Raw genomic sequence first — 60,948 nt, forward strand, 5'->3', positions numbered from 1 at the left:
TCCCTCAGCCCCTACCTTCCTCATCTTTGCCTGGACTATTGTAAGAGGCTGTTCTCTCCAGATCCTGTTCACCCCCATCTTTCTTCTGCACCGCTGTGGGCGTGTACTCTGCCATCATCTTGTGGTTCAGCACCATCCATTCTGAGAACCCTCGAAGTCCATGGCATCCAACAGAACTATCAAAGTTATCAGATATACAAGCTCTTGTATATGCTTTTCTCATCTACACACACACACACACACACACACACACACACACACACACACCTCATATTTAAGCCCAACCCTGGTGCTATGAGAAAGCAAATTGGTTAAGCTATGAGGAGCAAGCATCACCCTTCCATGGCCTCTGTATCAGCTCCTGCCTCCAGGTTCCTGAGTTCTTGCCTTGATTTCCCTCGGCGATGAACATGATGCAGAACTGTAAGCTAAAATAAACTCTTTCCTGCCCAAGCTGTCAATTCTCCGGTCAGCCATGCTTCAGCTTATGTTCCCATGCCATTCTTATGGCTGGAAATGAGTTATTTCCAGTACAAATCTCTCCTCTCTCTGAGTATGTCACCATTACCCTCTTCCCTGCTAAGTGTCACTTCCTCAGTCCCTCCTGTCTCCTTGTTTAATGATGGGATACAAGGGACTCAATTTTATTGATGGAATACTTTCCATGGAGAATCCTGACTGGTTCTGGACATGTCTGATTTTTCTCTCCCTTCCCAAAGCCACTGATTCTTCTGGGCAGGCAGGATTCTTTGACGAGCCTTCTCTTTTTCCATGCCTACTACCATGTCCTGGCAATGGGAGAACCTATTTGCATCTAGAGAGGGCAGAGCTGTGTGATGGGAGGTCAGTGGGGTGGCATCATGGGCATAAGGTAGTCAGAGTTCTCTCCTGCTTAGAAAGGCAGAGAGAGATGCAGCGGCTAAGATGGGCATGTGACAGGGGCCACCACAGGACAGGAACCCATCTAGGACCCTCTGCCATGGCTCACACGCCTAGAACCACCTCCCTTCTATCCAATTTCTCTATGTTTCTCCCAAGAGTGAAGTGCCTACTGTCAGCAGTTAAAATTCCACCCTCGAAGTTGTGTCTTTTATATTGCATTAAATTGGATAATTGTTGGTTCAAAACAACCTCTTGTTAGAGACTTGTTTAGACCTTAACCCAGGGGTGGAGGGTAGTCTGTTCTCGTCACTGGTTAAATGGACCAAGGTTTGGATCTCAACTATGTTAGCATGTTAGCTCTGGGCCACTTACTAAGGACTGAGCAAGCCTTCTCATTCCAACTAGCTTCTCCATCTGAAGGAAAAAGAAAGTCTTTTACCAGAAGGTCACCACTACCTTTGATTCTGTGACTCTAAGTCAATAGGCCTTTCTGACCCTTAATTTCCTAATCTATAAGTAACATTAATCATCTCTGCCCAAAGCCAGGTGTAGTGGCTGGTTCTTGCCTATATTCCTAGCACTAGGCAGAGGCAGAATGGTTGCCAAAAATTCAAGTTTACCCTGGTCTTCTGAGCAAGTCCTTGTCTCAAAATAATAATAATAATAATGGTAAATTTAAAAGTTAATTTCTGGGGCTGGAGAGATGGTTCAGCAATTAAGAGCACTGACTGCTCTTCCAGAGGTTCTGAGTTCAAATCCCAGCAACCACATGGTGGCTCACAACCATCTGTAATGAGATTCTATGCCCTCTTCTGGTGTGTCTGGAGACAGCTACAGTATACTTATATGTAATAAATAAATAAATCTTAAAACAAATAAAATAAGTTAATTTCTACCCATATCAAAAGTCTGTTTATAGTCAAAAGAGATGTAATATATAAAGATATATAAAAATATATAAATGGGGTAAAAATACTAGGTTAAGCTATATCGATTCATTAGTTGTTATAAGTAAAATTTAGCATATTAAAACTATTTGTTGGGCTGGAGAGATGGCTCAGTGGTTAAGAGCACTGACTGTTCTTCCAGAGGTTCTGAGTTCAATTTCCAGCCACCACATGGTGGCTCACATCCATCTGTAATGGGATCTGATGCCCTGTTCTGGTGTGTCTGAAATAGCTACAGTGTACTCATATATAATAAATAAAGTTTTTAAAAACTATTTGTAAATATCCCCAGGTCCTGGGTGATCTAGGTCAATTAAGGTCAATTTTAACATTATAGCAAATGTTCATTTAAGAGAGAAGCAAGAATATACCAAAGGCATGTCCTCTAAAGTGGATACTGTTTCCATGGCTGGACCAACTCAGAAATCAAAAGCCGAGTATGCTGGCAGACATCTTTGTGCCTGGGCGGCTGAGACACAGAGACCTAATTCCTGAGCTGCATAGGGCACTCTAAGCCAGCCTGAGTGGTACAGTACAGCCTTGTCTTAAAGCCACAACTGAAACACACAGCATCAAACCTTTACTGAGTAAGCTATGGTCACACTCCACAAGCCAGGCCTATACCTATAGCTCTGTCTTCCTCTTTCGTCCCCGAGGTCTATACTAAATTCATCATTCACATCCAGACATGTGTCTATTCTAAGGTTGAGGTAACTCATGGCTGTGTGCTTTCCCCAGGTAGAACAAACTAGGCCACCATAGTGTTTCAAGGGCTCTTTATCCTTGTTATTACCCAACTGTTCAAAAGCGAGGTCAGGATTCAGAAGAGACAGGCCTCGCCTTCATCTTCAAGATCATAGCCACACTCTGCTTAGAAGCCTTCATTCATGTGTCTCCAAGCACAATAAAAACGTGCTTAGGAAATCTTTATAGTGTCCTTGAGAGTCACCATACCCAGAGTGACTGAAGTCAGAGACGTTGTGCCGAAATCACTACGTAGCTTTAGCCCTAAAAAGATCGCTCACTATTATGCTATGCTGAAACTATAGAATAAGCCCCTCTTTGCCTTACTTCATGGAGGAGCAGAGACCTGGGGACAGACCAGTTTATCAGGGCAGCTTTTTGGGGAATGATTCTGGAGGTGTCATTTGATGCTTAGATCAGCCCTAAGCAACTCACCTCTCATCAAGGTATAGGTACTTGATCTACACAAGTGGATGGAAGCAGATCCACAGGTGACCAAACACGGGTGACAAATCTTACAGTGATGTGGAGTCCTCTGCCAGTGGGAGACCCTGAATTAGAAACCATGGCTTATTTTTCTTTCCACCTAAGACAGAGAGTTAGCCAGGACCACCACCAACCAGCAGACCAGGAACCTCTTTTTTATCTGGAATACAGTCTGCAGAAAAAAAAAAAAAAAAAAACCAGCATTGAAAGCAAACATTTTTTGAACTAAATCACATTAACAATAATAATATTTAAAACAAAGTCCTTAATGTTTCTCAATTAATTTACAGATAAATAAGTGAATTTCTCTGGCCTGGTATCTCCTAGGACAACCTTTCTAATTAGCATAATATTGAATTATTCCATATTTGTTGGAAAACAGCCACTAGCCCAATGGTCCCCATGATTTCACCAGGCTGCCATGTCTCATCTGTGAACACTTTAGCTAAGATAATGACCTAAATCAGGCCCCCTATTTGAACCAGTGACTGTTTAGACTAGGGGTGTGCACACCCTGCTGATATCTATGCATTGCTATTATTGGGGTTGCACGTAGCCATTAGGCTGCCTGTGGTTTTTGCTGTCCACACTTGGACCACTGGGTTTGGCCTGAGGGGACCCTAGTACAGGGACATAAGTCCTGTAGCTTCAGCATAGCCACAGGGTAAATGCCCAGAGCCCAGGCAGGCCCCATATTAACCCCGAAGGGAGTAGAAAATGTCCTGTGACTAGCACTTAGTGTGGCTTCTTTCCCCTAAGCTGTGCCCCAGAGCCCCAGGTTAGGTGCCTCTTAAAGCCCAGAAATAATAATACCTAACAGCTGTGTGGGTAAGCTCTCAACCTGCTTGTCTGTATCCACGTCCCTCAGCTCAGTCCAGAGGAGAGAGATAATGATCTATCCTAGATTTAATTAACATCTGGGCTCTGCTGCTGGGAGAGTCCCAAACCCACATCTCCCTGTAATTGCAAGCCTTTATTTATTTGGGCACTTTGATGACAGTCACAGAATAGAGGCGATGGCCCCAACCCCACCCACTTCGTTGTTCTTGCCAGCTGCTGTCCTCCCACAATTCTCCTTCCTCACTACCCATCTTCCCCAGTACTCCTCAGCCATTCCCTCTGCCCTGTGCTATTTATCCCTTATAGACTTAGACTCAGGGACCTGGACCCCAATTCTGGCTCTGACACGGTTCACTCTCTTACAATCAGATCGTGTCTGGAGTCTCCGCTGCTGTGCTGTGTTCAATACGTGATATCTCATCCTTTCTGCTGCTCTCCTCTCTATTCCCTAGGTCCCTTGCCTGAAAGCTGAGCCGTAATGCTGCCCTGGCTGTAGGACACACTGGATGGCTACACGTATTAGGCAGAAATTATCCGAGAGCATTGCTGTTGTAAGATCAAATGTACCATGCACACAGGAAAGTGACATCCTCAGGACTGGACCGTGGAAGTTTGGATCTAGCCTTTAATATCACTAGTTCCAAGGAAACACTTTGTCTTGGAACACTGAAGCTGGAGCAGGAATTGAATGACACAATTAAAGGCAGCAGCCTCCAGAATTCCTCTCTGGCATCTCCCCGTTCCCTCCACCACGCTGAGATGCAGACTTAGCCTGGAGTTTCCATGAGATACGGCTTCTGTTTGTGGATTCCTTTCAACTGAACAATGCCACGATTAGCTCTATTTACAAATGAGGGTTGTAGACCTCAGAATTGTACCACCAGATGCCACCTGAGACTTGCAGAGGCCACAAACAGCCTCTGAACTTGCCGGTGTGCTTCCTCCTGGGCGGTGTGCCCACCCAGTTTGTATCCGTGACTTTCTTCACGCTTGTCTCCCTTTCTTCCTGTCTTCTTCTTTTTTCTTAATAATGACACCTTAATTTCAACTATTTACAAATTCGTCACTAAAATTATCAAAAGGTAATGAAAGATCATCAGTGTTTAGTTTCTCTGATGTCTTTTTGGGGAGCCATAAACATATTGGGAAAAAAAAAAGCCTTGTTAAATCAAAGTATTCTTAAAGCTTATCGTATGGTTTAAATTGGTGCGTTGTATGCTAATAAACAAACCCAAAATCCAACCAATACATCATAGTACAGTCAAAAGCACCAGGTAATATTTTAGCCAGTGGTCAGGCCACCTGGGTTTGTGTAGGTATGTTCTGTGATGTTCACACAAGGACAAAAACCTCCCAACACTACCACTAAGCAATGTGCTGCCATAACTAACTACCGAACAAAATAAAAGTCTGTACAGCCTCCAAGCCAGTGTGGGGAGTCAACTGGTTAGTAAAGATGCTTCTGACAAAAGGCAGTGCCCACCACCACTACAGTGTTGGAGCATGGAGGATGCTAGCTAAGTATTCCAACACTGAGCTACAGCCCCAGCCTGGTGGTGAGACTTTCCCCAAATCTGGAGTAGGGGTCATGGTACAGGGTGGAATTCACGTAGAGCAGTCATTCTCAAGACTCCTAATATTGAGACCCTTTAATACAGCTCCTCATGTTGTGGGGACCCCAACGGTAAAATTGTCCTTGCTACTTCATAGCTGCAGTTTTTCTACTGTTATGAATTATACTGAAAAAAAAAATATATATATATATATTGGAGATAGGAGTTTGCCAAAGGGGTAGCGACCCACAAGTTGAGAAACACTGACTTAGACCATTCTGAGAGCATACCATGGTTGCTCACTCCTCTGTCTGGGCCCCTCTCACTTAGGAGGCTAAGCCTTCCCTCTCCTTTTGGGTCTGGGCTCCACAGTGGGCTTCAAGGTCACAGACAGCTACCTCCTCTAGAAGAGAGGCCTGGGAACAACCAGCCAGGCTACTTCTGATAGTCTTGCACGGCAAGAGCAGATCAGTACAACAGGTCAAAGGAAGACAGAGCTCAGAAAAACTTCCCGGGAACCACAGCTGCCCTTCTAGGAAAACATGTTCTGCTGCCCGGGACAGCAAGTATCTAGGGATTCCCCTAGCAGGAGACACGCCACCTCAAACGGTCCTTCTAGCTTAGAGCGAGCAGTTTCTGCATCTTCTGGAGAAGTTGCTTGGACTCTGTCCTAAAGTATTCACAGCAGCCTGTAGGCCAAGTGCTGACTAAATGGTGGGTGGCTTCAGAAACTGTAAAGAGTGGATTCCCTATGCTCTTAGCTCAGAGAAACCTGGACTAGTGGTCATACAATGGAGAGACGACAAAGAAACCGATAATGTGAGCTGTGAGACTTAGCAGGTAGAAGAGCTTGCCATCACCTGACAGCATGAGTTCGATCCCCGAGACCCACGTGGTGGAAGGAGAAAACTAGTTTGTGATTTTAAGTGAACAGGTGAATAATGTGTGTGTGTGTGTGTGTGTGTGTGTGTGTGTGTGTGTGTGTGTGTACTTGTGCAAATGGATGCAAGTGTGAGAGTGGGCATGTGGAGAGCAAAGATCATTGTCAGGTGTATTCCTGGGTCACTCTCTACCTTTTTTGCAAGACAAAGTCTCACTATGTAGTTGAGACTGTCATGGATCTCGATGTATTGGCTTCAACTCGCAGAGAGCCACATGCCTCTGCCTCCCCAGTGTTGGGATTAAAGCATGTGCAACCATGCTGGTTTTGCCTTATCTCTGGAGATAGGGTTATGTCCTGAACCTGGTACTCACGGATGGCTAGACTGGCTGACTCCAGAGATCCGCTTCTCTCCACGCCTTCACTCTGCCGTACTAGGGTTAGAGATGTTGAGACACGTTTAGCTTTCTTCGTAGGTGTTAAGGAAGATCTGAATACAGGTCCTTTGCCAAATGAACCATCTCTCCAGCTCAGGGAAGGGTAAGCTTACTATCTGGGCTGATTAAGGCCAAATCTTTCACAATTTAAATGAGCAGACGTGGAATATGACCAGCCATGTCTCTTCTGGCTGCTGTAGATTCTGTACGTTTCTTCTCCAAGACCCTTTCTGTCCCGGTTGGGTCTTTCGTCAACATGGCTGACTATAGAGCGGTCTAAGCAGCTAAGTGGAGACAATCCCTCTATCAGCTTGCTTACAGACAAGTCTGTGGGGTTTTTTCTTGATTAATGATTGATATGGGAGGGCCCATTGGTGGGGCCACTCCTGGACAGATGGCCCCAGGCTGTATAAGAAAGGCTGAGCCAGCCATGAAGAGTATCCATAAACACAAGTCCCTGTGACCTCTGCTTCTATTTCTGCCTCCTGGTCCCCACTTTGAGTTCCTGTCCAGCCTTTCCTTCAAGATGAACTGAGTTGTAATATGTAATAAATTCTCTCATCCCATTAACTGCTTTTGTTAATGGTCTTTATCACAGCAGTAAAAAAAAATCAAACCAAGATACTTTCTCTCTTCTTCTAACAAGCACAGACTGAATTTCTGAACTTCCCTTGTAGTTTGGGGACAAGGACATCTCTCTTCTGGTTTCAGGCCAAGGAGATGTAGGTGGAAATGATGTGTATCCCTACCTCACTTGACCTAGTAAAGCCTTGTAAAGGACCTTGAGCATCATAGGACACTCACTCTCTATCCAGATGTGGAGGACCAGGCAGGCTCTGGTGTTTTATAGTAAGAGTCAGAATCTTTTTATGTGAAGTGTAGGGCAACAAATACTTTAGGCTTGTGGGCTCTGCTAGTCCACTTTTTGTCACTAGAACAAAAGAAGAACATCTAAGACAATGAATAAAAAGAAAATGTTTGTTATTTTAATTTGGCTCACAATTTGGAGTGCTCAATCCATGACAGATTAGACCCATCACCCTGGGCCTGTCATGAGGGAGCTTACTGTGGCAAGAGGATGGTAGAGAAAAACCTTTCACCTCATTAACAGGGAGGCAAAGAGAAGGGACAAGTTTTAGGTGTCACAATCCCCTTTGTGGTTCTGTCCTCAAGACCTAAGGACCTTCTATTGTGCCCTATCTCCTAAACACTACTCCAAGACTTTATACATGGACTTTTGGGCGATACCTATCCAAATCATAGCAGCAGTGTTTGTTGCAACTAGAGTTGGTACTTAGTATCTTAAAGCTTCACATCTGTAAATTCAACCTGCCATGAGAAAAAATTAACATCATTACCATCTTCATCATCATATAATGACTAAAATGCAAATAAAAACAAGAATATATCAACTATTACAGTATTTGCTTTTTAAAGTTACCATAATACAGATCTGGTTTAAAGCATACTAGAGGACCCACCCACATTATACAGTAAGTAAACATTTACACAAAGGATTTAGGCGTCCTCAGATTGTGTCATCTATGAGGTAGTGGAAAGGCAGTCCTGGAACCAGCTCCCCTTAGATACCAAGGGGCAGACTACGTTAGCCACCACTGTCATGACACACACGGAAAAGTAGTCACTATGCAAACGAGCAGGTGTGACTGTTTAACAAAATTGCAAGGGAACTCTTCATATTTGATATCACCCATTGATATCAAGCCAGCAAAAGCATGAGATTTGCTAATGTAACTAGTGTTCTTTACCCTAATTCATTAGACACCCTATATTCTCTGTAGATGCCAAGTGGGACAGAAAAGCAGACCGGAGTGAGGGAGAGAAATTAAACATGTTTCTGAAGACTTCAGCGCGATAGTGTTAGAGGGTCAGACATGTAGCATGGTTAGTGGAGAACTTGCCTAGTGTGCACCCCTGTTTGATCCCCTGAACTGCATCAACTTGGCATGATGGCCCATACCTGTAATTACAGCCCTCCGAAGTGGAGATGTGGGGTTCACAAGTTCAGAGACATCCTCAACTACATAGTAAGTTCAGATCAGTGGGCTAATCTGAACTACATGAAATTCTGTTTCAATTTTTTTTTCAATTTTAGCTAGAGATGTATATACCTTAGTGGTACTGTGGTCACCAAGCATTCACAAAGCCCTAGGTTCAATCCGCAGCACAACATAAACCATGCGTATAATCCTGACACCAGAGATGGAGCTAGGAGGAACAAAGTCGTCTTTAACTACAGAGGAAGTTTACAGCCAGTCAGGTATATAACACTCTGTTTAAAAAAAAAAAAAAAAAAAAAAAAAAAAAAAAAAAAAAAAACACCAAACCGTGGGTATCCAGGCTTGGCAGCAAGTGTCTTTATCCCCAGAGCCATCCGATCTCTGCCTCTCCCCTGAGCGCTCTCCTTGGTTACCCCCCTTCTTGTGATGGAGTGATGTCATATGCTTAGCACATTACAAGTGTGCTTTCAGAGAGGGAGAGAGCCAAGGACGGCGGCCTTGCACACATTAAGATGAAAACTGCCTGGGTTGCAGGTGGGCAATCGTATCATTTTGATAATGGAGGGTGCTTTCCCTATAATTATGCAAGGGCATCAGGTACACACCAGGGCTGCCTCGAGCAAGCCTAACAATGTGCGGCAGTCCAGTGCTTCCTTGGATCACGCACAATAAAGCATTCCCAAGGGGAACTGATGGTTTTGATTAGCTCAAGGACCCCTTACTATTAAAAACAGATATTGAGAGCATACGGAGAGGCGAGGGTGATTTGAAGTTCCTCTGGACAGAAGTCTGGGAGGATCAGCATGGCGTCTCACTGTGCACCTCAAACTGAAGCCAACCACAAGAGCCAGAGTGTACAGCACAGCTTGTGTTCTGAGCATAGCCCGAATCATGCCCATCCACGGGGCATGCACACTCGCACAGGTACAGGCAGAAGTACACACACATGCTCATACACACGTGCACATGCATGTGCACACATACGCAGAGAGAGCATGGTGATACACACACAGAGAGAACATAGTGATACACACACACACACACACACACACAAATTCTGAGAGAGCCTGTGTGAGATCTTTTCCATATATGTCTCCCAGAGAAACCTTAGATCCTCCACACTGTGTGTGTGTGTATGTAGGGGGTGGGATGAGTGTGTGTGTGTGTGTGTGTGTGTGTGTGTGTAGCATTAATCACACACCAGCAGTATCAATCTGGAACAGTAATCAAAAGCTGACACAATGCCCCCCATTTACATGAAACAAATACAAACCCATCCAGAGGAGCCAGGGCGGTGACACACTCCTCTGTCACAGCCGATGGGAGGGACTGCTGTGGAGATGGCACAAAACCCCTGTGGACACCTAGCATATTGAAGTTTAACCCATAAACTTCCCTTGTGCTGTGTAAATACTTACCCAGAGTTCCCTGCTCTTAACTCATAGTGTCCTCGTGACCACACGTTTGCCCTCCTTGGGCACTGGACCACATTCTGTGGACACGTGTGGTATGTGGGAGCCCCACAGAGACTCTTGAGCCCACTGACTACTGTAGCAGTAACGATCCCATCCCTCTGTGCGGTTTAGCCAATGTTCACTCATCCACTGGTTGGATTCTGAGCCCGAAAGCAATCCCGACAGTACTGCTATCGGGCATTAGTGTCTGCAGTCCACAGAAAGAGCTGCCCCCAAAGGAAAGTCACCTGGGACAGGAAAACTCTTATGTGAAAAACGGGAGCTAGAACCACATGAAAAGTTTATTTCCGTTCAGCCGGACCTTTCAGCCTTGCCCTCGGGAACACTCCCAGTCCAGACTCCCAATCCCATCTCTCACGGCTAACCTTGGACATTTGCTAGGATCTGGGTCAGAGGAATGGAATGGAAGATTTGGGGGCACATGACTAAGACCTTGTAATCTCATTAATGGGAGCATGTCTAAAGGGGGTGTGGGGCTGATGAAGGACTCTGCAGTTCTTCCACTGACCAACTGGGTGTGAGAAAGCAAGGTTGGGTCCCACAAGGCATGGTAATCTCTTCCAGACAGACAGTCCGGGCATAAGCAGAGGCTCCTCTAAAAAGAAGTGATTCTCAACTGGAATTAGATGACGGGCACCAGTGACAGTTGTCCCTGGAATTCTGGACCCCAGAGAAAATTTGTTCTACAGAGGTTGGGTTTCCCTTCTAGGGAAGCCTCAGGAGAGGACATCAGCGGCCATGGCTAACTGTGGGTGGTTTTCTAGGTCTGGAGGCGGTATCTGGGAAACATTTGCAAGCCCTGATCTAAGAACACAGAAAAGAGAGCTTGCTGATGCAAGACCTGGTGACCCTACCCACCCTCCCTCCTTGAATTTATGTGACCTTGGAAACCTTTCACTTTTTCTTTCTCTGGGTAGGAATTCAACTGCAAGATTGATGTCTTTTGAAACGTGGCATCTGATGTTACAGAAACATTTGTAATGTTAAAAGTACTCCCTGCACCAAAACATTTCTTACTACCTATCCTGGTTCCTGAAATCCTTTTGCTATTAGAAAAGAATCCAGGACATATACTAAGCTTAAGGAGGCCAACTGGGGAGCTTTAGCAGTTGTTGGGGGCAGGGAGAGGGGCTTATCTGAATACAAGCAGCAGCCACCTATCCCAAGGCAGTGGGACTCACTGCGCTACCTCTCTGCAGGGCTATAGAAGGGAATTATATGTTGTCTTGGAAAGAGACTGGGCGCAAAGTTGCCCCCTGGGTCCTAATCTGGGCTCTGCTACTCATGAGCTTCTGGTGACATGTGTTTAAAAATCCTTGGCCTCAATTTCCCCATTTATAAAATGAAGGGATTAGAGCCTGAGGCTCTGTGAGGCTCTCAGTCAGAATCAGGAAGGAGAAAGGACCCTGGGAGTGAACCTATGCCCTTGTCATGGGCTCATCCTGGAATCCCAGCCTGAGAAGACTACGTTGTTCTGGGGAAAGATGGAAATGATGTGGATCCTAGAAAGGCGAGGTCTCCTACTAGGGTGAGGCATCTCTGAGACAGTCAGTTCCTGAGTCTTGTCTCAGGTGAGTCTTGGGCTCTGATGTGACAAAGCACCTTGCCATCAGATGCTCTTGTGGTCCTCAATGGCATGCATAGGCTTTGCTAAATTTCCTCAAACAGAAATCCAGCTGCTTACAAACTAATGTATGCATCACACTCGAAATATACAGCATCTAAAACCCGCAGTCAGGAGACAAAAATTCTAGCCTGACTTACTAAGTGATCTTAGGCAAGGATTTGGAAGCTAAAATGAGTAGAAGCAAGTTACCAATTATCTTCAAAACCAACTCCAAATAAACCATCCTCCTCTAAGCTAGAATCACCTGTCTCTAGAAGGCTGACAACAGTCCTGCAAAAATCTGAAGTTCAGATAGAAGTGAGAAGTTGGAGCAAAACCTCCCACCTCATCCAACATGGGTGCTCAAATCTGGATTCCTCTGCCTGGGTGTGACCTGGAGATTTATCAGACTCCACCTCTAGCCTGGAATAGACTTACCTCTCCCCTCTCTGGGAGTATTTTCTAAGTGCCCATTAGATGCAAACCTTGGTGCTCCGTAGAGTGAATCAGAGATGTTTGAGACACATTCTTGACCTTGACGACTTCTGCCCAGCCGGAAGGATACAGATAATTAATAACCATGATGCAATGGGAAGAAGTCCTGGCTCTCAGCTTTGACCTGCTCTTTGAGGGTGGAGTCTGGCTAGACCAGATCTCACAGGTGGAAGAGCAGATCAAGTTGCTCTGAGAACTGCCTGCCTCCCACCAGCAATATTCTTGTCGGGAAGACACACACCTGACCTCTCTCACCTCCTGCATTATGCATCCGTTTCGGGCTGGTTCACAAATGGTGGGGGTGGGGGGATGCTGAGCAACGACATCGTAACATCTGTAATCCAGTGTCTACTATGCATGAAACGTCGGAGTACAGAAGAGGGCAGGGAAAGCAGTTTGGACTTAGGACGTGGACCCTGGGGCCTTCCTGTGAGGATTTGGCCAGGACAAACCCTTTATATTCCAGTTTCTTCACATCTTCAATGTGGGGGCAGTGTCAGAGAGGCCTTGAAAACTCAGGGGTGTGTGATGACGGACAGTACCCTGCCTGGTTTGCTTTCCCTTTAACATCTGGGGGCTTTTATTTTGCTTCTGGAGAAACTGGCTTTCTGAGTGCATTTGTGGAGAGTTGAGAAATGAAGCCAAGGACCAAGTGACAATTGCAGCAACCAGAGAAGCTGAATGTACGGTGGGGATAGTGTATTAACAGAAGGAAGCAGAGTTGGTGATAGAGGCGAGGAAAAGGACAGAAATGGAGTCTGCTGGAAGGGCCACGGTCCACAGGAGGTTAGAAACAAAGACTTTCACTGATGCTGTTGAATACCCCAAGACAGAGGAAGGATCAGCTGCCCCCTAGCTTTTCAAACCAAAATGGTGACCACTCATGGCTGCTCGAGTTGGCTCATCTCAGAGCTTGCACAAGTATTTGGTGGCAGAGACCTTTGGGCTGTGGACAGAGGGAAGCCATCCGGAAGGGGAAAGGCTCCAACACACAATAAAGCCAGATCCAGTTGTGGCCAGATGTGACCAGATGTGGCCATGTACATCCGGTAGCCCCATGAACACTGCATGCCTGGCTCCCCCAGACCCATGAGCACTACATGCCCCCCTGCCTCCCGCCTGGGTGGGGGTGTGGAGTAGTTTCCCAGATGTGGCGCCTGGCTCCTGCCTGCAGTCCGTGCTCACTGCCTAGCTCTGTCACGCATCTCCTGCCGGCAGTTGCTGAGACTACTGGTGCATGCCACACAGAAGGAAGAGGCCGGCTGATTAAATTACCAAGTCCTGTTAGAAGACAGGGCCAACTCACTCTAAATAGAATTTTTATGGTTCTTGTGATCTTTGACGACTCCTGGGAGATTATGAAATCTCCACTGTGGTGCCAAGGGTGGATTCTTCCCAGTGGTTCCTTCTTCTTCACCAGCAGAACCCTCAAACACAGCTGTGTCTCCTGGGAAGGAAATCTGCTCTCTTGGTATAACAGAGCCTTCCTAATTTGCTTAAGAGCCACCGTGCTTCTGGAGTGGAGGAGGTAGGTGTGTAGTGAGAGATCTCTTTAAAGAGGCACTGTGTGTGTGTGTGTGTGTGTGTGTGTGTGTGTGTGTGTGTGTAGGGGGTGTTCTTTGAAACTATCATAGTCCAGAGACTCTGTCATACTAAGGTTTATTTTATACCTTCCTACTCCTTCCTCATTCTCCCTCAACACATTACAGACACGAACATGGGATGTCTGTGCTGAGAGAAGTTAACAAATGCCAGCCCCAGGGACTCAGCTGCCACCTCTGCAACAAGCCCTCCTGCCCGGAAGTCACTTGAGCTCTATGCTGTCAGTCCTGCATGGTTGGACTTTCGGTGTGACTTAGGCTGCAAACGCATGGGCAGGTCTCACTGCACTTAAAACACTGGTGGGCTACATATATGAGGAAGAAACAGGTACCTCACCGTGCAAGAAGGGAGAAGTCAGTGTGCTGAGCACACTAGATATCAAGCCTTTCTGGGGTGTCGTTTTCACCCCATAGTGTGAGCAGCTTGTTGTCACACCGGGCTGTCTAGCACTACTAGGTACCAGGAACAAATAAAGTTTTGTTGTGTCTTCTTCATTCGAGACATTTCTCCTTTCTCTAGTGACGTCACCCCAGGAAGACGGAGAGGAAACAAGAGGCTGCATCATGTTCCCCTTCGAATCTCTTCTAGAATTACATCAGCCAAGAGCCCCGAGGTGCAGCGATAAACAGCCAAGAAGCCAAGGGGAGCAAGAGTGGGGAAAGGCCTGGGGGGAGGCAGGGTGCTGCCTCCTTTTCCATCAGCATTTCCTTCTACTCCCCGCGACTCATAAATCACGTAAGAAGCGGCTTAAAAGTCAAACTTTAGAGAGTGGCCTTGTGCTTATTGGTGGCATTGGCTTAAACAGCGTTGTCATACCCACGTCCTTCGCTGATGAAAGCCAACCTGGCTAACAGTGGAGCCCCCTCCCCCCCCCCCCAGGAGCTGTAGCAGCTCCACTGCCTTACATAGGTTTTGCTTGGCTGAGGAAGTTGGCAGAGAGGAGTGAGAGAACTAGAAATGTGAACTCGGTCAGACAGGACAATGGCCCACACAGCAATCCGCTGGGGGTCCCGCCACAGAAGGCCACAGCAGGGTGTGCTGCGGATCATCTTCCTGATCTGGGCCTTTAAAAATGTCTTTCAGTGATGTCCATCTGATACATTCTGGGAGACAGATGAAGACTCTACCAACCCAAACCAGGACTAAAAGGTGCAGTCTGTGTCCTTAAGAAGACACTGAGTATTTTAAAAAATATTTCCTACCCCTCAACACCCCTTTTTCTTTTCAAAAGATAGGTTTATCGCTGAGCCACTCCCATTAATTAGGAAGAAAATTTCACCCTCCCTTCCTCTGATTCCAGTGCACTCCAGTCTCCTTAGGATCCTTGGGCCTAGCTGTTCAGAACATATTTTTGAAGAAAACAAAGCAAAGTGCCCTCAGGACACCTCAAAAGGCCAGGACTGAGATCCATTTCTGCAACACAGGAAAAGAGGTCCAAGAGGGCAGCGGGAAAATGATTGGCAGAGGGAAAATTTGGGCAGCATCCTGTTACCACTTCCAGCTGATTGGGTGTAGCCCAACCAGAGACATCTGGTTGGAGTTCACAACAGAAACAAACAGAGAAAGCATGAACACCCTACAGCAACACACCCCCACACCAAGCCAACAGCTCCTCCGTCTTGCTCTCAGAATGGTTCCCACTGGGTCAGAATGAGCTGTAAGGAAAGGAAGCAGGCTGTTCAAGCTGTCTCCCCCCCCCCTACCCCACCTGCGCCATGACTCACTCCTGGGTGTGTGGAGCCTACAACTTTTCTCTTCGCTTTTTCTTCCCCGGGCAGGGTTGGGGGAGGAACAAAGCAGCCCTCACTCCACAGAGTCCCCCTTTAGGGTGCTAGTCGGTCTCCAAAGTACCGTGGCAACTTGCAGGGGGAAATGATTATATATTATGTTTGTACTTGATCACTAGGCCAGCCCACAGGAGGTGATAAAAGACTCAGTCCCATAGCGAGCCATTCAGTAAACAGACATACACGTCTAAACAGTGTGGGCAGTTGAATTTACAGACCTCTCCAAAACTAACTCGAAGGAAAACAAATCCATATGCCAGGCATAATGAACGCCACACATCCTTGATCCCTGAACTTGGGGAACAGAGGCAAGCAGATCTCTCTGAATGTGAAGCCAGCCTGGTCTACATTGTGGAGTTCCCGGCCAGGTAGAGCCACACGGCGAGTCTTGTCTCAAAAGCAACAGGCAAGCAAAACTGCACATATGCAATGGGAATGTGAAACTCACAGAAGGCTGGGCACAGATAACGCCCTTGTAAGATCCAAAAACACTCTCCAAGCTGCGGCAGGACCACACTAAAGGCTGGAGGCACAAGCCCCGCCCCCACCACCTCCTGGCCAATCATCTGAGGTCGTATTTCCAGACAACTTCTCCTCGTTCTTCTCACCCCGAGGACATGCAAACAGAACCGAACTAATGCTGCTCAAAAAAAAAAAATAACAAAATGTTTTATACACATTTCCATATATACAACCGAACAACATTTTACAGGTATCTTTTGCACAGCAAAAGAGATATAAACATCCAACTCCAAGAACACGGCTATGTACAAAAACAAAAAATACTTCACAACAGTGCAAAAAATATTTTACATAGCATTATAGAGTAGGAGCTTTGGGGTGGGAGGAAGGTGTGTATTTCTAAAGGAAAATTTCTTTTTTGTTTCTTAGATATTAGATTTCTTTAACTGTAAACAAAACACAACTTTCATAACCCGCGCCCCCCCCCGCCCCCCACAGAAGAGTTATTTGAGAAATTTGGCAAACTTTCAAGAGTTTGAGTCTGAGGTAAACAACCCAAGCTCTCGTATCTAAATGAACTAGGGGCAGGTAAGCGGCATTAAAGCCTCCGACATTATGAAAGTGACTTTGTTAATGAGATATTGATGACAGAGAGGCCTTCCAGTCAGGGGGTCTGGAGAGGAAGTTAACCCCTCCTTCCCAAGCCCCAGCTGCCTCACAAACAGGAAACCGGCTGCTGGGCACCTCCAGCCCGCCCTTGGCCTTTTCCAACATCAGCCAGCTTTCCCTCACCCACCCCAGAGAGCCTATCTCTTTCCTTTGTAGTGTTTCTCTCTCCCCTCCCCCTGCTCACAACCTGAGCCACCTCAGAGCCAAAAGCAAAGCGCTTGGGCAGCTGAAGGGAGAGAAACTCCAGACTCGGGTCTGGGCCCCAAGTGCATCATTTTCTCTTTCCCAGAGTTTAGGGGGAATAGAACTACTGTTGGGGAGCCAATGTGTATGTGGGAAGGGGGAGGGTAAAAAGGGTAGAGGTGCACGGAGACGTCTTCGGGTAGCTTAGCCCGAGGAGGGCTCATCCAGGCTGGTGCTGTCAGCAGGGCCGGATGAGCCGCCAGGGCTGGCAGAGGTGGCGTCCAGGCCTCCACCCTCGATGGAGCTCTCACTGCCTGTGCTCTCGCCCGACAGCAGGCGTGTCACCCTTAAATCGGACTCCAGGGTGCTCACGTCATTGCCAAAGCTAAGGTCGCCCAGGTCACTAATAAGCTGTGACAGTTGGGCCTTCACGTCTGAGGCACAGCCTGAAAGAGGAAGTGACGTCCCTGAGCTGGGGCCCAGCGAGACCCCGCCGTCCCCCAACGCCTCCTCGTGGCCATTTTCCAGCGGGTCCAGCAAGTCCTCACATTCCAATTGCATGGCCACCACCAGTGCCCTCTGCGCTTCAGCCTCTTCCTCTGCCGGATCCCCATTCCCCACACGTTCCTCTTCTTCTTCCTCCTCCTCCTCCTCCAGGCAGCCCTCGAGGTGCTCCTCTTCTTCCTCCTCCTGTAGCTCCTCCTCCTGCTGTTCCCCAAGCAGGTCCTCGGTGATGGAGCCCAGCTTGGGAGCGCTGCGGCTGCGCTCCACTGGCGGCTTGTAGCAGCAAGGTCCGTGCAAGAGCAGCTTGCGCAGGGGCACTAGTGGGATGGTGTGTGCACCCACCAACTCCTGCTGCTGGTGACGCGCATCATCCCGCCGCTTGAGACGTTTAAACTCAGCCAGAGCGTTGGCTGACGTCTGGTAGAGCAGCAGGGCCATGGCCTGAGCCTTCTCCGGCTTGGACACCAGCACCGCGTGGCAGCGTAGCATTACCGCCTTGTGCTTCAGCTCGTGCCGGTACACCCAGGCGAAGACTTTGGGCAGCCGCGCGTCTGCCACACAGTAGGTGACGCGGTGCAGCAGGTAGAGGTGGCCGGGACGTCGCAGCGCTCGTTCCTCGGCATGCACCATGCGGATGCCTTGCGCGCTCACCGTCAGCTTCATCTTAGTCCCTTGACGGCCGGCCTCACTCTTGCTCCAGATCTTGCCCACCGCTAGGTCAGTGCAACCGTCCCCACGCGCCTGGATGGTGGTGGCATTCCCCAGATAGAGTACAGTGTAAGTGGGGTCCTCACTAGTGATGTGCAGCTTCTTGCGCTTGGAGCGGAACATGCTGCCCACCCGGCTGAGTGCGCCTTCCGGGCAGGCTCTCGCCAAGGAGCTGAGCGCGGAGTAGTGCAGGCTCACAGCGTAGCCCTTAGGCTTGGACGCCTGCCGCGGCGGCGCCTCGGCCAGCAGCTCGAACTTGTGCTTCTTCCACGGCAGCATCTCCGGAGGACGCCCGGGAGTGGCTGGGCGGCAGTGGCCGAGCGCGGGGTGTGAGCCCCGCGGGGCCACCAACCCAGGCTACGCTTGGCCCGGGCAAGCTCGAAAAATAACACTGAACTGGGAGGACCTCCTGGACAGGGAGATGAAGGCAGGAGAGGCCAGGCCAGACAGTGCTTGGGAAGTCCACAGGGGCTGGGGTAGAAGCTTAGAAAGGAAAAAAAAAAAAAAAAATCAGTTTCTAGTGTGCAAAAGAGAGGTGTATACACACGGGGTGGGGGGGGGGAGAGAATTACAGACACTTAGATGAGGAGGACTAGGACAAAAGTCTCAGACAAGCAACAAAATAAGAAAGCGGAGCGGAAAATATTTTAGAAAGAAAGGCCAAAATGAGTGCGTGCAAATAAATAAAGGGGAGGGGGCGCTTGGCCAAAGCAACCGGGATGGTAAGAAAATAGGCAGGAACTCTTCAGCGAACGTGACACACACAAGTCTTGGTCCAGGGCCAGGAGCCGCGGAAACTACAGCAGTGCGCCCAGGAGCCGGTGCTCCCCACCCCCAGTGGGTGCAGGAGAGGGAGAGCCCCTTGGCTGGGCTGGTCCCGGAACGAGCAGCTTGCCCCAAGTGCAGTCCTAGAGGTCTGGCTGGCCGCGGCGGGCCAAGCACAGCGGTCCCGCGGCTCACTGCATCCTCTCTCCGAGGGGACACCGGGGACTCGCGCTCGGCCGGTTTGGCCAGGGTAGCGCGGGGTTCCGAGGGCAGGACGCGCGCATCGTCCGCTCCGGGGACTGCCGCTACCTCATTGCTTCCCTCCGGGGGTGTCCGGCTCCACTCCGGGGTTCTCGGCGATCTGCAGCGCGCCCTCTGCGGTCGTGCGCGCGGTAGCCGACTGGCTCGCCTCACATCATTGCCGTCCGGGAGGAAGATCTCGGGTTAATATAGGCTGGCGCGAACCATTCACCGCGCGGACAGGGGAGGAGCACCGGAGAGGATCCCTTTAGGGCTGCGACGCCGGACGCAGTTCTGGTCTCTTAAAGGGACCAGGTTGCAGGCACTGGTCGAGGGACGGAAGATTAGTCCACTTAGGCAACCACGTCGCAGATTTACCAGCATCCCTTTTAGCTATAGAAACCAAAAAGACCTGGAGTTACCCGAAAGCAAGAGGAACTTAAACTTTGACACTCCACCCTAGGCTAAATTGCAACTCGCTGAATAAGTGTGTGTCTAGATCGAAACTTCTGGAGGAGGTGATGGAAGATGAGATTGTAGACTCTGGGGGAAACTGTGTAGTATTTGTTGTTGTTGTTGTGTTCATTCTGTGACAACTATTAAGAGAATTTGCAGGTTTTGTTTACTATTATTCTTAATTAATCATTTATTAAAGAAAATACAAGTCAAAGTTTTACCTGTAACTCTCTTGGTGCCATTTATCCACCGGTGAGCAGCAGGTAGTGGAAAGCTCGTAGTTAAGATGACTGTCGTGAACAGTATTGAACACAGTAGTGAATGCGCACCAAAGTTTCCACCCCTGACCCAATAACAGCCTCTCCTGCCACAGATCCCCAGAGTAAGGCGCTTTTGTGAGACATAAGAAATGCCTAAGTAAAGCTGTGCTGCTGTTTGTAGACCTAATGCAATTTGGGTAAGAAGTCTCAGTAAAAACTCAAATGGCATTTTTCATGCTTTTTTTTTTCATGAGCTAACTGAACAATGTGGGGTTTGTTTAGCTTTATTTTTCTACTTTTCCCTCCCTTGACGCAGGACCTTGTTATCTAACTCAGGCTAACTCACATTCAGATCCTCTGGTCTCTGTCTCCACAGTTGCAGGCACACATCAACCTATCTGGCTCTGGACAAGATACTTTTGGTCACTCACCAGTTTGTCCCTCTGCCACGAAATTACTTCTGGGTCCTTGAAACAACCTTCTTGACACCAACAGGCCAATCAGTAAAAGCAAAACGACTTCTATCTGATAAATGAGACATTCCAGTGAACAGAAACCTTTTTTTTTTTTTTTTTTTTTTTTGCTGGGCTAACGTCAGCCAGAAAAGCCCAAAGTCCTATGAGAATCTGGGATAAGAGAGAAGAAGATTCACTGTGACTATGAAAATTAAAAGAGGATTCGGGGAGCAGGCGATGTTTGACAGATGATTTTTCCCCAAACAGGGGAAGGATTGGAGGGCTTTCTGAGAGTAAAAGATGGTAAATTCCAGGATTAAAATGTAGACACTTGTACAGATGAGACAGAGTCAGTGATAACAATAAAGAAATGCTTCCCCATCAAAGAAGTGTCCTATAATGAAATCCCTCTCACTCTCTGAAGGAAGCAAAGGCTGACTGGCTGTAAACTAGGGTCCTACTGGCTGTGTGGGTGGGTTAATGGAGGGATACCGACACCATGATGGAATGAACCAAAACTGTAATACTCGATCATGCAAACACTGACATTTCTTTTCTGCCATAGGAAATGCAATATTGTGCTCATTTGGGTGTGCACACAATAGAAGTGATTGCACAATGCCAGTAATGACATCTTGCGATCTAAAGTTGGGGAAGCCTACCGACCTCAGCTGAGTGATCCTTTCCAGCTCTATAAACCCCAAGCTCTAAATTCTGAAAAGTAGACCCCATATTCAAGAAGTAAACATTTCCAAGTGGCCAGGATGTCTGAGGACCAGAAGGGCCTCGGGGAGCAAGAAGAGGACCAAAGTTGGCCTCACCTTCACTGGAGGCGTGACCATGGGCTACACCCAGTGACAGAGAAACCAGAGAGAAACAGCGATAAGGAAGCACCAACCACAACTCTTAGGAAGCAGCCAGAGTACCAGTCTCAGATGTACAGGCTGTGTCATGCCTAACTACCTATTTAATAAGCTTGTTTCGATATTGGAAGAACAGAAAGGTTCTAGGTAAATGGGAACACCCCATATGTGAGTCATGCCTTGTGCTCTAAACCCATGAAGGAAAACATGCTATCTCCTCCAGGTCTGGGCCTTGAATAACCTTTCGGGGTCTACCTACCTTGCTTTCTACAGAACCTGGCTGCCTTTGCTGAACTCTGAGGTCGAAGTTCCTCGATGGGAAGGAGGAGCAGGAGACAGGCGGTTCAGAGAACCTCTCAGCAGAGTCCATTGAGAAACTGGTTAGACGCTATGGCTGTACTTTTAATGGCACTACTCCATCTACCGGTGGCAGAAGAAAGTGCCTCTTGAGGAAGTTGTTTCTCACAAAGCTGGACAAGCCAGTGATTGAATCAATACACCAAGCCACAGCTGAAAAGAAACACTGCCAGCAGGAGTGCCAGCCTCTCACTTGGCACCTGACAAGCCAGCCTCCTAGAGGGCTTTTGAACTGACTTTTGGCCACTGTGTGTTTTGCATAATGCTCCTCCTCCCCTGATGCACATGGACTTCAAGGTGACAATGGTGACTCTGGAACCCTCAAGTCCTTTGAAAAACATTTGCTGAGAGTCCGCTCTGGTGATGACGCTGAAGACTGGGTAGTACAGCTGGGGGTGTTTGCTCTCCTGGGAGTGATAGCTTGTGGAGAGGCAGATGACCAACAACCCAAGGAATAAAATACCCAATAGTGCTAAGTCGCTGGTGAACAGGAGGCAGTATTAGGAGTGAAAGTGGTGTTTCTCGGAGATAGCCACAAACGCTGAACACCCAAGGGAGCCAGGCACTCAGAGATGCTTGCACTGGCCAGTAAAGTTGGCATGCATGGCTCTTGAGCACCCAAGCCCTAGTTGAAGTATGCCACATGTATGCTTTTCATGACTTAATAAGACAAAAGAGTTGTAATAATTTTATGAAAATTTCATGCTGAGTAACAATACTTAGGCTACAGTGAGGCAGATCAAAAGTACTACATTAAAGTTAGTTCCTCCTGTTCTATTCTTTCTTTAATGTGGCTGTAGTTTTACACACTCATAGTTTTACACACACAGGCAGTATCGTCCTAAACAAAACCCACAGGTAATGTAAAGGCCTTGAGCTTTTGTGGTAAGCTAAACCAGCTCAAGGACTTTCAAAGCTTCTTCATCTCCTCTGTGATCCTAACACCTTACTATTCCAGCCCCTTTGTCCTTGACTCCGGTTTTCAACCTCCTCAGCTTCTCCATCACCTACAAATTAATGAGAGGCCACTGAGTCACTGGAGGTACCGCCCTTAGAGGGGGTTCCCACAGTTTGTGTGGGGCTCCAGCTATTTTCCATCAAAGAATATTACTAGGAAAGAGCGAGCAAGGCTGGCCCGAGGATTCCTTCCCAGCTTTGTGTCTCACCACGTGATTTCTCTGTCCTGTGTAGGCTCATATACACCATCTGCTATGGTATGATGCAGCCAAGGGGCTTCTTGGCAGAGCCAGTGCCACGTTGTTTAGATTTTAGACTTCATAAACTGTGGCTGGATAAACCAATTTTCTTGCTAAGTGGCTAGCTTTGTGTGTTTTGTTCTAGCAATGGGAAACAGATTAATATAGTCAATCTCCTTGGAAGATGTCCCTGCACAGATAGCTGTCTCTGTAGTGGCAAACAGAGCTGAACTGATGCTTCCCCCAACAAAAGTGAGGCAGTTAGAGAGACCCTTGACTTGTGTCCCAAACAAACTAACAGTGAACAGCATGTTCACACCCACACCCACCTTTCCCCCATGGCTCAGAAGTCTCTCCTTTTGAGCCCGTTTCCCTCAGAGCTACTCTGTAAAATCACCACACCACAACCCTGGCCTTGTGCCTCTTTCTAGTTTCAACCCTGAAGTGGCTTCCCATCAACCCCAAGCGCAGTCCCTTAAGCCCGACATGCAAACATTCTGATGTTGGGCCTGACCTAGCTGCTCAGTCTCCCTGACCTTTCCTGGCAACATAAGCTATGCTAAGCAATGAAAGATGACCTGGTCTTCCCCTTGGGCTGCTAAGACTGCTTCTTCTGTTCCTTCTATATATTGTATGGTGCCATCTAATTGAAATGGTTTCTGTCACTTCCGTTGGCTGGTCCCTAGATTGTCTGTCTTCCACCTCCACTAACACCATTACCCCCTGCTCCTCCACTACCACCATTAATCCCTTCCCATCTACCACCATCACTGATTCCCTCCTCCTCCTTTTCTTCTTCTATGTTGGACCATGCCAGATAGAAGCTCTACCACTGAGTTTCCGCCCCAGCCCTGATACTCATTTTCAAGAGCCAGTTCAGACGGTGTCTTCTCCAGGGCACAGTCTGTGTTTCCTCCTCAAGTTCACCTGTGCAGTTTGCTAGAACTCTCCTCTGGTTAACAACATTGTCTAGTCGACTCTCCGTTTTCCCACTAGGCTGTGAGCTCCTTTAGTGGGTGACTGCGTTTCATGCACTGCAGTCTTGTCAGCTCCTAGCCCAGGCCTGGTCAATGTGTGAAATGTGAAGGGGACGGTGACCATGTGACTATTTTTAGAGTAACAGTTGTGTCTTAAGCGAACATGGCCAGAACTAGAGTGCTCTTCACCATAACTTAGTCAAACCTTCTGGTTTTAAAGACTAAGAAACTGGGGCCCAGAGAGAACATGTGCAGGGCCAGAGGGCAGTTTACTGGTCACACCAGGATCAAGTTCTATATGGCTTAAATCTGGATTTCATACCACCTTACTTCTGCCATAAAGCCAAGGCTTCTAAATAAGTGTAGTATATGTATTTAAAAACCTATGTGCTACATGTGATGAAAGTCTATGTTTTGGGGCTCTCTGGTTCATTTTATCAACAAGGCTTGGGCCTTCCTCACTAGCCAGACACAGTTCTCTCCATTCACTGGCCCCTCCGTGAAAAAAAAAATCACTTTTGAATCGTTCTTACTGCCCTGAAAGAGGTTTGAGCCAAAGTAGACTCTAGTAGCAAGATTTTGGTTTCTGTTGTAGTGAAGACAACACTTAGGTTCCATATGTTGGTGCACAGTTTTAATCCCAGCACTTGGGAGGCAAAGACTGCAGGATCTCTGTGAGTTCAAAGCCAACCTGGTCTATATAGTGAGTTTCTTCCAGGAGAGTCAGGTGTACATGGTGAGACCCTGTATCAAAACAAATGAACAAACAAAACAAAGAAAAAAGAAAAAACATCACACTTGGTAGCCACAAAGTCCCTTTGTTCTGTGTATCAGCTTTGATCTGGTTGTCAGAGATCCTGCAACCTTTGCCTCCCAAGTGCTGGGATTAAACCTGTGCACCAACATACCTGGCCTAAGTATTATCTTTACTACAATAGTATTTAAAACTTTAAAAACAATGCCTGCCTAGTTTCATTTCTCAGAAAATATTATAAAGTAAAAATGAGGTTAAATATATAGAGGTACTTGAAGACTTTCAAATTAAGAATAGAAAAAATTACTTACTAAGCAACCTTGTGTTGTGTGTGTGTGTGTGTGTGTGTGTGTGTGTGTGTGTGTGTGTGTGTGTGTGACAGAGTTTTCCTGTGTAGCCCTGGCGGCCCTGGAACTCACTCTGTAGATCAGGCTGTCCTGGAACTCAGAGGTCCACTTGCCTCTGTCCCCCCCCCCCCAGTGTTGAGACTAAAGGTGTGTGTCACCAATGACCGCCGTTGCCTTTTTTTTCCCCTCTAAATGTCTCTCTTGCATATAGACTTGGCACACCTTTGGCTAGGCAATGCCAAGAACTAACGACACGACAGCTATTCAATGTAAAGATTCAGATGGCTGCTGCACACTTGATTCCAAGAGATGTTCATGATACTGCCCTTTGGGAGTTCAGAGTTCCGTATTCACTGATTTGGAGCAGGCTCGAACAGGTGGCTTTTGGTATGTGTAGGACATGAAACACAAACGGCAGTGTTTGATCCGAGGTGATGTGCGCAGGGCACAGGACATACTCCGGGAACTCTGAGGTGACCGTCTAGTGAACACCGAAGAGGTCAGGATCTCTTTCACAAAGCCTTATCTTGGAGTGGGGGGCCGGGTGGGACACTTCCTGTCAAGCATGGAAGGATGGGCAGATTGCTACAAAGACAGGAAGGAGAAGTTCAAAGCAGAGAAATGGCTCATGTGGAAGGTGGTTTGTGCAGAGCACAAGATGACAGACTTGAGAGCAGAGACTTTGACTGTGCTGCCGTCCTTTGTGTGTCTGACACAGCCTGAGACCCACGCAAAGGCTTCCTCTTCCTGGGAGTGCTTTGTGGGCTGTTCCAGTCCCTTGATCTCCCACGGGAGAAGGACTGCGTTTGAAGGACACGAACAGCTTGCTCTAGGAACTGCACTGTTCAGAAATGGTCTCTGGGAACCTGAGCTCTGGCTGCACTCGCGGCATTTCCCTTGTTCTTTACTTCTAGTGACTCCCAGATCATAGAGGCTTCGATCTGCCATTTAAGGTCCTTAGGAGACAAACTCTGGCTCAACTTAAACACAAAAAGCTTGTAGCTTGTAAGATTTCAGTGCATACTATCAAACCCTTAAAAAAAATCAAGTACTGACAAAAATATATTCATATAGTTTTATGCAAAAATGCTTTTAAAAATCTATACATGTATCTCTGTTTTTCTAAAATAAAGTTGTAAAAAAGGAAAAAATTGTAACTAGTAAGATTTCAATGCATACTATCAAACCTTTAAAAAAATCAAGTACTGACAAAAATATATTCATATAGTTTTATGTAAAAATGCTTTTAAAAATCTGTACATGTATTTCTGGTTTTTTAAAATAAAGTTGTAAAACACACACACACACACACAAAAGCATCAACTCTGGCCATTTGGGACAAGTTCTATCCCCAGTACCTGTACTTGTGATCTTATATGGAAAATTCTTTTTACAGATATAATCACAGAAAAATCAATATTGCAAAGGTTAGGGGGTCCCACAGCAAGAACTAAAGTCCTAATGCCCACTACTTGTGAACTCGATATTTAGCATCTCTTTTTGAAAAATGTCATTCAACTCAAGAGAGAGGGTCTTTGAGTTTATATCACTATGATGAAATACCACGACCAAAAGCAATTGGGGAAGGGAGAGATTTGTTCTCCTTACAGTTCCATGCTGCAGTTTACTATTGGAAGCAGCCAGAGCAGAAACTCAGAGAAGGAAATAGGGACAGGAACTGGTGCAGAGGCCTTGGATGAGTGCTGTCTGTTCTCTTGTTCCTTTAGAACCCAGGACAACCAGCTCAGGGATTGCACTGCCCACTATGAGCTGGGAATCTCCCACGTCAATCATTAATTAAGACCAGGTCCTACAGGCTTGCTCATAGCCCAATCTCTCAGTTTTTCTCAATTGAAATCTATTGCACACTCTAGCACGTGTCAAGGTAACATAAAAATTATCCAGCATGAGAGGCCATGGAAATGTAAGAAATAAGAGCAGAGCAACAGAGGACTAAAGGCAGCTGTCCATAAACTCCAGAGGTGATTCTCTTGGTCCACATCCCCAGAGATGGTCTGCCAAGGTTCCTTTCCAGGAAGTCTCTCCTTTCCTGGGGCTGTTTGCTCGGGATGGTAAAGACCAGGCAGAAAGACGGAGATAAAGAAAAAAAAAGCCAGCACAAAGGAAACACACTTCTTGTCCATGTTTCCATAGACAGGGACAGTAAAAGAAGACTAGTGTATCTTTCAAGCAGAAACCTTGGATGTTGAAAACAAACAAAGCAAACAGAAATCCCATATATGTTCAGTATTTCTACTGTAATAACCATAACCAATGATGACTGACTTTGCTGGATGTGGTGGTTCCTAGCAGCCTGCTTTGGCAAAAAAGGCAAGGTGTGGTCTTTCCAACTTACTTTCCAAGTACTAGCCTACTGTTTCCCACCCAGGAACTCTCTGAGGCTGTCTGTATGCATCCACTGTTCAAGACACTGAAGTAAATCACATGGTGTAATGAAGAAGAAGGAGACCTACCAGGGTTAAGATGCTGCCAAACCCCTCAGAAGCCACTGGCTATCACCCACTCTGGTGCACAGACTTGAACAAAACCAACCCTACCATGGGTCATATAGCCATTGCTTAAATACTTCCTGTGGTAGGGGACACACTACTTCCAAATCTGCACTTGCCGCCCTTGAGCCACGGATTGTAGGGAAGTTCAGACAAATTTGAAACTCAAACTGCGACTCTGGTTTCTAGCTTCATTCTGATTCTGTTGGTCTTGCATCCACTTAGAACAGCCCTCTTCCCTTTATGAATAGAAATGACCATGAATAGAAATAGCCCTTGCATGCCTTCAGTGTGCTGTCCTATGACATGTGTCTACATCCCACCATCATCTGAAGCACAGTGATAGTATATTTAGGGTAATTTAAGGGGAGAGGTCATATAGACAAAATGCAAAATGCTGGTCTGTAGGGAGTGCTCTGGTGGAACAGGCTTCACTTGATGGTGCAGTCTAGAGCTCCTGGGCTGATTAGAATTATTTAACCCTGGATGATTGACACCAAAATGTACACTCATTCAGTCGGAAGCTCACCCAAAACTGACTGTCCAGAGGATGGTGAAATCAACGAACTGATGGAGGAAATAAACAACCGAATGGAATCAGCCTGGCCCTTTCTATCTGTTAATTTTTGAGTTGGAAATTACTAAACCCACACCCGGGTCCCTTCATTTAACTTTGACTCAAGTTGTCTACAATCGCTACAACTTTTAGGGGCAGAAAAACAGTGGCACCCTTTCTTATCTGACTCTTGTGAAAGGAAAACATGATGCCATTTGTGAGTAAGGCCATAGATGCATCACACAACTAAGAGGTTTTTGTTTTTGTTTTTGTTTTTTTAAGAAATCCACAGGCATAGAGGTTGGCAAGATGGCTCAGGGGGTAAAGGCTTGCTGCACAAATATGGTGCCCTGAGTTTCATCCCTAGAGTTTTTGTGATGGGAAAAGGGAAAAAAACCTACTCCACAAAATTGTCCTCTATCTCCTGTAGGATTGACATGACATAATTGTGCGTGCATGCTCACACACACAAAACCTAAACGTTTTAAGTTATTTTTAAAACCATAGGCATAGGCATAATATATATGTATGCATATATATGTATGTATTTATATATATATATATTACATGGAATTCTATAGCTGTAATATATATAACATACATATATATTCTATAGTATAGCAGATATAATAAAAACAAAAACCCCTTGATAATTTCCCTTTCGTGAACAACTTACTCAGCCAATCAATGTTTTGATTGCAGTGAATCAGTCACTCATAAATGTCTGCGACGTTATTTAAACTCACAGGCAGGTGAGAACCCATCCATCTCCAACAAAGAGAAATGGAAAACAACGAGTGATAGGAGGGAGTTCCTTCTGCAAAGATGGCCAGACTTTAATTCTCACAGCTCTCAGGCTCACGCAAACTGCTTTGCTGTTCCTGACTGGGGTGTGTAGAGGAGACTGTTGGGAGAGTGGGGATGTATGCTTACCTTGGGAGAATGTCAGCCACTGACACAGTTTTGGGCAAAGGGGTGATAAAGCTAAAATGGAAGCCAACCTGCTTTTCTTCTCCCTCCCAACAGATGTGGAGCCCTGGTGCTCCCCAGTGTGGAAATAGAGGGATGAAACACAATCCCAAGATTTGTTTCTGGGTGTGGCTTGGAACCACATTTGTTTAGACAAGGTAAGTCACCAATTATGCAACACCATGGATGAGGCGCACTCCCTGTGCTATTTGGAAGGTGGGTGCAGGCTTCCAAACCCGAAACCCAATGTAGCCTTTCCCAGGAATCAGTTTCTCTGGAAATCCTGGTTTTCATGGAAGAGCTTAGCTCTGGGACCTGGGACTCGGGTGGAGGTCTGGTGGATGAGCTTTTCCGATGGCATGACAAAGCAATGGTGGGAGTTTGGCTGGGCTGTGTTGTTCCCTAAAGTGTGTGGGTGGAATAGCTCCTGCAGTCAGAGGGCAGGGACCTGGCTGATTCATCAATGTGCCCTCCTCCTGGCAGCATCCAGTACTTTATTCAGTCCTTCATCACCTTGGTCCTCACTTGCACTGCACTCTTTTGAATCTGGGTCCTATGCTCTTGCTTCATCAGCACCCTCAATTGCTTACCTCTTTGCCCTCTTTGCTCTTTGTTCTTTCTCCATGACCAATTATGGAGCTGGGTTCTCACCTATATTGCTCTGCTGGGGTGTGTGTATGTGGGGTGGGGCAGAAGACATACGGCCGTGCTAAGCAGGTATCTCCACAAACTACTGGACAAAGATCTTACAGAATTATTGTTTGTTACATTTGTATGACAAAAATTGTGATAATGATTCTGTTTGCTTTGTTCTGAAACAGGGTCAGCCTGGGGTTCTCTATGCAGAGCAGGCTGTACTCAAACTCACTGAGACTGGCTTCTATTTACCTCCGGAATGCTGGGACTAAAGGCATGCACCACATTAAAGGCATGACCATTATTCTTATTCCTATTAGCCAGATAAGAAAACTGAGACTCACTTCTTTGAGTATTGTGTTGTGAGCAAATTTTAAAATGGGCTGTACCTTACTTGGCACAGTCTCTGTTAATTAATCTTACCACGTCGGTGCTCTTTTGACACTCCCAAACCAACCTTGATTAAATTTTCACTTTGGGCAGGGTGGCAGTGGCGGCGGTGGCTCACACCTTTAGTCTCAGAATCCAAGGAGCAAAGACAGGCAGATTTCTATGAGTTCAAGACCAGCCTGGTCTACAGAGTGAGTTTCCAGGATGGTTAGAACTACACAGAGAAACCCTGTGTGAATGTGTGTGTTGCGGGGTATGAGTCTGTCTTAAAACCAACCAACCAACCAACCAACCAACCAACCAACCAAGAGTGTTTGCTTTTTCAAAGTTCTGGAAAAGGAAACTAAGGTGAAGTCTTAAGTATTGGTTGACCTCTAGTAACGAGATGGCCATTTTCTCTACACTATCTACTATCATTGCCTTTATTAAAATGCATAACCCTCTTCAGTTCCTTAGGCTAGGGTTGTCTTTAATAATGCCAGATGCTCTCTCTCTAATGCTATTTGTGTGTCTTCTTTCTATCTTCCTCCTAGATACTGTGTTCAGAGATTTTACAGTCATGCTTCTAAGTTGTGAAATGGAGAAATCATGTTCTCATACATTTCTTCTCTGGTTTCTGAGCACTGTCTTCCCAAATTACCATCAATTTTGTCAACCCTTTGGGAGCTCCACAAAACCCACTCCAATTAAGCAAGAATCTAATGGACGTACGGCACACAAAAGGATGTGGCAAAGAATCAGAAATGGGTGGGTGGTATGGTCCCAGTTCTGCTGGCTGCTAACTTGCTACGACTGACCTCTAGCTAGTCCACTGCAGCGTCTTTATCTGCACCAGAAAAGAATGGGCTGCTCTTGTTACTTGTTACCTAGGAACTTCTTAGACACACACACACACACACACACACACACACACACACAGAGAGAGAGAGAGAGAGAGAGAGAGAGAAAGAGAGAGAGAGAGAGAGAGAGACAACACAATCAGAACTTAATGAATCAATCTGTTAAGCTTATTCCTAGGAAATTTCTGTATACACTAAAGTTAGGAAAGTACTAGACTAGGTACCTTTCTGGTATTTTTTCTTAATTATTTTAACTAACAAGTAAAAATTGTGTGTATATATATATGTGTGTGTGTTTGTACATGCATATGCATACATGTATATACCCACATATATACATACATATGCATATATTTATGTGCCACCTAGTAATAATATTTTAATGTTAGACATAGATTAATCGAACAAGTTAGCAACAATGACTTCTAAGACACATGTTGATCGAGTCCTTTCAATAATATGGAAGAGTAAGAAGTCTAGTGTTCGATTCCTGACACTGCATATCTTTGATCTATATAGTTGGTGAAAACTACTTCCATGGCTGAGCAGCATGTTACAATGGTCTCCCCAGTAGTGAGAGTTTTTTTTTTTTTAGCACAAACAATTATAAGCTGATTTCTTTTTCTTTTTCTTTTTTCCCCTTTTTTAGACAGGGTCTCACTGTGTAACCCTGACTGTGCCGGAGCTCTCTTTGTGGGGTTCTGCCATCCTGTATCCTAATTGCTAGGTAAAGGTGTCACCACATCTGGCTTAAACTGACTTTTTATATACATATTAGGAGGAAGGCCGACGATTGATGAGGAACGCTAAATATCTATTAGTGGAGCCAGCTCACTATTTTCGCTTTAATTTTAATTATTAAAAATGTTGATACAATGCTCACTGGAACAAGCGGATTTTTTTTCTCTCTCTACATAAAGCAGAAGAGCAACGCCTCCGGCTTCCGTTCTCAACTTTCAAGTTCTGAAAACGTTATTTAACTGCCCATTCTAAACTCTCACCCATGTGAGAACTTTTCTCCCCGCTCCACAACAAGAGAATACTAGGAAAACAAAAATCGATTTCAATGCTAGGCAGAAAAACCAGCATCAGAAACCTTCTGCCACCTAGAGCCACAGAAGCACCCTTCACCCGAGTCTCCTCCTCCTGACGAAAGCCGCGGGGGAAGGTGGCGTTAGTCCTGTGAAGGTGAGCGGCCATATTTTCCAGTTGTCTCAATTTCCCGCCGGACTTTAAACAGTGACGTACAAATTTGGAATGTACCATTCTCTTAAGTCGGTCGATCTATCAAAAGGAAACAGCCGGTAGGAGTAACCATAAGGAATCCCCCAAGATCAAGTTTTACATTTCTTCTCTATAATACTGTCAAACTCGGGATCTACCAAAATGACTCTGAAACAAGTTATTCATTCAATACCCCACTGCTACACTTCGAGACTGACCTTAGACTCGCTCTACGTCACTTCCTGGTTTACAGGCGGGGAAACCGGAAGCCTCAAGCACTGAGAAGTAGTACATGCTGGTGATACGCTGTTATGGGCCGGAGAAAAGCGCCTGGTGGTGGGTCTCTCGGCCGGGTACTTATCCGGCATCAGACTCAACGAAGCCGCAGCCACCGTCATACTGACTCCTGGGTAAGATAATCCGTGTTCTCCATATTCTCTCCATCTGAGAGCCTCTATGCTACACAAGTCGGGGCCAGAAGTCACGCCTGATTTCGAAGCCGACCCCAGCAGGACACAGAGAGGGTTCAAAACAGGATCAGTGTGTAATAAAGTGGGAATGAAAGCGTTAAAAGCCTTTCATGTTAGATTGTTCCCGTGTTTGGCTTTTGCTCTAAAAGCCATGGCGCTCTTGGAAATTTCTCTAAGAAAATAACTTGTTATGGTAAAATTTTGGAACAGAGTGTTCGTATGCAGCCAAGGGTGGCCCAGGACTGCCTTCCTCCTGCCTGTGCCTAGAGAGTAGTGGATTTACAAGCCGTGGCCACCACGCTTGGATCTTTTCCGATTTTAGTTTTCCAGAGAATCGATCCTCTAGAAGTGGTTGGTTCCATCAGACGAACAAATAAATCCAATTCCTGCTTTCCCTTATTCTACTCCCCTTGGAGTTTATCTTGAGGAATTGACATTGTCTCTAGAAGCTTAGGGAAGGTCGTAGTAGGAGCCTTAAGTAAATGAAATATAGAAATTAATCCCAGCATAGTATTTGAGGACATTCTGAGTCCTCATTAAGATCTTATGCTGAAGTTGTCGTCCCTGGAGCTTGTCTGTCACACATTCTCATTTCCAAACAGATATTGTGAGGAATACACACTTGCTTCTCAGTGTTCACGTCTAGACATTTGATTACTAATCATCTCAGCTGATGTTGTGGTGACTCTTCAGTGTACTAGGCTTTGGGAAAAATCTAAAGAAATTCTAACACATATTCTGATTTTTGTTAATTCTAAGCTTTTCATCCTTAATTTCATTTTTTAAAAACTATGTAACCATAATAAACATATAACTTAAAATAGTATATACCAAACTCTGGGTTGTATGAGAAAACCAACATCATTTGCAGGTAGCTCTTTTTTTAATGGTCAGTCTAAGCAAGACAGTTCCAGCCCTTGGGGTTTGGGTCAGAGGAGACTAAGGGAAAATGGGGAGCAGATCTCTACACAGTTCATGATGGCTCTTAGACTTGTGGTCTCTGCCTCCTGTTTTGTGATGACAGCATGCACCCCTATGCTTGGCTTTAAAATATTCTTGTCATAAGTCCTTAACTGGCTGGCAGAGTCAAGACAGTCTGGGTTCTAGTTCTTTATCAGCACTTCATTTGCAGCTATAACCAAACTATTTTACCTATTTAAACCTCAGTTTCTGTGATAGTAAAATAGGGACACAATAAAATTTGATTCAAGAGACCCTGAGTTAAATGATAAGAGTAGAAGCATTCTCACTGAGGTAAGACAGTGTTCCTGGAAATACTTGATCTTGGGTTTTTACATTGCTGGATATTGACACCGTTGACAGCAATGGGCAAGCATTCTGCTGAGCTGTGCCCCATCTTAGCTCGGGTTAGGTATTGCCAGTGTACATTCTAGAGGAGAACATAGCCACCCGAGAACATAGACCAGTGCAAACAAAGGCAGAGCTGTGTGGGTGTCCCGATCAGAAGAGAGCTACCTCACCCTTTGCTCTGTTCTACTCATAGCTGCATACGAGTGAACTCAACGATGGTTATGACTGGGGTCGCCTGAATCTTCAGTCAGTGACAGAACAGAGCTCACTTGACGACTTCCTTGCAACCGCAGAACTTGCAGGGACCGAGTTCGTGGCTGGTGAGTTGTTTATTACCTGGTGTCTGTGACACTGGGGACACTGCCGTCTTGCTCATTCCATATGAATCCAAAAGGCACAATGGGAAAGTTCCATGGGTGTAAGGTAAAGTCCTCACTGGGTTTTAACTTCAGCTCTGAAGAACAGTTCAGATGTCAGGCACAGTGGCACGTGCCTTTAATCCCAGGCCAGACTGGTCTACATAGTGAGACCCTGGCTCAAACACAGAACAAAACCCACTTCAGATTGTACTTCATCACTGAATTCAAAACATCCTTGCTGCTGTTTGGCACTTTGTGTTTGGTCAATGTTGTGAGTGTGTGTTCTAAGCACTCAGAGTAATTGACAGATGCTATTATGTTATTTCTCTTACTATTATAAATGTCATGCTGCTTATAAAGTCATTTATTCATTTCTTCCAAATGCCTTTAAAGTATTATTTTATGTGTTCTGAAAGAAGTCTAAGAAGCAGCAGACCCTAAACAGGCGCATAGTAGTTTCTGTCTGACAAGATTGGGCGGTGAGTAGGTGATTGGACAGGAGATAGCTGTTTATAGTGGTGAACGCCTATGATCCCAGCACCTGGGGCAGCACTTGCCCGAAGTTTGAGGCCAGCCTAGGCTACAGATAATAAATTCTCAGCTTGGGCTACATAGCAGAATTCTATCTCCAAACAAAAAGACACAGAGGCAGGCGAGGCATTCAGACTCAGTGTGACATGGGAGTCTACTTTGTTGTGAAAATTGTCACAAGTTTGGTTGTGCTGGTGCAGGGCACACACAGAGGGTGTGAGCAAGGGCCATATTCCTGGAAGGAGAAAAGAGAAGGCTAGGTGTGGTAGCCCATGCCTTTCACCTCAGTGCAGAAGGCAGAGGTGAGTAAATGTCGGGGAATTTGAGGCAACCCTGGTCTACATAGTGATGCCTTTTCTTTTAGGGGTTGGGGGTGAAGGTTTTTATAGGTTTTAGGCAGATAATGACATAGTTTCAGATTTCATTTTCTGGTAGGTTTTGTTTGCGGGAAATGCTTGTTTTGATTTGGGGCTTTGGGAGGAGATAGTCAGGCTATCCACCTCCTGGCTTTATAAAGTTAGGGTACTTGATACATCTTAATAGACACATGGTGTACTAGAGGTGACTTTCAAACTGATGGATAGATCCATGACTGCACATGGTTCTCTTGTGTGTGGTAAAATTATTCTTGGTAAATTTCAAATGGACAGCATTTCTTGGTGAGGTCACTGTGTTGGTTGTTAACTGTCTAGAACTCCTTCTCAAGCCTCATTAGAGCCTTGCACTCTTCGATGGCCTTGGTCCTGTTTCTTCCTTGTAACATTCATTCTCTGCTCTACAGGCTCCACCTTTTCAGTTGTATATACTAATGAGGTCATATCAGCCTGTCTTAGCTACTTTCTCACCCTGAGGTTTCACCATCTGTCACTAGATAGGAGAGGAAGAAGAATGGGGGGAGTGGGGGGATATCCTTGAATCTAATACCTTTCTTCTCGTTTCTCGTAGCTGGTCTTTGCTACTTTTGGGTGGTTCCCCTTTTCCCCACCCTTTATCTTCTCCCATTCATTTCACCGCCCGTCACTGAATAAGAGAAAGGAAGAGGGAGAGATCTGAATCTAATTTCTTCTTTGAGCACAGTTACTAACAAACCACAACCAATTCCCCTGAATGACCAACAGCCACCAATCGCATCTGTTAGGACTCTTGAGTTTATATACCCTTGGAAATTTTTTCCAGAATTCCAAACATCACACAATCACAGAAACTGTCTGCTAGAGCATGAGGCAGATCATAGTCAGCTGTGGGGCCCCAAGTCCTCACACCTGGGATTAAAACGAAAACATAATATTTCTGCCATTTTAAAAAGAAAACAAAATTCCAGAATTGTCACTACAGGTCCTGAACTCTTGACCCTCCTCCCTCCATTCCTAAGTGCTAGGTCACGGTTTTGTAACAAGCCCGTTTGTAGGCGCTAGGCACAGAACTTAAGGCTTTCTGCTTGCTGAGCAGGCACTGTAGCAACTAAGGTACACCCTTAGCCTCTAATTGCATTTTGACTAATAGTACTTTTCTTTCCTGTGAACAGAGAAGCTTAATATAAAGTTTGTGCTCCCTGAGGCTAGAGCTGGGCTGCTATCTTTTGAGGAGAGCCAGAGAATTAAGAAACTCCATGAAGAAAACAGACAGTTCTTGTGTATACCAAGGAGGTAAGTTGAACAAGGATTTAGATCATTAGAAGACAGAATGGGCTGGATTACCTGTGGTTAAGAACACTGGCTGCTCTTCCAAAGCACCAGATTCAGTTTCTGGTACCCATGTGGCCTCGAACACTATCTGTTCCAGTTCTGGGGCATCCGTGCCCTCCTCTACCCTCCTCAGGCCTTAGGCATGCACATGGTGCACAGACATACATGATGGCAAAAACAGTCATCCATATAAAATAATAAAATTAATTTAAAAAAGAATCAAAGAAGACACAGCCACTTAGATCGGAACTTTCCTGCTTCCTTCTTTCCAGCTGCCATTTACATTCAGATTTTCTTGAGTTTTGATAGATAATATATAAAGTGTCTTGTTCTCTATGATTGTTTCAGACCAAATTGGGACAGAAAAACTAGTCCAGAAGAACTGAAACAAGCAGAGAAAGATAACTTTCTCAAATGGAGACGCCAGCTTGTCCGGTGAGTATTGGACTTAAAGATTTGCCTGGGAGCCCTGAGTTCAAGCCTCTCAGCTTGCACCGCCTGACGTTTTGATTCCTTTAAAAGAGAAATGCAGAGACTGGCAAGAAAGCTCAGCAGGTTGAAGCATCGCTGCCGAGCTTAATGGTCTGAGTTAGTTCTCAGGATCCGAGTGATGGGAGGAGCAATGACTCCTGCAAGTTGTCCCTGGATACTCTGCTTCATTGCTAGTTGAGTGTGTGTATGTGCCAGCACAGGGACCAGCAGGGGTCAGAAGGGGGCATCCAATCTCCCGGAACTGGTTGAAAGCTGCCTGCCATGTGGCTACTTTAGCCAGTTGCTCTTTAACGACAGAATATCTTCCTGGCTCCGGTCTCTTCTATTTTGGTTCCTTCTGTGAGCCAGAGATGCTCTGCTGAGCATTCGTTCAGTAAGAGTTGTGGGAGAGGAATTCCAAGGGCTTAAGATAAAATTTGAATTTGGTGGACTATAATATGACTAAGTTTTTTTCTTGAGTTGACTCAACAAGAAGTGTATTAGTTTAAGTAGGCAGAGCCTGACCTGATGGTACGAGCCTATAAATGAAGCTGCTCAGAAGGCTGAGGCAGGAAGGTTTCGAGTTCCCAAGGCCTCCCTAACGACACAAAAAGTAAAAAGAGGGCTGGGGTGTGGTTGAGGGAAGAGCTCTTGTTTAGCTTGTACAGTACCTTAGGTATAATCCCCAGTACATTAAGCAATAATAATTTACAGTATTTGTATGTTTCTTTTTTAATGTTATAAATGTGAATATTTATAATTCTTTAAAACTATTATAATAAGGCGGAGATATAACCTTCTTATTCTAAAGCCAGGCTAGAAGAGGAACAGAAGTTGATATTGACTCCCTTTGAACGAAATTTAGACTTCTGGCGCCAGCTCTGGAGAGTCATTGAGAGAAGGTGAGGAATGGTTTCCTTGTTTGATGAAGACATTGCAATGTTGTTACTGGGTGTAATGTTGACATGTGCTCTGGCCGCTAGATCCAGGAAAATTACATAGTGAGCTATTGAGAATTATGCAAACCAGAAAGTAGCTCTGACTATAAGCAGATCACAGAACTAAACCAATAGTCTGACTCTGGCAAAAGGACTAAGTGTATGGTGTGGGGTGGGTGTCTTAGTCAGGGTTTCTATTTCTACAAACATCATGACCAAGAAGCAAGTTGGAGAGGAAAGGGTTTATTCATACTTCCATATCGCTGTTCATCACCAGAGGAAGTCAGGACTGGAACTCAAGCAGGACAGGAAGCAGGAGCTGATGCAGAGGCCATGGAGGGATGTCACTTACTGACTTGTTCAGCTTGCTTTCTTATAGAACCCAGGTCTACCAGCCCAGAGATGGCACCGCCCACAATGGGCTCCCCGCCATCACTAGTTGAGAAAATGTCTCACAGCTGGATTTCATAGAGGCATTTCCTTAACTGAGGCTCCTTTTTCTGTGATTAACTCCAGCTTGTGTCAAGTTGACTCACAACCAGCCAGTACAGTGGGGCAAGATGTTCATAGCACTGGGATAGAGCTGAGAGGGAGAGGGAGGGAGAGAGAATGTAATTAGAATATTTTATATGCATGGATGAATTTTTCAAAGAACAGGATTAATTTTTAAAAACCTAAAAAAAATATAAGACTAGAAAGATGATGCAGCAGGTACGGGCTCTTGGTGCTCTTGGAAAGGACTCAAGTTTGTTTCTTAGCGTTCACATTAGGGGGCTCATAACCACCTGTAAGCCTGTCCTGGGGCTGCCCTCCATGGCCACCCCTATACTCACATGGACATAATCACATACAGACACACATACACGGGGTGGGGGGGAATCTTTAAACCTGAAAGCACACTGATCTGCAAAAAGCTCCAGGAGAGCCAGGGCTACTCAGAGAAACCCTATGGGGGGGGTGGTGGAATATAATACTATATTCCATTTAAATTATAGTGGGTTTTTAGGGGCTTTATTTGTTTGTTTTTTAGTTCTAGGATGGTTGTTGAAAAATTACCTAGCATATTTGGGATCTTAAGTTTATTTTTCAGTACCAGAGGATGGGTGTGTGTGTGTGAGTGTGTGTGTGTGTGTGTGTGTGTGTGTGTGTGTGTGTGTGCGAGTGCACGGAGGAAAAAGACACAGTGCCTAATTATGGATATAGCAGAGAAGAGAGGACAACCAAGTTGGTTGGTTGTTTTTGGAGACCGGGTTCTCTGTGTAGTCCTGGCTGTCCTGGGACTCCGATCCACCTGCCTCTGCTTCCCAAGTGCTGGAATTAAAGCCACCATGCCAAGCCCATATCACTTTTTCAATTGGGTTTTTTAATGAGTTTGGAGTAGAAGGAAGACTTTGATTCTTTCCTATATGCTACCAAAAGGACTTTTTGAATCTTTGTTCGCTATCCTCTTCTGCATAGTCAGAAGGCCGAGTTTTCCTCGGAGTTTCTGAATAACTTTCAAGGATTTAGCAAGTAAACTTTATCCACAAAATGGTGGTCTTAAGTAAGAGACATTAGGGATGTGTTTGTTTGAAAGCCATAAAATGTACCTAGGAAGATCCAGAAACAAGTTTGTTTACTTGGGATTTGAATTTAACTTGTAAAAGAAAATGCAGGTTTTGGGGGATGTTGAAAACATTAAAGAGTTAGTGATGATGGCAAAACTTTGTGAATATTTTCAAACCACGAGAAGGAATTAGTGACCCCTCGGCTTTTTAAAGCCCTCTCCCACCGGCAGGTGGAAGGCTGTTAGGATGTGGGGGGTCAGAGGAGGTCTCTGAAAGAAGTTCGCTGCTGGCAGCTGGTTCTGCATAGGCCCCCTTAAGGTTCTGCTGAGTCCAGAGAGCCTGTGTTCTTCCCTGAGGAACTTGAGGGGACCAGGGTGGACTGGTGTTTCCTTCAGAGCTTCAGTAGCATTTGAGGGTGTGTGCAGCTTGTTTCCAAAGCGGTCACAGGCTCTGCAGTACTACACCTTGACGGACACCAGCACCCACATGCCTTCCTGCAGTTCTTGTTTGGTTTTAAAATGCCTTTCCTCTGTTCCATTTTCTGTTCATCCTGGCGTCTGCTGTTTACATATGAAACTTCCTTGAATGACTGATGCTTGTTTTCCATCCATATTTAACAGTAAAGTCCTACAAAGCGGATTGACAGGCCTGCGTGTTTGGATAGAGAGAGACTGGACGGGGTCAGTGGTGCTTGTTTGGAATACTCCAGGATTGTTTGTTTGTTACATTTATTTTATTGTCCTTGTGAGCCATGTGCATATGTGGTCAGAGCAACTTTTAGAGAGTTGGTTCTCTTCTTCCATCATGTGACGCCTAGAGAATTGAATTTGTGTGCTCAGGCAAGCTGAGCCATTTACTGAGCCTTTACTCACTGAACCATTTCACCAGCCCTTCCTGTCTGTTTCTTAAAGTTGAGAGAGGTGGGGGGGGGGAGGGGAAGAGAGAAAGAAGCTGAGTGGTAGTAGTCTATACCTTTAATCCCAGCATTTGGGAGGCAGAGGAATGTGGATCTTCTCTTAGTTCACTGCTAGGTCTACACAGAGAATTCCAGGTCAACCAGAGCCACAAAATAAGACCCTGTCTCAAAAAAAAATTTTTGAGCAGGGCTCTAAGGCTGAAACTCAGTTGGTAGGAATGCTTGCTTGTCATGCACAAGTTCATCCACAGTACCACATAGAACTGGCCGTGTGTCTTAGCCAGTTGCTATGAGGAGACATCATGGCCATGGAAACACTTATAAAAGAAAGCATCTAATTGGGGCTGACTTACAGTTTCAGAGATTTAGTCCATTCTCATCATGGTGGGAAGCATGGCTGTACACAGGCAGACCTGGTGCTAAAGAAGTAGCTGAGAGCTTTGCATCTGGACCCTCAGGTAGCAGAGAGAGACACTGGGGTTCCAGTAAGGCTATACCTCTTAAACCCTCTCTAGTAGTTCCACTCCCTGATGACCAAGCATTCAAATATGAGTCTATGGGGCCATTCGACCACCACAGCATAGTACTGCCTGCCTATACCCTTGGCACTCAGAAGGTAGAGGTGGGAAGAAAAAGTTATCTATGACTTTCATGTGTGTCCTGTGGTAGACACACACTCACATAAACACACACAAAATACATAACTTAAAGCCTTAATTTTTACTTACTTGTTTTAAGAGAGAGTCTCTCTGTGTATCCCTAGATGGCCCTGAACTCAACTCTAGACCAGCCTGGACTTGGAGTCATAGAGATCTGCCTGCTTCAATCTCCAAAGTACTGGGATTAAAGATCTGTGCCAACATGTATAGCCTTAATAAAACCTCAAATAGCTTAAAGGCTAGCCTCACAGTGCTGGAAAGAACAAACTAAACCCAAAATAAGAGATGGAAAGAAATAATTAAGATCAGGGCCAAATTAATGAAAAGAAAACAAAAAAAAAAATGAACAAAACAAATGAGTCTTTGAAAATGATAAAGATGGACAAATTCTTTGCTGAACGAAGTGAGAGAGAAGACTCATTAAAGTGTTTTATTATTTATGAGTATATACATGATGGGGACAGATACATCTGTATCATCATGTATACTTGTGGAAATCAGAAAATAACTTGTGAGGTCTGGTTCTGTCCTTCCATGTGGGTCCCAGGATCTAACTCGGGTTATCAGACTTGACAGCAAATGCCTTTACTAGCTGACTCATCTTGCCATTCCTTAATATAGCAGCGTGTTTTAATCACACAGTATGGTTTCTATCACATAGAAATAGACCTGAGTTAGCCAGAAATATTAGTGAACTGACTACTGCCGCATCTTTAATGGGAAATATTTTATTGATGTCTTCCCTGTGGCAGATGTCCCTGTTTGCTAACAGGCTGACTAAGCCATCTGTCTCTTTAACTCAACAGCAGTTATCAAAAAAGATTTGCTGTGTAAGACTGCAGGAAAGTGCTGAGGCGTGAGGCGAACAGCATTCTGTTTGAGTGAGGCGCCCTACCGTTCTTGTTCTATACGCATCTCCAGCAGGCTGGCCTGCGGTGTCTCCTTCCTGTTGGTTTGAAACGGCTTATTTTTTCCTCCTGTTGGTAGATAGAGCTAATGTTTGTTTGACTTGATGTTGTTTAGGCAGTTAGGTTTTGCAGTCATTTAGCTTAGGTTGGCATGAAAGTGAGTATTATCCTGAAAAAAGGAAATACTGAAACTGACTTAGAGAGGCTTAAGTTTGTTAAAAATGAGCAGATGTAAGCCAGGCACTCCCTTAATCACAACACTTGGAGCAGAGTGAGTTCAGTGCCTATATGGAAAGACCTTGTCTCAAAACACAAAATTGGCCAACCAGCTTAGGGTTTGGAGAGCTCGGTAGGCATGCTGCCTCTGCAGTGTATCTGCAATGTAGCCATGTGGACGCAGCATCTTCCTAGCCACAGAGGCTGAAGGAAGGGAGGGAACCTCTGAAAGGGGTGGGCGTTCGGAGGAGGAGGAGGAGGAGGAGGAGGAGGAGGGTGTCAGTGTTCAGTGCCTTGCTGACTCATGCCTCATCTATATTTTGCTGGATTGGAGGGGTTTGCTGTCTGCTGCAGAAAGCTATCTTACGGTCACATCTTCCAGGTGACAGACATCTGACTTGACATTCATGCTTCGCTGTGGCACCATGAGCTGGCACTTAGTTCTATTTTTATTGTTTCAACACATTCTCAGAACTTATAGGTGACTGTTGGCTAGTTATAAGCTCTCCTCTTCAGCAGTCTTGGGTTTAAATGCTTTTTTAATGGAGCTGCCAACCACATGTGGTTAGTGTGGAGACCTTAATGTGAATTCACATCAGAGGCTGGATATTTCATAAACTTTACTTTGGGGGTAAATGAGTACTCTTCTCTGACCAGAGGTGATATAGGTCATGGTGAAGGTTTAGCAGTAAGATGACTTCTGAGCTCAGCAGTAGTAGAGCAGGGGAATGTGGGAGAGATGGCTCCTGCTCCAGACTGCTGGGTGCCCTTTCTGACCTCATCACTGTTAGCTGCAGGCAGATTATAGAACTATCAGATACATTATGAAAACTGCGATAACTTTGCCTTGAGGAATTAGTATGTCAACTGCTTAATGTATAGAAAGTATTTCTTATTAACATTAATATATGGCAATGTTCCTATTTCATTATATTTTTCTAATTTGAGAATTTCATACACAGATTTTTCTTGATAACCCACTGGGTCCAATTTGCATTTCTTATATGTTGATGGTGTGGGGACCTCCACTGGAGCACGGTGGATGGATCAGGGGCCATACCATAAAGAAAACTGACTCTCTGGAAGCCTTCAGGTGTGAGTAGCCCCTTGGCTAGGGGAAGAGTTCATGAGCCCCCTCCCACTCCAGGCAGGAATGGTGATGGCTTGGTCATGTTCAGGTCTTCTGCAGGCAGCTGTAGGTGCTGAGTTAGTTGGGTGCAATGTTGAGAAGACACTGCTTCACTCTGCTCCTCAGCTTCTGGCTTTACAGTGTTTCTGCCCCCACTTTCTCAAGGGTCTCCTGACACCAAGGAGAGGAAGTGTGGTGCGCACTGTTTGGCTAACCGAGCACTCCTCAGACACTGATTCTCTGAACCGTAGAGAATTGTGAGTCTCCATGCTAACCACTGTGTCAACAGTGGTCCCTTTACTTTACAGTAACTGAGTTGTCTCGCTTTCCTCCCCCAGTGATATCGTGGTCCAGATAGTAGATGCTCGAAACCCACTCCTGTTTAGATGTGAGGATTTGGTAAGTTTGCCTTGAGTCCTTGGCAGCCTTCCTCAGCAGTGACTGAGCAAGCCTCCCATCTTCTCTAGCTTGTTCCTCAGACTCCCCTGTCCTTTGAGGTCAGGAACTTACTACACACTGCCACTACAGGTTTGCTGCAACAGTCGTTCCCATCTGTAGAGCATAGACATTTGAGTGGCACGTTCTAGCTGCTGGGTTAGAAGGCACTTTGTTACTAGCCATTTGTTGGTCTATTGTTTTCAGGAAACAAGTCAGAATGACGTTTGCTTTTACTTAGGATGTTCTAGTCCCTGTTTAATTCACTCCAGAGTCCTCTCTTCACACCTTATTACATCTGGACTATTTTACAAATGAACTAAGCTCATAAAATTACAGAGTAGTACTAAGGTGTAAGGATTACTGAAAAGACCTAATCCAGTTGAACTCATGAAACATGGTACATATGTGTGATGTACATAATTCCATTTGAAGACCATAGTGGTTTCTATGAACTCATGAATAGCAAAAATATTAATGGTAGAAGTTCTTTTCAGAGCTCACAGAAAGGATCAATTAGTAGACTACATCAAAAGTTCTAATCTGAGTTAGTAAGTGATTTAAGGGCCGCCTTGGAGATGGCTCAGCAGGTTAAAGGAACTTGCTGCACAAGCCTGGTGACCTAAGTTTGACCTCTTGAGTCCCTGTAAAGGTTGACCAAGAGAACTAACTCCTCAGAGGCCTCCTTTGACCTCCACATACATGATACAGCATGCATGGGGTCATGTGCTCCCAAAATAAATACTTATAAGAAAATGATTTAAGTCTGGTAGTGGTGTTGCTTGCCTTTAATCCCAGCACTCAGACAGATCTGAGTTCCAGGACAGCCAAATCTACACAGAGAAACCCTGTCTCAAAAGCAAAGAAAAAGGAAAGGAGTGGGGGTAGGGCAGCGATAGCAACTGTAATTGGGAATCTGTGGTGAGGAACACAGCTGTTGTTTGAGGAGACTGGAAATGCCTGTTTTTAATAGGAATGCTATGTGAAGGAGATCGATGCTGCCAAGGAGAACGTGATTCTGATAAACAAGGCAGACTTGTTGACTGCTGAGCAGCGGTTTGCCTGGGCTGTGCACTTTGAAAAAGAAGGTGTGAAGGTTATCTTCTGGTCAGCTTTGGCAGAAACTGTTCACCTAAATGGTGACTATAAGGTACCTGGGGCTGGGTGCCTTTCTCAAGGTGGGTTTCGGGGTTGCTTTGATTTCTGATTAATGTGATTTGTTTATATTGGTGATATGTATGTATTATTTTTGTTTGAGGATTGCCCCCCCCTCCCGTGCAGTGATTACCGGATAGTCTATAAAAACATTTAGAATCTTTAATCAGATCACACAAATACTTTGTGATTCCATATACTCTAACATGCCTAGTGTCACATCTGGGATCCTAACCTTTTCAGTCTTCAGGAAGTTGTATAAGAAGTTTCATAATGGTTTTGTATTTGCTATTACAAGAAACTTCACAGTACACAGGGCACAACTGAAGGATGTAGTAACTTGTCTGAGTCTGAATTTGTTTTTAAAACAAACTAAATTTGAATTATGACATATTATACTATTTCTTTTATCTTTAACCCAAATTTTACTAAAACTTGAAGTCTATTAAAAAATTAGTCGTGGTATCTTTGATACTTAGAAGACACCTAGAAGTAATATTTTCCCTCTTTTATCCTTATCTTTTGGCTTTTTGATGGGTGTTAATATAGATGGCATGCAGGCTGAGCGTGGTGGAGAACACCTTTAATTCAGCAGAGGCAGGAGGATCTCTGTGAGTTCCAGGCCAGCCTGGTCTGCATTGTGCGTTCTATGACAGATAGGGCTACAAAGAGAGAACCTGTCCCAAGAAAATGGGTTCTGTGAATACAACGCCCTCTCTAGATGAGCTCATTATTCACTGAGCTCTAAGTTCCAACCGAAAGAAATTCCTTCTCCCATTTCCCTGTTAGGTGGTCACGTTATCTGTCACTGACTAACTAGTGCTGAGGATCCAACAACGATCCAGTGTTTGCCACGCAATGGCAAGGGCACCAAGACCAGGCAGCTCATTCCTTTTTCATCTCTTAATTCAGAAAATACTTCCCTTCAGTAAAGCTTGGTTCACTCCTAATCTGATTTGAGGATTTATTCTTTGTCTTCTTGGTTCCTTCCTGTACTGTTGTTCATCTTTTGCCTTCAGATACCTCATAGGCACCGTTTTTGGGGCTTTTATCTTGGTGCTTATCTATTTCTGTTGGGATTACCACTAAAATTAATGGAATCTAATGGAGCACATTTATTCCACATGTTGTCTGCTAAGGGACATACAGAAAGATTCAATTGAAGCATAGCTAGAAACCTGACTCAGTGAGTTAAGGTGCAAGTCATCAAGCATGATGACTCAAATGCGTGCTAGTCTTGGGCAGCCAAGTGTTTGGTGTTTGCCTTCAATTCCAGCACTTGCAAGGCAGAGACAGGCAAATCTCTGAGTTCAAGGCCATGCTGGTCTACATAATGAGCTCCTGTGTGTCATCATCATCCCCATCATCATCATAGCCAATCGAGAATACAAGTTTGCGCCCTCTGAATTTTACACACAGGGTTCTGTGCTCTTTTTGACTTAGTTAAGGTCAAAAAGACTTTGGTACTTTTTGGCTTATTTAAAGCAATTAAAATCAAAGCAAGGTCGGGGGTGGTGTGCTGCTTGCTTCATATGCAAAAGCCCCTTTTCAGTCTTAGCACTGCACAAACAGCCACAAAAGTGAAGGTCTACCTTCCCTGGGGCAGTGCCCTCCCTAGGGGCGGTCTGCGGATGATACACCCGCTTGCTCTGCCAGTGTGCTTCTTTCCAGCTTGATATTTCCTTGTTCCCCTTTCATTACTAGCCTGCTGTGTGAAAAGTGCGTGATACAGGTCTGAAGTTTTGTGGTTTCTATTACTCATCAGGATGAAGTAGACAGTGTGGCTGGAGAAGCCAACAAAGCTGAGTCTGAAAACTCTAGTTTGGATGAGAATGAAATTCCACACAGAGACTTGTTCTCGACTAGTGAGGAGTCTGCAAGTGACGAGGATGACAGTGAGTATGAGGACTGTCAGGAGGACGAGGAGGAAGACTGGCAGACGTGTTCTGAAGAAGACAACATCCCTGAGGAGGAGCAGGAGGAGGAGGGCTGTGATCAGGACCAGAAGGAACACTGTCCTGAGGATTCTGAGGCTCAGAACAGAAAGAAAACAGAAAGTCAACAAATGAACAATGATAGCCATCTGGTGTCAAAGCAGGAATTACTAGAGCTCTTTAAGAAACTCCACACTGGGAAGAAGGTGAAAGATGGACAGCTAACCGTTGGGCTGGTAAGATGATGGACACTGTGAAGCTCACACGTGAGAGCCTGCAGTCTCTGTCCTGCCTTAGCTACGGGTGGACCCACACAGTCAGCCTTCTGCATCATAGGGAACACACGCCTCCTTCTCGTTGCCCCTAACATCATGCGATGAGGCAGTGAAGGGGCAGAGTCCAGGTCAAAGGAAACATCTCAGGGTTATATTGCTGCCATGCATGTTTATATAAAATATATTCTATAGTCTTCCAGTTCAGACCTCTGTCACATCCATTACTGAGAGTTAAGAATAAGACAGGTTTTAATGTTGCCAGACTTCAGTGGGGTGTTCCGTAGACATCCTGGGGTCCTTGCCAGTTTATGCAATTTCAGATGCTATTAGGGAGAGTCCAGTCCACCAGACAGACTATGACAGAACTTTTATTGCATACGCTTAACAAAGATGGGGAAAGGGTAGCTCCTGTCCCAGCTGTATGGCCTAATTGTAAAGGACACTGCATGGCTCTACATGGCCCACCCTTAGCTAACTAAGGACATGGAAGGTGTAGGGACAGCATGTGTAAGAAAGATCTTTCCAGGGAAGCAAACCAGGGTGGAGAGAAAGAGGTTGTGGCAGGTCCAGTCTCTCAGCTTGTCAGTTAAACTTAGGTGTAGAATCCTAATTGTGTTTAGCTCTTTCTCTCCTGCGTCCATCCACCACCTAAAGCAACAGAAGGCTGCTTAAAATGTAGGGTCTAAAGAAATTCCTCAGCAATTGAGAGCACTGGCTGATTTCACAAAGGACCTGCATTTGGCTCCCAGCACCCACATAGCAGCTCGCAGCGATCTGACACCCTCTCCGGTCTCCATGAACACTGCCTGTGGGTGCTGCACACATAAATGAACACACAAACCCTTACCCATAGCAAGAACTTTTTTTTTTTAATGCTAAAGTAAAATGGCATTTCACTGTAGTGAACTGGTTAAAGTTCTACCTCTGGGATTAGACAGGTGTAGTGTAATTCTTAGCTCCAGTCAGCTAACCTGAACATGGAGGTTTTCTTAATTTCTCTTGATATTTAAGGCTATATTCTCTATTCCAAAAATGACTTTTCATGTGTATCGGAAAGCCTGGTTTCTCTGCCTGTGTCTTTGATCTATAGAAATAAAGTAGCTTCCCTTGCTTTCTGAATTCTTAACTCTGGGCATCTTTAGAGTAGCGTAAGTATTCTGCAGAAATCACCTGCCACATTCCACTGAGCCCTGACTGAAGAGCACTGCTGGTTTTTAGATGCTGGGAAGCTAGGGTGTGGTGCTTGGCTTCACCCCCTTGCTGACGATGCAGTGGAAACAGTGAAATACCCCACGGGAGGTGCTGAGCATGAAGGTGATTGCTATAGGGCCAACAGCCGAGTCTGCAGAAGTAAGATTCACATAGTGCACCATATGCCAGAGATGAGGCTAAGTATATGAAGCCAAGGAATAAAAGACAGACAGAAAGAGCATCTGTTAATCTTTCAGAGCAAACAGGCACTTACCTAGCATCTCTACAACTCAGGTGAATTGTGGTTCTCTTCTAGGTGGGCTACCCTAATGTTGGTAAGAGCTCAACCATCAACACCATCATGGGCAACAAGAAAGTATCGGTGTCTGCAACACCAGGCCACACCAAGCATTTCCAGGTATGTCCCTGTTCTTTGTCCCAGCACTCCTCCTCTTCTTTCCGCTTACCACATGCCTTCATTACCTGCTGTGTGACTTTCAGACCCTGTATGTGGAGCCAGGTCTCTGTCTGTGTGACTGCCCGGGGCTGGTGATGCCATCTTTTGTGTCTACCAAAGCAGAGATGATCTGCAGTGGGATCCTCCCTATCGACCAGATGAGAGACCACGTTCCTCCCGTGTCACTGATATCCTTTCTGTTCCAGCTCCACTCTGCTTGTTAATGTGGGGATTTTCAGGGCACTGCCTTCAGACAGCATAGTTTGTAGGCATTAGGGACAAAGGCAGGGTCCTCTGTATTTCCATTAGAATTCTCAAAGTCAAGAATTTTTATGTGTGTGTATTCCCTGCATGCATATCTGAATACTACTTACATGCCTGTTGCTTTTGAAGGTTAGAAGAGAGCATTAGATCCCCTGAACTGGAGTTACAGACAGCTGTGAACTGCTTTGTAGGTGCTAGGAATTGAACCCTGGTTTGAAAGAAAAACAAGTGTTCTTAACCATTGAACCATCTTTCTAACCTCAGAGATATTATTTTAATAATTGTTTTGTGTATGTTTAAAGACTGGGCTTTACTATGTTGCTCAGACTAGCCCAGAACACACTGTTACCCAGACTAGCCTTAAACTCAGACTCCTCCTCAACCTTTTTACTGCTGAAATTACAGGTATAAGTTACCATGTCTGGCTTGGTTTTTGGTTGGTTTGGTTTAGGGTTTCTTTGTTTTTTTAGTTTGGGAAGGGTGGGTAGGGAGGAGCTAGGGGGTTGGGGAGCTGTGCGAAGGTCAAGGCAGTTTTTCAGGAGTATATTTAAGGTGATGGTTGGGGTGTGAGCCCATTTGAATGAGCAAGTAACTGCACTCTGCTAGAGCAAACGTGTCAGCAGTGAAGTAGTGTGTCTTAGATGCCATGGCAGTGTAGGAGTCGGTTCAAGAGGATTCCTTGACAAGTTTACGTTTGCCAGAATATCCCACGGCGAGTTTTGGAAGCTACCTATGGTATTAGCATTATAAAGCCTAGAGAAGATGAAGATCCCTACCGACCTCCAACCTCAGAAGAACTGTTGACGGCTTATGGATGTGAGTTGTGAGTTGTCTCTCGTAAATCCCAGGCCAAAATGGTTCATAGACATTCAGAGAGGGTCTCTCGGCATCAAACCCAGGACAGGCATGAGATACATTCCCAGCTGTTTCATTTTAATGTCATAAGTGCTGATTTTCATCCACTACTTCCTATCAATTTGGTATTTCCTGTATGTAAGGGCAGATGGCCACATGTGGACAGTTGCTCAGACCGCTGTCCAAACAAAGCTCTGTGTGGAATAAAGCCTCTGGTCCTGACTTTTAAAGGCACTGCCACGTCGCTCTGATGTACTTTGCATCTCTTTTACCATTGCCATGTCATTTTAAGATGTGTGTTTGTGTGTGGTGATATACCTGAGTGCTGCTGCCCATGACAGTGAGGCACTAGACCTGAGCTGGAGTTACCTGTGGCTGTGAGCACCGTGTGGGTGCTGGGAGTGTGCTGGGATGTCTGAGTCCTCTGCATAGCAGCACCTCGTGCTCTTTACTCCTGAGCTTCTGCAGTGCTCACTGTGTGTTCTTTGGTTTTGTTTAAGGTGGTCTTGCTGTGTCACCCTGGCCAGCCTGGACACTCAGAGATTGCCTGCCTGCCTTTGCTCGACCCCCCCTCCCTCAGTCCTCCCTAGGTGTTGGAAGTATACCATAAAGCTACTTTGTGTTTTATTTCTATTTATTTTTCTTTTTTCTATATAACTATTTGGCCTACATGTGTTATGTGTCTGGTGCTTGAGGAAGCAGTGGATGCTCTGGGACAGGAGTTGGACAGTTTGGAGCTGCCATGTGGATGTTGGGAATTGAGCTCTGGTCCTCTGGAAGCCTGGGTTAATAGCCTGTGCTATTAACTGCTGATGATTTTGATCATTTCTCCAGCCCTGCTTTGTATTTCTTTAAATGCTGGCGAAGTGAGAACAAACATCCTTATCCTCCTTACCCCCACTCCCAGAATGTTGGCCTTTTATATCTATTCTCTTGTTTTTGGTGATGGTGATGGTTTGGTTTCTTTTGTGCATTGTTTCTGTCTTAATTTATAAAGCTTTTGTTGTTGTGAGGCTAGTTTCTATGTATTCCTCCCATTCCCCTAACCCCCATCCTCACCCTATGCCTGTGTTTGGTTTTTTGGGCACTATAAAAGTTACCAGTTACAGGGCAGTATTTTTCCTTTGGGGCTAACCTGGGTTTGATCGTTTATAATGTGGGGGCTTTCTTGTTCCCAGAGTGCTGTTGTATAATATTTACTTTAGCATTTGAGTTTGTTTTGTTTTTTAACATGTTATTATTAGTTGTGTGTGGATATGCACGTGTCTCTGGGGGGGTTGTGCACATAAATGCGGTGTTCTCAGAGGTCAGAAGGGGGTTGGGCTCGTTGGGGCTAAATTCCATGCAGCTGAGAGACACTGGACATGGGCCCTCTTCTAGAACAGTGCATGCTCTTACCCACTGAGCTTCTCTCCACACCAACATTTAGGGTTTTTAATAGATTTAAATTTATTTTGTGTGTGATAGGAATTAGGATTTTACATATTTTCTTCTAAATTGAAAAGGCCAACATAACTAGTATTTATGGGAGCTGAGCTTTGAACCCAGCATTTCTGCCAAAACAGCCATGCTTTCCCATTGCTCTTGATTGAGAATTGGAGCAATCTTCATGGTATGTTTGGGAAGCTTAAAAACACATATGGTTTTTAAATTAGAATGTTTGCTGTGTTCCCTTTTGTTTTGTAGAAAATATTTTTCTGCAGGACACCTGAGTAAATGCCTAGGACAGAGGGATAGAAATTACTAATATCAAGAACTAATATAAATATGTGAGTGCCTGGCATATGCTAAGGCTGTGGGCAGTGGTAGTGCACCTTTAATCATTGGGGAGGCAGAGACAGGCAGATCTCTGAGTTCATAGTCAGCCTGGTCTACAGAAAGAGTTCTAGGACAGCCAGGGCTGCACAGAGAAACCTCTCTTCAAAAAACAAGCAAAGGATTAGGTAAAGCTTTACATTCTACTCTGCATTAGCAAATGTTATTGATGTGAAATAGGTTTTATGAGAAAGGAAATTAATGTTTTGTAGAGCTGTAAGAAAGAACCAAATGCATATCACCTCAGTGCTCCCTGTTGTGCCGACCCCTAAGTGAGCGTGCGTCCACTGTTTCCTCTCACAGGCATGCGAGGATTCATGACGGCACATGGGCAGCCAGACCAACCTCGATCTGCACGTTACATCCTAAAAGACTATGTCAGAGTGAGTGAACCTAATCCCAGTAAAACGAGCAAGGTTGCTTTCCCCGCACTGTGTTCTCAGTAATGTAGGCCTGTTAAAGATGTTTTTCCGTTGAGGTAGCCTGATACCCAGATGGGATTGACCTGTGAGCCTTACGAAAGCTGACAGGTTCTCTACCAGTGAGACCCAGCCTCAGTCCTCAGGTTGATTTCAGACTCTAACCTAGTATTCCCAGGTTTAGTGTATCCTGATGCAAAAGGGTTCTGAAGACCACTTATCAGGAATGAAACGCTGGACTCTGCTTACGACAGTGCCATCCTGCTCTCTCTGCAGGGTAAACTACTGTATTGTCACCCTCCTCCTGGAAAAGACCCTGTGGCGTTCCAGCATCAGCACCAGCAACTCCTAGAGAACAAAATAAAAGGTGAAGAGCTGAGACTTCAGCCGGGCAAAAACCAAAAAGTCAAACAGATTGAAAATGTGGTCGACAGAACTTTTTTCCATCAGGTAAGATTTAAGAGTCTGCACTAAACTTCCTACCCAATACATTTAAGAACTCAAAGTGTTTACTACTTTAATCATCAGTAGACTGGGGAGATGGTGAGGTGGTAAAAAGCGCTTGCTGCTTTTCCAGAGGGCCTGAGTTTGATTCCCAGCACCCACGTCATGAGGCTCACACTCTCATCTGTGACTCGGGTCTAGAGTGGAGTCATGCCTTTGTGTCACTGTTCCAGGGTCCATGGACCATGTGACCGTACATCACTCCTTCTTACTGTGAGTGACTGAGTCTCTGTGAAGTGCCACAGTTCATTTCCCCATTGATCATTTGTTGCTAGGTGTGCGTGTGTATATTTGTGTAGCATGTGTTTTTTACGTCTCAGGAGCAAACTCTGTAGCTGAGGGTAGTCTTGAACTTCTATCTTCCCACCTCCACATCCCACATACAAAGATTATAGTTGTACACGTCCATGTGCTGAAGACTCTAAGCAAGGTGCAATGGTGCACACTCATGCTCCCAGTACTTGGCGTTCTGTTTTTACACCCACATATACATTACTGTGTATATTCTCACTGTCACAAATAATGCGTGTATGTGTGCATGCATAAATACACACATTCACGTAGAATAATAAGTAAATACATACTAGAAACTTGAATCACTTCATCATAGCTGGTAGCATTTTCTAGTGTCAGATTTGTGTGTGAAAGAGTGAAGTCATTTGGTTGTGTTTAATAAACATTTCAGTGTTCTTAAGTAGGCTGGGAGATGGCTCCCGTGGCTACGCATATTCTGCTCTTGCAGGGAACCTGGATTTGGTTCCCAGCATCCACAGCTGTCATACAGGACATTCTATTTGAATTTTTTTAGTGCTTGTAGAGATTTCTGAAGAGATTGCTTGAGGAAGCTGAAAGTTGCATTGTATGAGAAAAAAATATTTTCTATTAAAAAGGGGGAAAATGCCATCACCTTAATTTAATGTCTGTATCTAAACCTTCACCTGTAAGAGTAATATTTTACTGTATATGATAGTCATGGAATATTACTTTATAATGTTTATTCAGACTTCTAAACTTAGTATTCCCGAGTGTTGGGTGAGCTAAGGCAGTGGGATCTGACATCCGTGAGACTCAGGCTTCACGTGCGCCTGCAGTGCTGTCCCGGGAGTGGACTCGGGGATTCAGAATGTGCTTCCGATACGAAGTGAGACCCTGGCCCCACGCCCAAAAAGGAATAACAAAGGAAAAATAGAAATAGTTTGTATTCTGAGGGTCTTAGTGGTTTCAGACATGAGAGACTACTAAACTGTAGAAAAGAAGGGCTGGGAAGACATGAACTCAGAGAGACTCCGAAGCCAGCATGAGGAGTGCGTCAGAAGCCAGAGGAGGCCATGTGCTTGAGTGATTTGCTTCTGTTCCTCAGAAGCCATGCACAAGCGGCACATTGCGCGTGCCCTAAAGGAGGTGGCTTGTTCATAACTCGTGTGTTCTCTTTCCAGGAGAATGTCAGAGCATTGACCAAAGGGGTCCAGGCTGTCATGGGTTACAAGCCGGGGAGTGGTCTGGTGACTGCGGCGGCGGCTGCGAACACTGAGAATGTGCCTGGGAAGCCCTGGAAAAAACACGGTAACAGGAACAAAAAAGAGAAAAGCCGTAGGCTCTACAAGCACCTGGATATGTGAACATGGCTGAACAGAAATGGCAGCCACACTGTGCACGTGGACAGGAAGTGAAGCTGCCGCGCCTGCACTGCTGTCCCAACAACAGCGCTATGGACTGGACCCTGCTCTTGTGGAGCACTGTTGTACCCAGAAGTCTTGGCATCAAGACAGCCCTTCAGAAGCACCTGCTGTGACTGTAGTCGTCGTGAGGTGCCCCGGAGTCTGCTGCAGGATGATGGATATGTGTACAAACGTACAAGTGCATATTAACTTTGAGGGTTTGGAAAGTTATTAAAATTAATTTGCCTCTAATTGATATTTTATTGGCTTAAATAGACTAGGACTTGAACTAATTTCCAGACATATCTCCAACATATCTCTGATTTGGCAGAAGGCTAGCAGGGATAGTTTGGTAAAAACTCCGAGGCTGGACTGGAGACCATCCATTCAACCACAAGCACTAATTACAGAAAGGCAAGCTCCAGAAAGCATCGCCTTCCACACTGACATCAGCCCATGGGGAAGCATTTGCTCAAAGCTCCCCTAGTTGAACAGACCCATAGTTTGTAAACTAGAATTCATAAAAGCCTCTTTCTCAACCATGAATTCACAGTTAAGAAGGTTGTCCTCTAACTGGCCATATTAACCCCAAAAATGTTTAAGTCAAGCACAGATGAGCCTATAAGACACCCTCTATTGATAACTTAGCCATCCGATGTTCACAAGATGCCAGAATCAACTCGGCCTCTCATGTCTCTAAGCAGCATCTGCCTCACTTCAGCACATTAGTACCAACCTACAAGAAGCATTTGGGAGACTGAGGCAAAAGGCGTGCTGTAAGTTTGAGGCCAGCCTGGGCTAGCAGCCAGGGATATAATAGCAAGATTCTATCTCAAGAAAAAAGAGAAAAATCCCATACCCAGGAAAAATGTTGTTTTATGGGGAAAAATGATTGGGCTTTTTGAGACATGTCTTAGTTACTGTGAAGAGACACCATAACCAAGGCAATTTATAAAAGAAATTACTGGGCTACAGTTTAGGATGAGTTTCTGGTCCTGTCCAGAGCGTGGCAGCCGGCAGGAGCGATATACTGAGGGTTCACACCGAGACAACCACGAGGCAGAGCACTAACGGGCTGGAGTGGGCTTTAGAGCCCACCCCGTGACACCAGCAAGACTAAATCCTCAAAGTTCTACCAGCTGGGAGGCATAGGGTGGGACCAAGTGCAAATATATAAGCTCTATACAGGCCCTTCTCATTCAAACCACTCAAGGTCACCTCTAGGGAGCAGAAAGAAGCCCAGGGTGACTGAAATCCTGAGTGTATATGGGCACAGCCAAGTCAAGGACCTCAAAGCCTTTCCCCAACCCCTGGGGAAGTAGCAGAGACTCCCTTCTCGTCCTGTGGAGCTGTTGATTGCAATGCAGAAAATGTCCACAGTAACTTTCTCCCTTTGGACAGATAGTTTACAGAGACCACTCCTGTTCTCTTGATCCAGCCGTAGGTCATAAACCCCACTCCTCACTCAGCTGTGCATTACATCCCTGCCTCTGCTCAACTCCATACAGCAAACAATGCGTTGTGGTTGCTCCATCAGAGAGTTCTGTCCACCCGGCTCCCAGCTTTTCTGTGTTTGTGTATCTGTCCTTCATTCCCTCACTACCTCAGTATGTCCAGGACAAACCTAACACAGGCAATCTTTACCCCAGTCTCCCAAGAGCTGGGTTTACAGATGGGAGTCACCACACCCAACAAGAAACTACATTAGCAAATGTTTATCAATCAGCCGCCCGTAGCAGGGAAATAATCTGTAGAGAATCCAAAATTGGAAGGCCCTGTAAACAGGAGCAAGCACTAGTCTGGAAGCTAGCTGCAGCCAGATCACATGGGAACTTGAAGTCCTGAACAGATTCTAGGTATAAAAATATAACTTACATAAGTGAGCAATGAAGTATATTCTTCATTTAAATAGTGAAGAGCTGGGCATAGTAGGTCATGCTTGTAATCCACACACAACATGGAGGCAGATGGATCAGAAGCTTAAGGTATCAGCTACTCAGAAATTAAAATATGTATATATCTATAATCCCCACATTCAGAAGACAGGGGGATAATGACTTATAGGTAACGAGACCCCATCTCAAAGAAAGCAGTAGTGGGTAAAAGTTAATTCCTTTCAAAGTTGAAGTAAACTTAAGTCCAAACCAAAGTTGTGGTAACAATCTCCTGGAAGTGACCAAGCCTGCTCAGTCAATTTTTCCAATGGATTATCCAGTGGCAGATCAAGGATTAAAAAGAAAGATGATTAGACAATACTGTAGCATGACACACACACCCCCCCCCCCCCCGGCCAGTTCTGACGCTGAAAGGTGGGTTTAATTTTTCCTAGTTTGCTTTTATACCATTTTAACTACATTTGGTCCTAGGCCAAAGTCATACTTTTGCCTGAAGCCTACTTTTTTGTTCTAGCCTAAAATCAGATTACTCTCTGAGTTTACTTCCCTGTCCTAGCCCAATGTCAAATTCCAGCCTGGAGTAGGCCTACTTCCTCGTCCTGGCCCAAGGTCAAATTCTTGCCAAGCGACCCCAAAAGCTCTCCACATGGAAGGAACATGCCTCTTGAGACAGTCTAAAGTACAGGCTTGGAGCTCACTGTGTAGAGCCCAAGCTGGCTTCAAATTCATGGCAGTTTTTCTATTTCAGCCTCCTGGGTGCTGGAATTAAGGCATAAAATACCACACCATTTGTCGTTTAGAAGGGGAACTAGAGTCAGAACTTGGAAATCCTGAGCCAAATGCCCAGGGACGGATAGAAATTGATATTGATGGACAAGCTGTTGTGATGGAGTAAGTTCAACACCATGCAGTTCCTGAGTTCAAATCCCAGCAACAACATGATGGCTCACAACCATCTGTAATGAGATCTGATGCCCTCTTCTGGTGTGTCTGAAATAGCTGCAGTGTACTTATATGTAACAAATAAATAAATCTTTAAAAATACTATGACCCTGAGGGCTGGCCACTTGGAGTTAAGAGCAGCCCAGATGAAACATAGTATGTAATAAGTCAGGGTTATCAATAAGAACATAGATTCTAATAACAGAGGGTAGGTATCTACCCAGCTCTTGTTCTATTTGAGCCTTATTGTAAATAATAAATATTGTGTATGTCTTTTATCCAGGAACTAAATGGTGGGGTAGAAACTCTCAGGGAATAAATAATTTCTACAACATGGCACTTCACATAAACGAAACTTAGCAAGGTCGAGGGTGGGTACCTTGGCTTCCCTGTCACTATGAGTTCATTCTGCATGTTCTTCAAAAGATGCTAATAGAAATGAGCCAAGTTACCCACAAGCTGGTGGCATCCCGTTATTAACCCTGCAAGGCTTGTCACCTTCCTCATTTCCACTCACCTCTGCTTCTATACTTAGCTCTGCAATAAAGAAACCAAGCCTAGGGCCTTGCTTGGAGTCTGAGGATCCTGACCTAGGGCATCGTGATTCCAGGATCCCCCTTTTGACCTTTGCCGGATGCTTTGATGACCGTCCATGTGGAGGTTTATGGCCTAGCTTTATGAATCAGGCGCCATTGTTATCACTTCCCAACATTTTATAAATGGAAACCCCGCTATGCATCTGCCATCTGTTTACTTTCAGGAAATTAGGAGGAAGTTAAGGTTCTTCTCAAGAAGCCAGTAGTCACATATGGGTTCTTGTGTGTGTGGATAAACTAGAAAAATTGTCAACAAGCCAGAAGTCTACTAAAGGACACATTGCTTTTAACAGTTTGTCTCTTGTTTAGTTTGAAAGTGAGGAAAATAACTGAAAAAGTTCAGTCAGTATCCATTTGCCCTGTGTTGTGCTCAGTGTGTTATATCCAGTTAACAGAAGATACATAAAAGGTGGAGTTTGTCTTCCATCCACTCCCTTGTATAAAAGGAGAAAAGTTTTGCACACGCATTGTACAAATGAGAATATCCATGTAGAGTGTGGGTATTTTTAATTATTTTGAGATTTATATACACTGGTGTGTATATTTTTCCTGGAAACACACCTGCATGCCACTTGCCTGTCTTGTGCCAATGGAGGCCAGAAGAGGGCATTTTATCCCCTAGAACTGAAGTTACAGATGGGTGAGCTGTCATGTAGAAGCTGGGAATTGAACCCTGGTCCTCTAGAAGAGCATTCAGGACTTTTAACCTCTGAACTCTCTCTCCAGTCCCTAGACTTCATTTTTACTTTTTTTTTTTTTTTTTTTTTTTTTTTTTTTGAGTTTTTCTGAGTAGCCCTGGCTGTCCTGGAACTTGCTCTTTAGACCAGACTGGCCTCAAACTCAGAAGATCTGCCTGCCTCTGCCTTGAGTGCAGGGATTATAGGTGTGCTTGACCACACCTGGCCAACTGGATTTTTAATGTTTTACTGAACTGTACTATGTCTACAGAAAGTACACAAGCCACAGTGTACAAAGAGCATCCTGATCATGGCGCCAAGACTGACCCTCATTCCAGGTCCCTCATTTGTGCTTCATTTTAACTGCTATTTACCAAGGTAGCAGCTTTTCTCTTCTGACCTTTCCCCTACTTTATATGGTAGAGAAAAAGAATCTATAGTACATGCCCTTAGGAGTCTGGATTCTGTAATCCAACATTGGGGGAACCATCCATAGTACATGTTGCCAAGGAGCAGCCTCAGCTTGGAGAGGGTTCCTGAGAGAAAGGGTGTCTAGGAGCTGTGAAACAAAAGACTCAATGTCAATTCGTGGGTTGATGGCCTATGTTCTGTTTGAGACAGATTTCCAGTAAGCTCTCTCTGTGTTCTGCTTGGGACTTCTTTCTCTTGCTACTCTAAAAACACTAGATAGCTTGTTCCTTGCAGATCAAAAGCCCAGTCTTTTAGTTACATGTCAATTCAGCCATCCACCCCAGGTTCCCTTTTAATTATCCTATGATCGGCAACCCCTGATCCCAGCCCCTTGATTCTTAGAAAGAAACAGCAAATACATTTTTTTAACATTGCAAAAGAATTCAGCAATCTGCCTACTGTGAGTTTATGATTGGACAGTGGAGAGGTAGGTGGAGAAAGAGTCTGGAGGAGCAGAAGAGAGGGAGAGGAGGAGGTTGACAGTAGCAAATGCATATGTTTCAGCACATCTCTAGCTTGATAAGGTTGTTATGATTATTTCTAAGGGTTTCTATGGGTCTAATTTATCTCATATAGAAGGGCAGTTTATATCTTTGTCCATTGGTTGTAAGTTTATTGTGTAGAGGGTCTGTGGATTGAGAATTTAACATATGAACCTGTTTGATAAATTAATAGATGTGGAGTCATGTTTGTACCAGGTGATGGAGGAAAGTGAGAAAAATCAACATGCTTGGGAGGCCGTGGGCCACCTAGGACAGAAGCAGCGGGGGTGGTGGAATGAACTGCGCCAGAGTTCTTGGAAGCCATATGGAGCACCAAGTTAGAGATCCCCACCGTGCTATATGGCCCCAAGGGTGCTAGCACTAGCACGGGATAAAAGATCACACTTTTTAATATTTACCATAACAACCTACCTTTGTTAAGCACAGACAGTAAGCTAGCTGGATGGGATCCTACCCTGAAATGATCATTCCTGCCACCTCTGGATCGGGACTGAAAACTCCCTCTGTCTTAGGCTGATCCTGAACTCGGAAATCTGCCTGCCTTTGTAAGCACAAACAAAAACTTGCCTGGGTGGGATCTTGCCCAGAAATCATCACTCTCTAAATCTCTTTATCTCCTTTCTTTGTATCTTTCTGACAATCTCATAGCGTAGCTGCCTCTCTTCCTTTAGATTTGTGAAGCTCCTTATACAAATCATATTGCATCCTTATATTTTACATAGTTAAGAAATTGTATATGTTTTCACAGTCCTTTTCCACAGCCGTAAGGGCTGTCCTGAAGGTTTCAGTGTTTACCATTTTGCTGAGACATAGACACATTCTCAACTTCTGGACTCATGTTGTTTCTAGTTCATTATTGTTAAGTGAGAGAGTATTCCCCAAAAGAGGAACATGAAAATATATGCATTATTATACAAATAAGTCTTATGCCCACAGCAGCCATCAACACTTGTGGAGGCTCACACACCCTGCTAGCTCTGTTCCAGGTGCAGGACAATGTCACACCCTTACATGATCAAATCAGACTTTGCAACAGTGATGACTAGACCATTAGTTTTCATTACTCTGGAGCAATGGTTCTCAACCTTTCTAATGCTGTGACTCTTCCATACAGTTCTTCATGTGGTGACCCAGCTTTGTTACTGTTATGAACTGTATCTGTATGCTGAATATCTGATATGTGACCCCTGTGAAAGGGTCATTCAACGTCCAAAGTATTTTCTACCTACAGGTTGACAGCCACTGCTCAGTAGTATTGTACATATTCAGGCTTGGGTTTTCAATGTCACAGGTATTGAAGTATAAAATGGTAATTTCAGGGCAGGATCCCACCCAGCCAGCTTATTGTCTGTTTGAACTCCCTGCTGCAATGAAAATGTTCTATGACCTGTGCTGGCCTAAGTTATTAGAGTCATTGTAACTGTTCAGCACTTTAAAGTATAACCTGTATGGCTGAGGAGCTGAATTTTTTATTTGTATGTAAGTATCTTTCGTATAAATAGTCCCACATAGCACTGGCTGCCTATTGGCCAATGTCTTAGTTACTTTTCTATTGATGTAACAAAACAACAAGGCCAACACAACTTATAAAAGAAAGTATTTAATTAGGCTTATGGTTTCTGAGGGTTAGAGTCTATAATGGTAGAGCAAATGCATAGCTGCAGGAACAGGTGAGAGCTCACATCTT

The 60,948-nt window shown here is 45.1% G+C and overlaps 2 protein-coding genes across 3 annotated transcripts; one reads left to right on the top strand and one right to left on the bottom strand.

The window, feature by feature from the left end:
• Nucleotides 1–16,412: 16,412 nt before the first annotated feature.
• Nucleotides 16,413–19,448, bottom strand: FAM43A (family with sequence similarity 43 member A). Its single transcript, XM_080918981.1, has 2 exons — nt 19,356–19,448; nt 16,413–18,764 (listed from the first exon to the last, which is right to left on the bottom strand). Exon 2 carries the CDS (start codon nt 18,558–18,560, stop codon nt 17,274–17,276), a length of 1,287 nt encoding a protein of 428 aa, XP_080775107.1. The 5' UTR covers nt 18,561–18,764; nt 19,356–19,448; the 3' UTR covers nt 16,413–17,273.
• Nucleotides 19,449–32,338: 12,890 nt separating this feature from the next.
• On the top strand, nt 32,339–54,417 carry LSG1 (large 60S subunit nuclear export GTPase 1). Of its 2 annotated transcripts, XM_080919466.1 has the most exons (15): nt 32,339–32,485; nt 34,050–34,176; nt 36,272–36,392; nt 36,780–36,866; nt 37,718–37,804; nt 43,554–43,614; nt 44,624–44,800; nt 46,571–46,975; nt 48,522–48,623; nt 48,707–48,850; nt 49,619–49,742; nt 50,282–50,371; nt 51,900–51,979; nt 52,292–52,465; nt 53,956–54,417. In XM_080919466.1, the coding sequence occupies exons 1-15, from the start codon at nt 32,387–32,389 to the stop codon at nt 54,136–54,138; spliced, it is 2,061 nt and encodes a 686-aa protein (XP_080775592.1). In that variant the 5' UTR covers nt 32,339–32,386; the 3' UTR covers nt 54,139–54,417. The 2 variants fall into 2 exon arrangements, with proteins under 2 accessions (XP_080775592.1, XP_080775593.1); XM_080919467.1 differs by lacking the exon at nt 50,282–50,371.
• Nucleotides 54,418–60,948: the final 6,531 nt, after the last annotated feature.

The sequence above is a fragment of the Micromys minutus genome (assembly GCF_963924665.1).
Source record: "Micromys minutus genome assembly, chromosome: 7".
NCBI lineage: Eukaryota > Metazoa > Chordata > Mammalia > Rodentia > Muridae > Micromys > Micromys minutus.

Coding starts and splice junctions, on each gene's coding strand:
- FAM43A (XM_080918981.1), bottom strand. CDS start 18,560: ATGCTGCCGTGGAAGAAGCACAAGTTCGAGCTGCTGGCCGAGGCGCCG.
- LSG1 (XM_080919466.1), top strand. CDS start 32,387: ATGGGCCGGAGAAAAGCGCCTGGTGGTGGGTCTCTCGGCCGGGTACTT. Junction 32,486..34,049: donor ACCGTCATACTGACTCCTGG/GTAAGATAATCC, acceptor TTCTACTCATAG/CTGCATACGAGTGAACTCAA. Junction 48,851..49,618: donor ACGTTCCTCCCGTGTCACTG/ATATCCTTTCTG, acceptor TGACAAGTTTAC/GTTTGCCAGAATATCCCACG.